Consider the following 72,089-nt stretch of genomic DNA (forward strand, 5'->3'; position numbering starts at 1 on the left):
CATCCTGGCTTTCCGTGTCTATCAACAATATTAAAAGTCTGCTTTCATTAAATGTTTATGATGTAGCACCTGTTTACTTCTCCAGATGTTTTCTCTATGCTGGTACTCTGTGTGTTTGTCCCAGGTGGGTGAGCAAACCCACTGAAACACAAGATGTTGAAGAATTAACTGTTCACTTGAATAACTGTGGACTCACTGCGTTCATGCTCTTCCATTTACCTCTAGGAGAACCGGTTTTAGTTTATTTTTCATAATGTCTTAACTATTGATACAATGAAAAAGAATTACTAGAAGAATAATGACATGTCTGAGTATCATGATAATGTCAAAAGTTTTTAAATACTCTCTCTTTCGGTACTTACATCTTTATAGACAGTAGTGAACAGTCTGAAGGCACAGGCCCATAGACCACACTTTGAGTATTGGACCTCTAAATTACACAGGAAAGGGTGATCATGGTCTCAGGACAAAACAGATGGCACAATGAAATTAGGGTTTTTCAGGGGAGGGAGGTTTTAGTGTAGAAGTTATTTGCAAACGTATGGGCAAGAAAAACAAAAAATAGTAACCAGAACCTCTATTACAGAGGAGAATTCTTAGTCTCATAGAAGTTAAATATATTAAATAAGGCTTCATAGCATATAAGTTATTGATGTATGATTTAAACCTAATCTGACTGAGCTGGAAGAAGATATAAGAGATGGTCTTTTGAGGAGCCTTAATCGGACACCTAGAACATGTAAAATTAAGGGATGATAGACTACTTAACAATCTATAAATAAATATTAAATAACAGAGTAAATACTGAACACACAGGTACTAAAGAGACTAAAAGAGGGTGATCAGAAGAAAATAATGAAAAATTAGTGAAGTTAATCAACGTATATTGACTTGAGAAATTCCTGAGTTCCAGAGTATGTCAGGAACAAACTACTGAACACATACCATTGAAGAAAATGAGTCCTGATGAAGTGAAATGTGGCATCAGTCATCAAGGTGTGATCCAGCAATCTGTACTTGGAAGTATCTAAAGATTCTCTCAATCAACACAAAGGGTGCATGCTGGAAAATAATATGAGATGACTCAGAAGTAGCTTTCTATCATTATCTAGGGACTTTCAGAGCAGCAGATCACAGAATATATAAGTATTTTTTAAAGGATCACTGGCAGAAGGACTCTTTTCCTGTGTACATAGTTTTGACATCTTTACTTTTTACTTTACTTTTCTATTGGTGAATAGTAAAAAGAGCTATGTAGGTTTCATGTTCAAAATAAATCAGGGAGAATAGAAAATTTGTTACTGCTCCCACTTCAATAATTAGCTGAGGAAATTCATTCTGAGGTTTAATGGAGTCTTTGAGTAAATTTGCTAAAAAGCAGAATCATCGCCTTTCAAAGTTTACCATTTTCTCCATCTGTCACTCTGCAATGAATACCTCTTCATTTATATTAATTTTGCAGAATTAGACATAAAACATTTGTTGTGGATAATAATGTCTGTCTCAATTTGTTAGCCAAACTGTAAAATAAACCCAAATATGCAGTTAATTGAGATTTAATAAGAATTGCATGTTGGTTAAATAATACATCACAAGGACTTTGAATCAAAGCCTTTTACCAGGCAAGTACATAATAAACCCTTAAAATGAATTAATAGTCCAGTCCTGAGAATTTGCAAGAACCTGTTAGGCAAACACACCATTGCCCAATATATTCTAGTTAAAAAATTATAAAATTTTTGCCAGTTTCCACAAATAAAAAGATACATGAATAGGTAGTCCTTCTTTTCTGCAGTTTGCTGGTAAAAAAAACAAGCATAAAATGTTAGTGATTGTTACAGTAAATCCCAAAGATTAAAGGTTCAATTATCGGCCTAGATGCACAAAGTTACTGTGTTTATTGTGGCACTGAGATCCTAAAATAAAAGTTACATATTTATATATATATTCAATTTATTTTATGAAGGCTTTTGATTTTAGCCCCTTTAAGGTTGTCAAGATATGTTCATTTGTTCCTAACAAAATAGTGAATTATAGAACAGCATTTTAAAAGTGTTAGTTGATGAGTTTTAATCTTTTTCTCACCTTCAAAGTTTTGGTTTTATGCCCTAAATGTGCACTATCACTCAAAATTTGCTTTTATAATATATGGTAGTAAATGAATAAATGGATGTAACTGTTAGCATGACACACTATATTTCCCATTTATAGTGTTTTATTAACTTTAAAAAGTACAAATCATAAAAATTAAACGTACTGGAACAATTTAAAGTGTAACTAAACATAAAGCCAACCAGGTGATATTACAAATCATGTGTTTTCAATTAGATGCCCATAGTCTGCAATTTAGTTAGACCAATGTATCCGCATCATCAACAAAAATATTCATCATCATTATCACTTTTCAGCTGGCAGAAATTAGCAGCAGATGTTATGGAAGTTTTCTATGTTTATATTCAGAGATGTTCAACATTCCCCTGTGAATTCAAAATAGCAAAACACAATGAATCATGTCCCCGCAGTCATAGCAAACCATATTTTGCATCATAATAACCATTTGTCTAATGGAAATTCATCTCAGATTTGTTTCCCCTCAAAGGTAAGGAAGCTAAAGAACAGTTGGGTCTCAATAAAAAGCTCTCCATATTTATCTCAGACTAAAAATAAAAAAAGTTTTGTTTATATAATATTCTTCAGAATCCAATAAACCAACTAGATGATTTCTATTGTACCGTTTTATTGTTCAGCTTATATATATATATATATATATATATATATATATATTTTTTTTTTTTTTTTTAAAGGAACATTTATTTATTTTTTGGCTGCGTTGGGTCTTCGTTGCTGCACGCGGGCTTTAGTTGCGGCGAGCAGGGGCTACTCCTCCTTGAGGTGCGCGGGCTTCTCATTGCAGTGGTTTCTAATTGCAGAGCACAGCCTCTAGGCACGTGGGCTTCAGCAGTTGTGGCACGCAGGCTCAGCAGTTGTGGCTTGTGGGCTCTAGAGCGCAGGCTCAGTAATTGTGGCGCACGGGCTTAGTTGCTCTGTGCATATGGGATCTTCCCGGACCCATGTCCGGGATCGAACCCATGTCCCCTGCGTTGTCAGGCGGATTCTTAACCACTGTACCGCAAGGGAAGTCCCCAGCTTATATATTAAAGAAATATTTATTTAAGGTTTACACTCTTTTATTACCACCTTCTCAAAAATTAACGAAGGCTAATTTTTTTGTGTGTTGTAAAGTTAAGTAGCTTTCTCAAATACAGTATGAAACAGGACAAGTAAAAATTTAAAAAGGGCAAAAACAATGAAATACTCCAATATTATTATGAGACACCTAAAAAGAGCTTCTAACTACAATTTAACATTGCGCTTAGTACTGAATTTTCTCATAGCAAAGCCAAAAAGGAGCTCATCTTATAAACATAAACATTTTTCTAATAGCAGTTTTGAGAAGTAATTGCTGTGTGGATCTTGATATAAGAAGATATGACTAATGTGATGGATGACATTTTCAGCAGTTTGTGATAGAAATAAAAGTGCTTTCTAAATGGTATAACTTTTATCAACACTGATAAACACTGGAAAAATGACATTTAATTATAAACCCCGAGGGCATTGGGTACAGTGAGGGGTTAGACTGGCTATATAAATTTCTAGTCATGTTAGTAAAGAGAATATCAGAGACTTCTGGTTAAGAAGTTCTAGAGTGGTTTCCCAAAGTTATTTCTGGGGCACTAAATCACTAAGGTGCTGGGTGATAAAGGTGTTTGTTACTTAATGTTGGGAGTCTTGGCGTGCTGTCTGATCCTCTAACTTTTCATAGTTTATATTAGTATATTAATACCTGTGAGAGGTCCTGCCACAAACAAATCTGGTTATATTTATAAACTCTGTAATTTTTACAGTAATCATAAAACTTATTTTTCACATAACCTTTTTAAACAAGTGATGTATTCTTAAATACTATTCCAGAGAACAGATTTTGTAGCTTTCTGATATGTCTACAAATAACGAATGCTGGAGAGGTTGTGGAGAAAAGGGAACCCTCCTACACTGTTGGTGAGGATGTAAGTTGGTGCAGCCACTATGGAAAACAGTATGGAGTTTCCTCAGAAAACTAAAAATGGAGCTACCATATGATCCAGCAATCCCACTCCTGGCATATACCCAGACAAAACTATATTTCAAAAAGATACATGCACCCCTATTTTCAGAGCAGCACTATTCACAATAGCCAAGAAATGGAAGCAATTTAAATGCCCATCAACAGATGAATGGATAAAGAGGATGTGGAATACTATGCATCTATGAAAAGAATGAAATAATGTCATTTGCAGCAACATGGATGGACTTATAGATTATCATATTAAATGAAGTAAGTCAAAAAGAGAAAGAAATACCATATGATATCACTTATATGTGGAATCCAAAATATGGCACAAACAAACTTATCTGTGAAACAGAAAAAGACTCACAGACATAGAGAACAGACTTGTGGCTGGCAAGGGGGAGGAGGGGTGGAGGAGAGATGGATTAGGAGTTTGGGGTTAGTGGATGCAAACCATTATATATAGAATGGATAAACAACAAGGTCCTACTGTATAGCACAGGGAACTCTATTCAATATCCTGTGATAAACCATAATGGAAAAGAATATAAAAAATAATGTATATGTATGTATAACTGAATCACTTTGCTGTACAGCAGAAATTAATACAATATTGCAAATGAACTATACTTCAATAAAAAAATTAATGATGCTTTATCCAAATGAGAATGGTTATTATACTATCTGTAGTAAAGTTTCACTCAATAAAATTTTATTGTGGAAAAGAACTCTAATACAAAAATTTAAATCAACATTATATCAGATTACTACATTTCATTTATGGCAGTGCTAAAATGTCCAGTAGGATTATGACATTAAATTCCTATGGCTGGATCTCAAAGCTATCCATTATGTGGTTCCACCTCACCTCCCACTGCCTCCCATCGAAATAAAACAAACTTTATTTCACATCAGTCTACAGTGTAATACTAGGATCAGTTCTACCTGTGAAAAAAACATGCCCATTCCCACATGCCTGCCTTTATTGATTGAGTTCCCAAATCATAGAAAGTCAGTTCTTCTCTCCATAACCTACCCAAAGGGTACCCTCTATACAAAGTCTAGCCAGAGATTCATCTTTCCTCTGAAGCACTTTTTGATTATTCTAACGCTTAATGATAATATTCTGATATGAACAGATATACTCCATATTACACAACTAATCAATTAATTCATCTTACATGTTCAAATTTTCTTTAAACTTACCCATTAGTGTTTGTCTAATTTCCTAAACTACAGTATAAGCTACTTGCAGCAGGCCAAAACCATGTTGCTTATAACACTGAGAAATGAATTTGGCTGAAAGCAATGTGAACTTGATAATGGTTAATGGTCCATCTCCAAGGATCTTTGCCCACATAATATTGACACAAACTATGAAAACCCAGCACTCTCAGTGCATTTGTAACAAGTTCACAGATGTAGTTCATGGACAGCATTCTAAGTAGCAAATTATATACTATACTTCTTAAAGAAGTATGCTATCATCTAAGAACTGCTCAGGTTCATATAAGGGTTCTGCCTCTTAGCTAACTGTCTGATCCTGGACAATAGTTTTAACTGTATTTCCTCATATGTAAGTTGAGGTAACAATAGAACCAATTTTGTACATCTTTAAGAAAACTAAATTCCATAATCCATATGAAACACTTAAAATAATGGCTATCCCAAAAGAAGTATTCAATTCCTTTTTACCAGTTTCTGATATTTGTATCATTATAACCTGAAGCTAGCATTTTTCAAAGTGCCTTTCATGATATATTCAAAGCTGAACCTTAAACTAAGGGTAAGAAATTCCTTCCAAATACAACATTTTCACAGATGTTGTGATGAACATCGTTCAATAGGTGGCTAACAATTGTTTCACAGATGCCCTTTTACTAGGGAACATGAGTAAATGATCAATGAATTCAGTTATATTGTGTCAGAGAATAGATTTATAAATTACCCACATTGGCCACACAAATACTGAGTTAATGTGTTGAATAACAGTGCTAAATATGATGTCAAAATCAGAATTTTTGATAAAATAAGTTGATTACAATTTACTTTCCAGGAAATCTTTCTGTCTTTCTTGGTCATCCCTATAAAATAAGGTCCAGTACATCTACGATTACTATTTAAAGTGCAGGGTTTTTTTCCCCTTTAAAGTGTAGTACCACCCAATGTAGCAGAAAGGGCAAGGCAAATGTTTTGGAATTAAAATGTATACTATATCCAAACAAATTTCATTCTTGATACCAGAAATTCAGAAACCCACTAATAACCTTAGATAGTATATAAATTGATATTAACACTTTGACACGGCTTCTCAAAATACCTTTATAATGTTATCTGATGAAACTTAAATGTTATTAAATGAGGGCTCTGAAAGTGCATCAAAAGGAAAGACTAACACCAAGATAAAAGACACTGGCATTGATAAGATGTTCAAGGCTCTTAGAACCAAAGAACTGACAGATCATCACTGTGAAGTCCCTAACATTGTTTCAAAGACATGTAATATTGAAATGATTTCCTATAGCCAAGAATAAGCTGTAGGACTTAAAGGATAGTATTCAATTATTAGTTATCCAACAACAATCAGTTACCTTCCAATTGACATAAACAATGTCAAATAAAAGGCAATACCTTCAATGTGGTTGTCCACTAAGCATTGGAGACACAATGATCACAAGATTCTTGGGAAAAAAAAACAAAACTATACTTCCTATATATAGTAACAGACATTGGATTTAATATTTTTTTCAAAGACACTCAAACTTGATTTATTATGAGGACTCTGTGCAAGAAAGAAAACAATAGACATTTTAAGCAAAGCTTTGCACCAAAGTACTGGGCAGAAAAAAATTCTTAATGTTTTCTTAGCCAAAACAAATGTAATGTCACAAACACACATAGAGAAATTATTACCTGCTGTATCTTCCATGAGCAGTACCTTCTTTCACATCAGTTCTGTTAGTTTCTGTACAAACAGAATTTTTTTTTACAACTGAGTTTCTATCCTAAACTAAATAATACAATTGACAAATACATAGTCATATAGGTGCCAGAATGTTACTACAAAATTATATAATTTATTTGGAGTCATCAAAATGATTCGATGGACTAATGGATTTCAAAATGAAATAATGAGCCTCTTTACAGAATTTGTACGAAATTAGGAGCACTACAACTTTGAAGAAGAATGACTAAAATATTTCTATGTAAATAGAAAGAAGTATGGGCATGGGTGCTCCTAAGACTTTGGAGACAATGTATGTCGCTGTCTCTGTATTGGTGCAAGTCTCTAGTACTTCATCATTTAATCTCTTAAATTAATCTAGTACTTAATCTTTTAATTTCTTGACCACCCCAAAGGCAGAATCTTTCTCCACAGCTTCTAGGAAGCAGAGTTACTTCATCCTTCAACCAGTTCTGTGAGGAAATATCTGTTTTATAATATTGCGGAAAATATTTGCATCCCTACGTACTTTTCTCCTTATCCTGTTGTGGTAAAAATGAAGAGTGTTTTGGGGTGGGTGGGAGCTAGAATACGCTACTATGGAGGCTTTATATGATCTAGAAAAGACATGTGATCCAGAAAGGTAGCCTGGCCTCAGTAACAGGACCGGACTATTGCAAGGGAGTGGTTTTTCCTGATACAGTAAGTTGCTTTTGAACTCACCTCAACTTAGCTTCAACATCCCCTATTTCTGAGCACTTGAGAACTAAGAAAAAAAGGACTATAAATCTAAAGGGCTGGTATTTCCAGGAGGCTCAATTATTATTCTGTGATCCAGCTGCCAGAAAGAAACACCAGGATAAGAAAGTATATTGGGAGTGATACTGGGAGAACAGCAGGCAAAAGGTAAGAAATTCTAGACAGCAAAGCTTTGATAGGAACTGACTTAAGACATCTGAAAACTAGTGCCACTTGGTGCGCAGCAAAACATGACAGCAAAGCAGTAGGTAGGAGAGCTGAACACTAAATATAAACAGGAGAACAAGTATATTAATTCTGTGCAAGTCACACAGTGAACTATTATTCAGAAATTATAGTGAACAATATACAACTATACACAACAATATGGATGAAAATCACATTCATGGAGCAGAAGTCAGACAAAAAATGTACATATGTATGATTATATTTATATAAAGTTACTCTTGGGAAGTATAATGTCAGGAAGGCAGGGCAAGGGGAACTTCTAGAACACAGGTAACATTCTGTTTCTTGATCTGAGTGCTGATTATTCAAAGGGTTACATTTGTGATAATTTATTTAGCCATCTATGATGTGTACAATTTTATAGGTATGTTACACTTCAATGAGGACTTTTTATCAGCTTGAAAATACAAGAAAAGGCTCTTAGAGTTCCATAGAGAGAAACAGCAAGAAAAGGCTATTAGAGTCTCGTAGAGAAAGGAACAGAGCTAAGATCCTATTACATGGCAGGTAGGGATGCTGAATCTAATCTACTTAGGTACTTTTACCTCAAGCAGATGTTGTCTTATAATCACTCAGCCTCTTATCTCAGTTATTATTCTTTTTAGGAAAAAACCCATCAATGTATAATGTTCTTACTTTGCAAAAAAATGAATTTAAAAGAAAACATTTTTTCAGGACAAGCAGAATATCTCACATGTAAAGTAAAACTATAGCAAAACTGTCATTCAAAAACAAAAGGGTAAAAACTGTCATTCCATATGTAAATATAAAAAGTGAAAAAATGGTAGTTATATCTAGTTCTAGAGATAGAAAACTCTTTAGTAAATAACTATAGTACATAAATAAAAACATATTATCGGTTTTAGGAAAGGCAAAATTATTAAACAATCAACAGACATTAATTTTCTTCTAAGGAAAAAAGCAAGAAAGTTTTTAATGTAAAATAAATTATATATTCTCTCAGTGGTTTTAAAATGAAGTTTCTCGTATTATACATAAAACAAATAAGCAAACAGAAAATAATAAACAAGAAATAAGCAAAACCCCGACCACCATGACACCATAAAATTATCCCCAAATTGAAATAGTTTCTCGGTCTATTTCTGGGTTCCAATGATATGGCTGTGACCACACTAAAGAAATGTAAGTAATTCAAACCAGAAGCATAAGGAGAGGATACTAAACAGACAAAGCTATTCTGTCCAGATTTCCAGACCCTAATTTCACTTGTAAGCATTGCATTTCCTTTAGAATCTCAGGAAGTATTCTAAGTGTGAGATTAAATAATGAGTCTGGATATTTTGGCAATTGCTAGGCAAATCAGAAAATTAAACTGACTGCTTTTTCAATATCCATTAAACTGTTAATATTTCCAAAATGGCACCTTGCAGTTTTTCAGCAAGCCTAAATAAACAAGTTTTCAGATACAAATTCTTGAAAAAGATTTGTTAGGTTCTTTTGTGTCTGATGGCATCATATAACCCATTTATCCCCCAAGAAATAGAATTATAAAACCAATCACTTTAACTGAGTAAATCAGTTTTTCTAGACATCATCCTTAGAACGCTGATTCCTGTTTGCTATGTCTAAGTGTGTTCAAATAAAATAATTATTAAAATTTTAGTTTAAGTATATAAAAGCATATAAATCACTTGAAGGAATGTATTATGTTGAGAATTAATTATATATTTGTGCATCGTGTTACAAGCATTTTCAGGATTTTTGTTTGTTTTTTTGTTTAGGGCATTTAGTGTATTTCCAAGTAAAAAAATTTTTAAAGATGTAGGCAAATTAACAATCTATTATTTTCTGATGTCTTAGTTTTGTGTCATACTTGGAAAGCCTTTTCCATCTTAGGTCATTATATACAGAAGAAAAGCTCCTGTGTATTCTCCTAGAACCCAAGAATAAGGTATCTTTTCTGTTTTGTTGTTTACATCTCTGTCTCTGACCCATCTGGATGTCATTTTATGTAAGGACTGGAGTAGGTGTAAACTTTGCCTTTTTTCCTGATGAGTACCTTGTTGTCCCCGTAACATTTTTTGAATAATCTGCTCCCCACTCCACATTCAATGTCATGTCTTTATATCTGGGTATGTTTATTAATTCTTTAATAAAGTTATATATCATTGATCTGTCTACACAATTTAATTACACTGACTTATTCTATGACTTTATTATATGATTATTACCTTCGTTGGGATTATATTTCCTAATCATTAACTATTTCACGTGTAAAATCCACTTTTCAAATTTAACATCAGTTGGCATTAAGGAACATCTTTCTGTGTCAATGAATATTGAAATACATCATTACTTGCATGCATAAAGTACAAAGAGCATGTATGTATATGAGTCCACATTGCAACATCAGAAGAGTGATATTGGAACTGAATGTTAGAAACATATTCTGCAATAACTTATACCCTAAATGTTAGCACAGAGTATCTGTGGGTTATAGATTGGTAGTAGAATGGGTATACTTATGTTTTTTGTTTTCTGTTTTTTCTTTATTTTCCAAGTTATTTGTTGATTATTTGAACATATGATTCATTTTTTAATTTTTAAAACTGTTTTTTCTCCTCTGCTTAAAAATCTCTATTGATCCTATTTCCCTCAGCAAAAATATAAGATTTCTTAATGTGGCATCTAAAAAAATGTCCTTAACCATCTAACCACAAAATACCTCTTTACAAATACAGATTTTTTTCACATTGACTTGAATATCCCGTATTCTTTTATATCTTTTGTTCTGACAGTTTCTTTTCTCCTCTATGAAGCTTTTCTGTAGTTTTACAAACAGTTTGCTTCCTTTTTTTCTATACTCAAAGAATTTTGTTTATAACTTTATCAGATCACACATTATGTTGTATAATATAGTTTTTCCTACCCATGACTGTGCTCTTCAGTACACTGAGCTCCTCAGGGCAGAGCCTTCTATAGTTCTTTTTTGTATCCCCATCAGTGCACTCAACTACTAATAAGTGGTCAACGTTTGTTGAATGCATAAATGAATTAATGAATGAATGAGATTAGACCAGGATGCAGGTAGTTTTAATTTGAGGTCTACAGATTGTACTAGAGTGATAAAAAAAAATGTCATGAAATAATGAATACAAATTTTAAAATTTTATTTAGCACAATTGGACAATTTTGTAAATATCATTGATTTTATTCCCCTGTAATTTTAAAACACAAAGAGAATGCCAAACCATGAGGGGAAAATGGCAGCTTTCATTAATTCATTCATTTATATGTTCAACAAACATGAATTGAATATGTAACAGAGATAAAGATGAAAAACTTAAAACACTGTCCTCAGGGGCTCACAATTTTCTAGATGCTCAGAAAAACATAATCAGCCTGTACGAGAATTTTGACCCAAATGTGCTATTAAGTAATTAGATGACTAGGGGCCAAATTTCAAGACCAGCCTGAACCAGCTTATTGTTTCTATTTCTTATCAAATTGCCTTATGTCATGAATTCATCATCAGAAAAGAAAAATCTCTAGAATGAATTATATCCTTATCCTGCTCAAATCTAAATCCTTAAAGAATATAGAAGTGTCTCCTTTCTCTACACCATTGTACCCACAAACCTGTCAGACTTTCTGGTTCCTAAAAGTATTTGATAACCATTTATTGGATGAATAAGGAATGAACAAGTGAATGAACCGTACTCTCAGCATCATAAATTTTAGGACATACGTGCATATTCTGTAACTATGTGTCAAATTATACCACTCAATTAATAGGGAAGGAACAAAGATACAGAAAAAAGCAGTGAGTTAGAAAATAAATAGGGATGTGCATTATGTGTATTAAAGCACCAGTGCAACTCTGGAACTTGCTCATTCTTTGCATGGGCTCTATGGTGCTACTTTGTATGTGTGTTTAACTCATGGGTAAATTTGCCCTACTACAAGATAATTTGGTACCATGAAATACCATAATGACAAAGTTTAAATAATCTTTCGTATAATGACTTCTGCTCTTTAACAGCTTGAAAGAATGTTGCAAAAGATTTGTGAGACCAATTCTCTCACCTTGAGCTGAAGTGTATGGGCTGAGGTGGAGGGATGACACATCTTATGAGAATTTGAAAATTATAAAATTGGCTTCTCAGGGCCAACTTTTATTGATTTCTTGTATAAAAACAAACAGATACACATCTTAAGTTTTCTTTTCATGTAAGTAAATTTGAAACAAATTTCATTTACAAAATTGTAAGGATTAAAAGTTAAGCTTTGAGTCACCAAAAATATTCTTCAAAGGGAAGAGTCAAACTGAGAAGAATTTATGGGTCAGGAAAAGAAGCTTATTTCCTTAAATGCATTGCTCTAATGGTGTTCAAAGTTTATTTCTATGTGTATAATGTTACCATAGTTGATATCACATAATTATATTTTAGCTTTAGCTCTTGAAATATAAAAACTATTAAAATATTATTTATAAGTATAATATTCTACTGGCCAATACATGTTCCCTATTTACTGTTTTATTAGAATGTATTAGGTATATGTTCATATCAATATTTAATTTATGCTTAAGCCTATGAGCGATATGGCCTAATATTCACTACTTCCTTAGAAAGTGAATGTATCTTGGTGATTGCAGACATAAGCACACTTGTACCAGACCTTCAGCTGTTTTGATAAATGGTACAGTGTTTTTTTTTTAAATCAGCCAGGACAAGGCAGGTGACAAATGATTTCCATTAACTTCAGAAGAATGGAAACAAAACAGATCAATACAAATGATTTGCAGCAAGTTTAGATCATAAATTTCCTTTTGCCCTCGTACATCATTTTAATATAGGAGCTTTTTCTTTTCAGAGCAGAGAAAAAAGTCATTAGAGAATTGAAAATTCTAGTTACAGCAAACTGTCCCTGATTTAAGGTGAGACTGTTTTAATGCACTATTAATTTTATCCAATGGTACATAACAATATTATTTTAAAATATGACAAACAATAAAAATGTTAATGAGCCATGTTCCAGAAAATTAATTTCACCTGTAAGTTGTGTAAAAACCATAAAATGCTTAAGTCTACAAAGTTAGCTTTTTTGTTTCTATTTTAAGTTAAGACTTTTATTGGCTAAAATTTTGTCTGTAGTTCTATTTCTTAAGCATTTTCATTATAATTATTTTTTGTAGATAAACGTATGTTCACTCCCTTGCTTCATATTGAAAAGATGTGTTTTAGATTCATGCATTATGTTTCAATAGTTGTAGAGAAAGGAAGGACGAGATGGGGGGAAAGGAGGAAGAGAAAGGGAAATAAAACAAAGAAGTCAAATTTTTAAAAAAGCAAATTAAGCTTACTTTTCCTTCTGCCTGAATGATTCCAAAATAAATAGCTTTCTTATACAGTTGTGCAAGAATTAGCAAAGATCCACAGGACCACATCCAAGGGTTACCAAGGGATGCCTAACACTTAATAAAATTATTTATTTATATGACTTTGTGGACCCATAAAGAGATGAGCATAAAACTGTCAGTCATGCTAAATGCACCAAGAATAATGTTCTGCTACACTCAAGGAAAATGAATGAAGACATTTACTGCACCTACGGGACTCCCCTTACTGATGTAATGAGCAAGTATTTTTCGCCTCGGCACAAAAGATGAAGCTCAGACTCACCTCCACTCCCTGAGAGACAGCAAGAGGCGAGTGGTCAGGATGCATGGTCCTGATCCAGCTGACATCTAGTGATTCCTGGACAAGGACAAAGGGGCAGTGTGCCTGCTTCCGTAGTCTTTACCGTAAGTCAGGTAACCTCCTCAAGATTATAAGAAACTCCTTTATAATTTAAATCACAAGGCTACAGCACAAGAAGAAAGTCAGTTTGGGATGGTGATAGACAGGAAGAGAAACAAGCAGATACTACACTTGCTTTTGTGAGCCAAATAGCTTTAAGGAATCCAACCTTTTGGAGGGAGTTGGTGTGGGGGGAGGCGCTGAGAAGAACATGGGAGCAAGGTCAGGTCCAAGATGCTTCTATGTTCCCAAGATCAGATCTTAGAGGAAATTTTCAAGTTTCACCTGATATTTCTTAGTTTGAAATAATTTCTCTAGATTTGTAATATGGTTCATAGCTGGAGCTCTAGAGCCAATCTGAATACCTGAGTTCTAATCCTGATTCCATTCTTTACTCTCTGTATGATGTCTAAAAATCATTTAAATAGTCTAGTTTTCAGTTTCCTTATCTGTAAATTGAGCAAAATATTATCCACTCTATCCAAACCTTAATGCCTATAAGCATCTGGTTTCCAACCTGTCCTAATGAGGCCAAAGTGTACATACATCAGTGTAACGTGAAGCTAGAATGTATGGAGTCTAGATGCGGACCGTCTGGATTCAAATCCAGCTTTGCAACTTTCTAGCTTTGTTAACTTGGGCAAATTATTTAAACTCTCTGTGACTCAGTTTCTTCTATTGTAAAATAGAGAAATAATCATGTATACCAATTAAGATTGGGGTGGGGAGTAAAGGAGTTAATATGGAAAAGTGTTTATAACAGCACTTGGATCATGTTAAGTTTTAGCTGTTATTGTTATTATTCTTATTACTACTATTGTGGTCATTATTATTATTATTATCATTATTATGATATGTGTACAAAAGTAGTGAAGACAATTTGAAACAGGGGCTGTAGACTTTGGGAGATGGCAATAGAGACTTAGAAGTCATGTAAAAAAGCTTTTTGCCAGGAATTTGTTTCATTTGGATGAAACAAATCCATGGAAGCAGCATCTAGATAAAGAAATGATACATTATCAGCACATCAAAAAAATGACAATTTTTATTCATTATCCTTGCTGTAGAATTATTCCACTGTACCACCAAATACTACCACTTATTTATTCATTCTACTGTTGATGCATGTTTAAGGTTCTATTTGTTGCTATTTACTATCATAAATGTTGCTGCAATGGACATTTCTGTACATTGCTTTTTGATGAACGTATGTGTGCAATTTGTTCATTATATACCCAGGAGTGGAATTTCTGGGTCATTGTCTCTGTACATAATTGGCTACAGTAGATAATGTCAAAGATCATTACAAACCTGTTGTACAAATTTAAATTCCCACCAAACTGTAGGACAATTTAAGTTATTCTACTTATTTGTCAAAATTTTACATTGTTAGAATTGTAATTTTGGCCATTCTGGAGAGCATGTAAATGTTATTACAATATGGATTTATTTCTCATTTTCCTTGTTTAGTAATTAACTTGACACCTTTTCGTATGCCTACTGACTCTTTAAATATTCTCTATTGTGAAATGCCTACTTTAGTCTTTTGTCCATTTTTAAAATTAGATTGTTTGCTTCTTTTCTATCAGGTTTCTTCACCTTATTAACAGGGACTTTTGGTGATACCATCAATAATTTCTTAATATTAATGTAATACAATTTATACTTTGATGTAACTAAAGTGATGATTTTTTTCTTATATTTAGTACTAATTGTGTACCTCAAGATCATGAAGATATCTTACCCTTTTTTCTAGTAGCTTTATTTATTTCACCTTTCCCATTTATATCTAAGGTCCATTAGGAATTTATTTTTTATATGCACATGGTGCATGATAGGTTCAAGATTTATTTTTTCCCATATTAATATCCAAATGACCAAGCAACAATTATTGAAAATATCTGTTTTTAAAATGTACTACAGTGGCACCTTTCTCAAAGTGACTGAATATATGGGTCTATTTCTGGACAATTTAATCTGTCCCATTGATCTATTTCTCTCTTCTTGTAAAAATACCGTATTTTCTTAATTATTACAAATTTATAATAACCTTTGATATCTGATAGTAATGTCCCCCAGTTGTACTTTTTGCCTAGATTATCTCCACTATTCTTTGACTAGCGATTGCTTTGGAATCTCTAGGTCAACTGGGAAAAATTGACATCTTAATAAACTAAGTCTTCCAGTCAATGAAACATGGAATGTTCCTTCATATCTAAGCCTTTTAAAAAATTTTCCGTTGACCTGACCACTTTTTATTATATTTATTCTAGGCAGTTGATGTTATTTTATGCTTTAAAATTGATTTTCTTCTCATTTATTACTGATATACAAAATAAAATTGATTTTATATTAATTTTTTATCCTGTGTCTAACAAAATTTACTTATTAATTCAAATACTATACCTACACCATTAAAAAATATTTTCTATCTATCCAATCATTCATTGGCACATAACAACAAATTTAATCCCCTCTAATGACTATTTTCCTATCATATTGAAAGGCTAAGACCTTCAGTACAATGTTGAACAGAAGTAATGATAGCAGGCATCCTTCTCTCCTCCTCACACTCAGGAGGAAACATTTAAAAAGTTCACCATAGAAATTGTTTACTGTGGGCTTTTTAATTGATAGTTACTCCTTGTCAGATTAAGCACATTCCCTTATATTCACTGTTTGGTAAGATTTGGATTTTTAAATTATTAATAGAAGTTAAATTTTATTAATTGCTTTATCTGCATCTATTGAAATCATATATTTCTTTTTTCCTGTTAATGAGGTAAATTATACCTACTGATTACTATGTGTTGTTTTATTTGACTTATACTCATTTTTCTCTCCCTTTTTTTCTGTGTTTTTGATTAACCAAATATACTCCATTATCCTACATTTTTTGCTTTATTAAATTTTAGGTTGCATATTTTTTACTATTCTTTTAGTATTTTTCCTAAAGATTATAGAATACACCCTTACCTTTTCACAATTTAATAAAATATATTACTTCTATTATTTAATTGACAATATGAGGACTTGAGAACATTTTACATCTTACTTTTTGTGTTATAATTATTATATAACATTATATAATAATTATAATATTATAATTATAATATATTCTATATTCTATATATTTTATATATTCTATATATAATTATATAATTTATATAATTAGTTATATAAAATTAATGTATAATTATATGTCTATATCATACATTATATGTATTATTATATATTGTATAATTATATATATTATATATTATTACTATATAATTATATTGCAATTATATAATTATTATAATTATATAATTATATATAAATTATAAATTATAAATATTATAATTAAATTATATAATTATATGATATATATTATTATATACATAATATACAATGTATTGTAATCATATTATAATTATAATCATTTTATGATTATATATTAATATTGATATATATAATTATAGTAATTGCATATAATATTGATATGCATTCCCTTTTATTTATACTTTAAATCATAAGTTATTATTATTAGAATAGTCAATAAATATTAACATATTACCCACATATTTACCCTTTCCATTATTCTTCATTCCTCTCAGAATTTGCAGTTTTTCCATATGAGATTATATCCCTTGGCCTGAATTATACTCTGTATTATTTCTTTTCATGTGAGGTTGCTGGTGATAAATCTGTTTTTGTTTATCTAAAAATGTTTCTTTCACCTTCATTTTAAAAGGATACTTCACTTCATTGCTGTTAATTTGTATTGAATTCTGGTCATTGTGTATGCAAACTTGTAAAGGCTTTTGATAATGTTATCTTCCTTCAAAGAGGGGCCATGCTGTCCTCTGTAAAGCACATAGAGTAAGGGGATATAGTACAGTCATGTGATTTTTCTACATATGTTTAGGTTGCTGGGTACATTTTTCCAGCTTTATTGAGGTATAATTGAAAAATAAAAATTATGTATATTTAAGGTGTACAGTATAATGTTTTGATATATGTATATATTGTGAAATGATTGCCACAAGCAATCTAACTAACAAATTAGAAAATTTCAAGTATACAATACAGTATTATGAATGACAGTCACCATTATATGTCCAGAACTTATCTTGTGTATATGAATCTTTGTACCCTTTGACAACCTCTCCCCATTTCCCTCACCCTCTAGGCCTTGGCAACCATGATTCAATTCTCTGATTTTAAGAGTTTGACTTTTTTACATTCCTCATATAAATGAGATAATGCAGTATTGTCTCTCTTTGTCTGGTTTACTCCACTAGACACAAGGTTTTCCAGGATTATCCATGTTGTTGCAAATGGCAGGATTTCCTTCTTTTTAAAGACTGAATATATTCCATTGTATATAGATATATATGGTTGACCTGAAACAAACAGAATGCCAGAGGTTTCTCCAGCAAAGATGGGTTTATTCAGGATTAGCAGAGAATTGCAACTGGGGACTGCAATCATGGTTAGCCATGTTCAAGTCCCCACATGTCAATGGGAGAAGAATGCTCTTAGAGAGAGGAAGAGGAATTTGGGAAGGCTTTAGCAAACAAAGAGTCCATGGCTTTTCATTGTCTGAGTCCTTGCCAAGAAAGAAGTCTTTCTTCTTTCTGTAGGGCTCTGCTATCATTGCAGGACGTGAGAACACCCTCTTCTGGTCTCCCAACTTTATTTAACTGAGTTTTCTGTTTGTTTATTTATTTATTTATTTATTTATTTATTTATTTATTTTACAATATATACCATATATTCTTTATCCATTCATCTGTAGCTAGACACTTAGGTTGTTTCCATAACATGCCTATTGTAAATAATGCTGCAATGAACATGGGAGTATAGCTATCTCTTTGAGAGACTGATTTTATTTCCTTTGGATATACACCTGGAAGTTGGATTGCTGGATCATATGGTAGTTCTGTCTTTAATTTTTTGAAGAACCTCCGTACTGTTTTGTCTATACCATAATATCTATACCAATTTACATTTCCATCAACAGTGTACAAAGCCTCTCTTTTCTTCACACCCTCACCAACATTTGTTATTGCTTGTATTTTTGATGATAACCATTTTAACGGGTGTAAGGTGGTATATCATCATGGTTTTGATTTGTATTTCCCTGATGATTAGTGATGCTGAGCACCTTTTCATGTACCTGTTGGCCATTTGTGTATCTTTAGAGAAAGGTCTATTCAGCTCCTCTGCCCACTTTTAAAATTGGATTGTCTGTTTTTTTTACTGGTAAGTTATTTGAGTTCCTTATATATTTTGGATATTAACCACAAATGTATGGGTTGAAAATATTTTCTACTATTTGTAGGTTGTCTCTGCACTCTGTTGATTGTTTCCCTTGCTGTACAAAAGCTTTTATTCATCCCACTTGTCTATTTTTGCTTTTGTTGTCTGTCCTTTGGGGTCACCGTCAAAAAACTATTGCCCAGACCAATGTCAAAAGTGTTTTGTCTATGATTTCTTCTAGTAGTTTTACAGTTTCAGGTCTTATGTTTAAGTGCTTGGTCCATTGAGGGGTGATTTTTGTATATAGTATGAGATAAGGAGGCAATTTCATTCTTTTTCGTGTGTATATCCAGTTTTCCTAACACCATTTTGTGGCAAGAGTAGACACACCTGTCTTGCTCCTAATCTTAGAAGAAAAAAATAGCTTTTCACCTTTGAGTATGATGTTAGCTGTGAGCTTGTTATATACAGCCTTTTCTATGTTGAGGTACATTCCTTCTATATGTAAATTGTTGAGAGCTTTTATCATGAAATAATACTGAATTTTGTCAAACGTTTTTCTGCACTTATTAAAATTTTATGATTATTATTCTTCATTCTGTTAATGCAGTGTATAGCACTTACTGATTTGTGTATATTGAGCCATTTTTGCATCCCAGGGATAAATTCCACTTGATCTTGGTGTGTGATTCTTTTAATGTGCTGTGGAATTGCTGTTTTGATGAAACTCTGTTTATCTTTTTTTCCCTCCCATACCTAGGGTTTAGTCTTCCAGGAATTCCAAGTACGATCTTGGATTGTTCATTGGGGATCCTCTTCTCAGCTCTATGAGATGGCCAATCTCATGCTTTTCAGAGACTTATCTTGTTACCCTTCCACCTGGCACAACTTCATAATTCAGCAAATGTCTTGAAAAGAAATGAGGTATGTATTTGTGGCAGTTTATGACATGTCTTTAAATATTTTTATACTCCTTTCATTGAGAGATAAGATGTTTGTCCATCCTCTTGAATCTGGGTGGACTGTGACAGCTTCAGCTAACGGTGTGTGGCAGAAGTGATACTACCCGACTTTGAGGCTAAGTCCTACAACACCTTGCAACTTTGTTTGGTTCTGTTGGGAAAAATCTGACTTCCTTGAGACTGTGATGCTGGAGCAGACTTGTATAGGTTCTTTGGTCACCAGATTCAACTGTGTTCCCAGGTGACAGACAGCATTAACAGCCATGAGAATGAGCCATATTAGACACCTACTTTACTCCAAATAGCAGATGACTGTAGCTCAGCTGACAACTGACTGCAAACATATTAGTTAGTCCAGGCAGGAGCTGCCCGGATGAAACTTTCTTGAACTCCAAGTATGTAACTCCATAGCAAAATCAAATGGTCCATTGTTTGAAGGTGTTCAGTTTGGGGGATATTCATTATATAGAACAGTGTCAGCTCTGTCTTCTATTCCTACTATTTTTAGTCTTTTTATTCTTTTAATTGTTCTGCCTCTTACCTACATCTGTGACCTCATATCCAAGCTATTTATCTGGAATCTAGGTTCATTACCTGGTAACCAGCATTGACATATACCCTTAAAAAATGTAGCTGAACACTGGTTTACCTTTCCAAGATATACTGCTCTGGAATCTTGGTCTCTAAAGCCTGGTTCCCATATTATTTCTCTATTGCCTATAAGTAATTTTGTTTTGTTCCTTTTTGTTTTAAATGCTGTCTGCCTTTCTAGTTGTTCTTAGTAGGAACATTACAGAAAACTAACCTTTCTTAATCAGAAGCAAAATTATTCTTTAAGTAATAGAGATTGGATTATAAAATCATTATTGACTCAATTATTATATCATACACTAGGGAACTAGAATTTGATACATACTTAAATTCAAAGGATTTTATCTTAATCATAAATTATTCAGAAGTGCTCTACTTCTTAAACTTTACTCTTCAGTAACATTGCTTTCTGAAAACCCCATCTTCTTTAAAAATCCTCATTCTAGAAATAACATTAAGCCATTCATCACCATCAAGACCCCCTCTGAATCTTCCCTTTCTCTTAGTCAGCTGATATTCTTCAAAATGAGAACACTTCCTTTCCTGTGGAACCAGAATTCCATGGGTGACCATCCAAAGTACTCCCTTGACAGTATCTTTAATTTATCAGCCCTTTTCTGCAAATTCTCAACCTGGGATCCATCACATATTTCTCTTTGCTCTTTAACTTGGAATTTCAAGTGAACTAGAGAAATGCAACAGCATATAAATTGGTACTAATGCAAATTTACAGTTCTGGGGCTGTATTTATAGAGCTGAACCTTCACTACTCTGCCAAAATTTTACCTTTATATTTTCCATATAATGTTGGAGGTCCTAGACAATGAAGTAAGTCAAGGGAAAAAGATACAGATATTGAAAAGGAAGACACAAAATTTCACTTTTGTAAAATAATATGACTAAGTTAGTATAAAATTCAAGAGAACATTCATAATAATTTTCAAATTAATATGACTTTTTACAAGATAGTGGATAAAAGTAAACAAACATACTTTTCATTAGTTTATTGCAATAGCATACAGTTGAAGATTAAATTTTAAAAATACCATTTAAAATATTATCAAAATATAAAATATCTAGAAATAAAACAAAAGTAACTACTATCTGAACAAACAAGGAAATATTATCTAGAGAAATTTAGAAGTATCTAAATCAATGAAGAGCTATGTTATGGTCAGGTTGGAAGCCTCATTTGTAAAAGATGTCAATTTTACCCAAATTATATATAGTTCAAAATTATAACACATTTTTGAAATTCTTGTCAAGATTACTTTATTTTTGAAAATCAAAGCCAGAATTAACCAAGGTTCATTTGAGGAAGAACAATTTGGCAAGACTTGTTCTATAGATACAATTCGTTAATATAAAGTGACAGTATTCAGCATAGTATGGTATTGTTGGAAGGACAAAAATATAGGCCAATGGAATCAAATTCAGGTATCCAAAAGAGAGCATGTATATATAGACATGCAATTTATGACAGTGGGAGTACTGCTAAGAAGTGGGGAAGTACACACTTTTTAGTAAATGGTAACAAGATAATCGGGTATCCTTATCTGAAAAAAATAAAAGAAAAGTTGAACCTCAATTCACATGGCTCAAAAATAATTTCCATGTGAATGTAGAACAAAATATGAAAAGCAAAACACCAAAGGGATCTAGAAGTTAATAGGGATTAATATATTTATGACTTCAAGGTACATAAACATTTTAAACAGAACACAAAATTTCCTGAACATAAAATTCATCAAAAGTAATATTTGGTCATAAAAACTTGGTAATAAAAAAGTGAGTTAAAGTCAGAATAAATATTTGAATTGTATAACAAATAAAAAACTTACAACCAGAAAATGTAAAGAACTAAGAATCAATAAAAGAAATATAAACAGACCCTCCAAAAAGGTAATAGATTTGAATAAAGAGAAAATTTAAATGTGTAATCAACAATTGAAAAGTTGTACACTTTTATTAGTCATCAAGGAAAAGTAACTTAAAAGTCCAACGAATTGCAACCCAAAGAAGAGATAAAATTAAATTCCAGGTGTTTGTGTTAGTGTAGAGAAACTCATACTATTGCTTTAAAGGAATGTAAATTCATAAAACTGCTTTGGAAAGCAGCTTGATATTACCCGGTAATTTAAAGACATACACAACTCAGCAGTTCCACTCCTAGGTATATACACAACAAGAATGCATTCATATGTGAAATCAGAGATGTTCAAGAATATCTGTAGCAGCACTGATCATAAAGCCCTAACCTGGAAACTACTCAAATGCCCATTAGAAAGAAAACTGGTATATAAGTTGTGGTGTATTCATATATGGAAATACTTTACAATAATCACAAGAAAATGGAACTACAGCTACACAAAAAAATGTGGATTAATCTCTTAAGAATAATATAGAACAAGAGAAGCCCGACCTCAAATAATATATAATATGTAATTCCACTCACATAATGCTCAAAAGTAAACAAAACCACACTATTCCATTTAGGTATATATTCTTAAGTAGTAAGACTACAAAGAAAGTGAGGGAGTGATTACTTTGAATTCAGGATAGCAATTTCCTTTAGAAAAAAAGGAGTAATTTGTGATTGAGATGAGATTTTCATTGTACTCATAACATTTTATTTCTTGACCTTGACAGTGGGTATAGGGATTCTCACTATATAATAATTTTTTAACTGTACTTTTCGATTTTATGCAATTTTCAGCATATATTTTTAATTCAGTATTAAAAGGGTTTAAAATACTGTCAGCATCTCATTTCCTTTATATTTGCATCTTTTCCTTCATCAACCTCTGCCAATTTATTTTATTAAAATATGAGTAAATTTAATTAGAGGAGTAGGCACAACAATGGAAGCTATTAAAGAGATGCTGTGGAAACTCCATATGGAAAAGGAAATGTCATGATGAATACTCGCTGCTGTTTCAGTTGAGGGAAGTCATGTTTAACTAGCCTTCTGGAATTATTTGAAAATATTACATCCATAATAGATGATAGAAATTCAATGATGTAGTACTCTTGTATTTTTCTCTAGGCAAGTAGCCATGTTACACATGAGAGATTAATGACTACGGTAACGAGTTATTGAATTAGAGGTTAGAAATAGTGCTAGATAGAAAATTGACAGCAGCATTCCTTTTACTCACAGTCTAATGCCATAAAAACCTTCCTCCAATGCCTTTTCTGGAATATCCTAATTATAAAAGGTCATTCATCTTTCTGGAACTGCTGAGACTTTGAGGACTGAAGGAATCAAGGAAGCCAAGGTTCATCTAAACTTCTACCTCCAGGGCCACCCCATTCAAAATATGTGATTTTCTCTCTGTCTCTGTCTCTGCACACCGCACCCCCCCCCCCCCCCAACTTCCTGCAGTACTCTTCTCTCCTCTCCTTTCCTTATCTTCTTTATTAATTTCTTTCTTTTTTCCATTCATACTTTCTTCCATTTCCTTGTTGGGAGCAGGGTTGGGGAGAGAACTCTCCAGCTGAAGGGAAGTACTACTTGACAGTTAATAAGCAATTCTGCTCTTTTATCTCAAGATATGTGAGTAAGGACTGTGAAAGTAGAATTATCTATCCTGTTTCTGAAATTTAGAGATAGACATAATATGGATGAGAAGGTCAAAAATTTAGTCTTGTCGGCAATGATCATTCTCTTAGAGGAGAATAAGCCTCTATTTAAGGATGTTGCTTTAACAAAGAACAGGAAAAAATGAGATTTAGTAATCATCTAAGTCATTTAGACAAACACACTTTTAATAGACACTGTAGAAACCAGTTTTGACAGTATTGTTTAGTTTGGTAGTTTGTAAGAATCATACTAATCAGATCATTTCCAAGTGCTCATTTTATCTATACTTATGTAAGACTGGTTTCTGGAATCTGCTTGTTAGAGTTTAAACACAAACACACACACATACATGTGTACATACATTCATATCTTGAAGGAAACCATCTTTGAAGCACTGACATAAGTTTTGTTCATAAATAACTTGCTTTTCTGGTGCCTTAGTGCTTGATTTGGCAAAATCAGTTTGTATTACAAAATTTAGATTCGTAAATATAAATTTTCATTGTGAATAATCATTTGAAAGAAAAATTTCTACACCAATGAAAATAAATATCAAAATCCCAAATGAATCAGTGGTTTCCTGTGTATATTATCGTATATGGAGAATGAGGGAATGTCACTTCTAGGTATATCCCCTAACACTCAAAGCTGGATTTTTTTTGTCTCTACTTTGTGCATCATTTATCCTATCTTATTACTAATGTCTATCTTGTTTCCATTTCCTTCTCCATACCAGTCCTGTCCAAGAGAACATTCTGTGATGATGAAAATGATCTGTGTTTGTGTTGTCGACTAGGCTAGCTACTAGTCACACATGACCATAAAGTGCTTGAAATATAGCTGATCCCAACTGGAACATACTGTAATGTAAACTACACAGCATATTTCAAAAGTTAGCACAAAAATTAGAATGTAAAAATTTTTTAAAACCTCATTAATTTTTACATAGAGTGCATGTTGAGATGATATTTTGGATACACTGGGTTAAATAAAACATATTATTAAAATTAATTTCACCCATTTCATTCTACTTTTTAAAAAGTATCTACTAGGAAATTTAAAATTACATATTAAAAAATCTCATTTTTTAAATGTGTAGCATTTGTGGCTGTTTTGGATTTTTATTTCTTAAAATATCTGTGAGAAAACAATTTTCTACATATCTGTAATACCAGATTCATATTTTACCTTTTCTATTAAATAGTGATGTTATCTCACAATTTATGAGCAATTATTTGAGGCTTTTAATCTTTCTTACTGTTTTATTTTCTCTTAGTGCATGCTTATACTTGATTATAAATTAGCTTCAATAAACAATGCTTCATTAGTAAGCTTGTCATATAGAATTGCACTGCAAATCTGTTGATCTTTTTAGTCCTTTGGAAATACCTTCTAATACCTTTTTGAAAAGTAACATCTTATTTTGAAACTGCTTGAGTGAAAGTGTGCTTGCAAAAATGATAATCATTCAGAAGAGAGTATTAACAAGTACTTAAATAAAATGCTACCCTCTATTAAAATAATTGAGGTGAATCATTCTCTTCTTTCCTAAAAATATTATTATAAGCATTTCAAATAAATCTAAGTATTTGCTTTAGTTAGAATACTTGAGAATTTGAATGATGGCTCAAAGTTTTGTTGATAATATTATTTTGAACTAACAATCATATGACATAATATTGCATGTTTATGTTGCTGGTAAAAAAAGGTTAAGAAAATCTGAGGAGAGAAAGGATTTAAAAAGGTAAAATTATGCAAATACACTTCTATGCTAATGTTTATTGTTTTGTTTTTTGCTTTAAATATAATATCTGATACAAAAAGTCATAAATATAGTTAGTGTCAAATATCATGGTTCATCTCCACTCCCACTCCCCAGGGGCAACTCCTTCAATCTCTGTAAATTTAATATTTCTAGTGGTCCTCACTAAACTCTCCATCATATGTGAACATCTCCATTTCTTAATTTATCAACTTTAACAAAAATCTCCTGACTCTCAACAATTAAAAATAAAGAAAAATTTTAGTCAAATTGACCCCTATTTTCCCCTGACATATTTTCTTAGTTAATAGTTATACTGTGTATAGTTTAGTTTTATGCAAGTTACCTTTGTATTGATACCCTGTGAAAAATATACAATTTAATATAATACCTAATATATAGCATGATATAGTAATATAAACCATTTCATTACATCTTATTAGTTCCATTGACTTCCATTAACTTTCCATTAATGTAAGTTAATGGAAATTCACCATATCCTCACACTGCAAAATAAGGGCTTTAGTATTTCTATGTCAAATTTTCCTGCTCTTTATATCTTCCTTCCCCCTTTTCATTTCTGTCATTAACATTTTAAATCATTAGGGTATTTCACATTTACTTTCTTTATTGCAACCAGTAGTAGTAGAATTATGGACCCTGGACCAAGAGACAAACTTTTTTGAGTCCCTCTGTGATAGAGGCGGGACTACCATAAAGGCTGGGGGGTGGAGAGGAGGCATAAAGAGTGATTTTGTCATATTATGTTTATCGTTAATGGGAAAATTAATAAATGTACATAAAATGATGGGGAAAGTATTTTCTGTGTGACATGTAGTACTCCTATAATGTGCGATTTCACTTCCTTACTATGTATGGTAAAGAATTTCAATCATCCGGGTATCTTCTGGATTGCTTTTATTTTCATAGCACAGTCTATCTTATCCCATATTAACTGATTTAACACATTGCTACAAGAGGACATAGAAGAATGGGCTGGATATATCTGTAACTGAACTACCATTATTACAAGAAAGGTTTTGTTTCACTTCAGGGTATTTAGAAACAGAAAAGGAAAGCCTCGGAGGATAAGATAGAACATGAAACCTATGGAGTGATCAGGAGAAATGAAAGAAATGTAAAATCACCATGGGAAACAGTTATAATCTAACACCCTCTATCATGAAATTGTATGATAGATACTCTCATTCACCAAACCCACTGTGGTGCTCCATGCACACCAGGCACCCAATGAAGGTTGCTGGCAGACTGGAAACAAACTTCAAAACTTTAGAATTCATTTAGCATGTCAAATTGAGAATTTATCTCTAAATACTACATTTGTTTCTAGTTAAGATTGAATGCTATATTCAACTATTCAAGAAATCACAGTTGCAACAATTCCCTAAGGAAATATTTCTTCCTGGCAGTAATTTTTACCTGGCCTTATTTTATTTTATTGTGTTAGAGAGTTACAGACTATGACAGAATTCTGTGGAAGACTACTTTATGTAGTTTTGAATACCTAAGAGTTGCCTCTATAAATTATTTAATTGATAGAATTAATTACAAAAAACTATTAATAGTATCTTTAAAATTTTAATTAAAATTATTTTTAAAATGGTAAAAAATCCTGGAAAAAATAATACCTTTTAGATTAAAATACTGATCATTGCTGCATTCTGACGTACAGAACCAACATAAACACAAAATAGCAAATTCATACTTCAGATCCATTAAATACTGTGATTTATCACAATCACAGAAACTCCTGCACAGAATAACATCCTGCTGATATTATATATAATGTGTAGTGTGCTCACTTATTCTAATATATTTTTTATTCTTTTATGTTAGCTAGCATATTGGCTCACTAGAGGCAACAGAACCCATGAGACCTTAGCAAATGCATTTCTCATTCAAAAGTACCTTATTGCTTGCAGTGATTCTGGGACTTTTTTCTAGGACTTCTTTAAAAGCAGGACTATAAAAATCAAACATAAGAGGCTGAAATCTAGTACCATTAGCCATTATTTAATAAATATTTTATAACAGCTGGTAATTCTAACACTCTACTCTTACTGTAGTATTATGGTAAAAAACAACTTACAGCTGGATGTTACTGTTAGCTTTTGCTGTGTAACAAAACATCCCAAGCTTCAATGACTGAAAACATTTATTAGCTCACACTTGTGTGGGCTGTAAGTATAGGCTTGAATCATTTGGGTGGTTTTTCTGTTGATATTGCTTGGGCTTACACATTCACCATCAGTCAGGCAGGGGCTGTTTTGTCTAGTGTCTTGAGTTAGTTTTAGCTATCAGCTGGCGTTATGACTGGCATGCTAGCCTGGGCTTATTCCCATGATGGCGGTTACAGTTTTCACAAGAACAACAAAGTAAAACAAACACCAAAGCATAATCACTTTTCTAGTCCCTCCTTGTGTCACATATACTGTTGTCTCATTGTCCAAAGCAAGTTACATGATTTCAAGCCAAGTGTAGATGGACTTTAGTTGTTCCAAGAATATGGGTATAGACAGTTGTGAATAGTCCAGTGGCTACAAGCAAATCAGATCTTTACATTGCATTAGTTGAACCAAATTAAGGTATTAGTTAAAACATGCATTTTCTTTATCTATTCATTCATTGTTGTATTCAAATATTGGTCCACTAAATGAAAAGGTAGAATTGAAACATATGACTTAGAATCATGTCCTAAGACAAATTTTCTATTCTTTCTTTCCCCACTGTAACTTAAAATATTTGGAATGAAATGCTTAGGTTTGCAGGAGAAATAAAAGAAAGATGGCTTGTCTCCAAGTGGCACTCTGAGTGCACACACACTCACAACCATGTGAAATTAGAACAGAGGGAGCAATGAGAAAACACAGGGAAAATAATTTTAAGAGGTAGAAGAGAAGATGGTATCTTAACTTTAATACATAATAACCCCATACACTATAAGCTATGGCCCTATCCACTTAGAAAGTTATCGCAGAAAAGGTTAGATAAGGTGGGACTAGATTTGAGAGAGAAGTGGAAAATAAAACCCAGTGCTGCATATACATCCTGCTGAGGTAAAATGGTAAAACATATGTAAAATGTAGTGATGATACATATAAAGGATGAGGAAAATGTTAATATATGCCAGTAGCTCCACAACTAAGAAATTATTTTAAGGAAATTATTCAACATAATGCTCTCAGTTAATAATAAACTATTTTGAGAAACTGAAAGCAATTTTAGAGAAATAGTTTAAATTATAGTTTAACATCAAGATAATTAGGTAGCCATTAAAATAGTAATTATGAGGATGTTCAAACATAGAAACATACAAGTAACACTGAGTGAAAATGTTAGTATATATTACTGTCACTACGTGTTTTATATACACATAATTACACACGTATTTATATAAAAAAGACATAAACTCTGATGGAGCTAGAGTGATTGACTTCATGGATAACTATTTTAAAGGAGAAAGTATTGATATCTCTATGTATTAAGTTGAAAAATAATATCACTCCTTAAAATATTTATATCATGATTTTTTAAGTCAAGTTCATAAAAACAATCTAAAGTAAAAGCAGAATATATGAAACCAGTTTTATACCTTAGCTACCAATTGCTTCAATTCAATGCCATTGGTTTTGGTCTGTGCATTAATAATTTACATGTCACAGTAGGTCAATTTATTCAAGTTTATGTGTTCTTTCGGTAAAAAAGTTACTCAAAAAATAAAGTAGGAAACAGAGGGAATTGAATAATGAATATAAATAATCAGTATAATTGATTTAATAGCATACTTTTCCATAAACACACAGTCTGAGAAGAAAATAAACTCAATGCTTTAGTTAGATCAACCGTGATATTTCTAGGTGAAATATGTTTTTCAAATATCATTAAGTAAATTTCAACTTGACTTTCAAACCAAATTATTAGTATTTCTAGAATATCCATCCCCTTTGCCCTGCTATAGAATTACTCAAAATATAACTCTAAGTTATCAAGCTTAGGAAATTGAAATGGAAATTTAGATGTGGGCTGTTTTCAACTCAGTCAGGAAGCATGCAATTGCAATTGAATGCTCAGCAGCAAATACGGCTTGAGCCTGAAGCAGTATTTGAAAGCTTGAGCCTTTCAAATTTTTGTTAAGCAACTCACGTAAATGATTAAAACATATGGCAGTGCTGTCTTTTCTTTTCTCCATAAATAAAAGAAATGTTAGTAGTATTTAACTCTGACCCAGAAACACAATGCTATTCTCACTGCAAAATGTCAGTGCTATTTATGAAGTCTATTACAGATAGTTCAAGACAGACTTGTATTTTTTTTTTTAATTAAAGGGAAACATTGAGCAATATATACCATTATGAAAACAAAGACATTGCAACGTTTAGGAAAGAATAATGTTAATTTACTAATTGATTTTAAAACTTGTAAACTCTATTTAGCATGTATCTATGTATTAAAGAAGAAATGCAATTGAAAATGAGCAAAATGGATGGGAAAATTACTAAGCTCTGGTATAAGTTTCAGAAGATTTCTTATCTTTTATGTAGGCTGTGATATGCCTCTAAACACCAAAAAATTGGACTTGCCAATACAATTACCAGAATTTTGATGTTTCAAGATTCCTGATATTGTACTAACTTCTGAGGAAATTCAAGAATTTAAATAACTGTCGTTGTGGTTTCCATTCCACAGGCTGCAGAATTGTGGTTCTTCTTGCTTCTTTGGTCTGCCCTATGGTGGATGAGGCTATCTAAGAGACTTGTGCAAGCTTCCGGATGGGAGGGACTGATGGTGGGTAGAGCTGGGTCTTGTCCCTCTGCTGGGCAGGTCCGTGCTCAGTAAAACTTTAATCCACTTCTCTGCTGATGGGTGGGGCTGCGTTCTTTCCCTGTTGGTTGCCTGGCCTGAGGCAACCCAACAGTGGAGCCTACAGGCTGTTTGTTGGGGTTGATAGAGACCTCCAGGAGGGCTCAAACCAATGAGTACTTCCCAGAACTGCTGCTGCCAGTGTCTTTGTCCCCAGAGTGAACCACAGCCTCCCCGCTGCTCTGCAGGAGATCCTCTAAGGTAGCAGGTAGGTCTGGCCCAGTCTCTTAGGGGGTCACTGCTTTTTTCCTATGGGTCTTGGTGCACACAAGACTTTACGTGTGTCCTTCAAGAGTGGAGTTTCTGTTTCCCCCAGTTCTGTGAAAGTCCTGCAATCAAATCCCACTGGCCTTCAAAGCCAGATTCTCTGAGGACTCCTCCTCCCATTGCCAGACCCCTGGGCCGGGAAACCTGATGTAGGGCTGAGAACTTTCACTCCATGGGAGAACTTCCAGTTTATGGGTCACCCATCCAGCAGGTATTGGATTTGATTTTACTGCAATTGCGCCCCTCTTACCGTCTTGGATGTTGGGTATCTTTTTTGGTTTCCTCTTTGTCTTTGGATGGTGGGTATCTTTTTTGGTAGGTTCCAGCATTTTTTTTGTCGATGGTTGTTCAGCAGTTAGTTGTGATTCCAGTGTTCTTGTAAGAAGGGGTGAGTGCACATCCTCCTACTCCACCATCTTGAGCAGAGCAGAGATGCAGGAGCCCAGAAACCAGCCCAGAAACCAGGAGCTGGTGCTGCTGAGAGTAGGGCAAACTAAACTGGAATTGACTAATTTCCAGAGTATGGACAACTCTAAGAGTTCAAAACTCCAGGGGACTCAGTCATTGGGGGACTTCCACAATTTTTTGAGTTTTGCCTAGAAATTGCTTTTGAACTGTCAGACCTTGGTCTTGTTAGCTGATGACCTCATTTCTTGGTATTCTCTGTCTTGCCAGTTGTTCAAGTTGCCCTGGGCCTGCAGAGCCAAGTGAAGAGCCTCAATTCAATCTTTGAAAAGTCAGCACTGTCAGGGCATTGGGTGTCTGGTCCAGGTTAGATGCAACTCCCACCACATCCCAGACAACTCACTGTGGTAAGCAGTTTTATGTATCAGCTTGGCTAGGCTGTAGCACCCAGTTACTCATCCAAACATGACTGGAGGCACTGCTGTGACAGTATTTGGTAGAGCTTTATCACAGAAAGTTAGACAAAATGAAATGGCAGAGGAATATGTCCCGGACGAAGGAACAAGATAAAACCCCAGAAAAACAACTAAGTGAAGTGGACATAAGCAAACTTCCAGAAAAAGAATTCAGAATAATGATAGTAAAGATGATACAGGATCTCAGAAAAAGAATGGAGGCAAGGATCAAGAAGATGCAAGAAATGTTTAACAAAGCCCTAGAAGAACTAAAGAACAAACAAACAGAGATGAACAACACAATAACTGAGATGAAAAATACACTAGAGGGAATCAATAGCAGAATAAGTGAGGCAGAAGAATGGATACGTGACCTGGAAGACAGAATGGTGGAAATCAGTGCCACAGAACAGAATAAAGAAAAAAGAATGAAAAAAAAAAAAAAAAATGAAGACTGTCTAAGAGACCTCTGGCACAATATTAAACACACCAACGTTCGCATTAAGGGGTCCCAGAAGGAGAAGAGAGAGAGAAAGGACCTGAGAAAATAGCTGAAGAGATAATAGCTGAAAACTTCCCAACATGGGAAAGGAAACAGTCACCCAAGTCCAGGAAGTACAGAGAGTCCCCGGCAGGATAAACCCAAGGAGGAACACACCAAGACACATAGTAAACACTATGTTCACTCCAACCAAAAGACATAGACTGCCTGAATGGATATAAAAGTAAGACCTGCATATATGCTGTTTACAGGAGACCCATTTCAGACCTAGGGGACACATAAAGACTGAAAGTGAGGGGATGGAAAAAGATATTCCATGTAAATGGAAACCAAAAGAAAGCTGGAGTAACAATACTCAAACAAAATGGACTTTAAAATAAAGATTGTTATAAGAGACAAAGAAGGACACAAAATAATGATCAATGGATCAATCTGAGAAGAAGATGTAACAATTGTAAACATATATGCACCTAACATAGGAGCACCTCAATATATACGGCAAATACTAACAGCCATAAAGGAAGAAATTGGCAGTAACACAATAATAGTGGGGAACTTTAACACCCCACTTTTATCAATGGACAGATTATTCAGACAGAAAATCAATAAGAAAACACAGGCTATAAATGACATATTAGACCAGATGGACTTAACTGATATTTATAGAGCATTCCATCCAAAAGCAGCAGAATATATATTCTTCTCATGTGCACATGGAACATCCTCTAGGATTGACCACATGCTGGGCCACAAAGCGAGCCTTAGTAAATTTAAGAAAACTGAAATCATATCAAGCATCTTTTCTGACCACAATGCTCTGAGATTAGAAATCAACTACGAGAAAAAAACCATAAAAAACACAAACACGTGGAGGCTAAACAACATGCTACTAAACAACCAATGAATCACTGAAGAAATCAAAGATGAAATCAAAAAATAACTAGAGACAAATCAAAATGAAACACAATGATCCAAAACCTATGGAATGCAGCAAAAGCAGTTCTAAGAGGGAAGTTGGTGGCAATGCAGTCTTCCCTCACAGAAAAAGAAAAATCTTAAATAAACAACCTAACCTTACAACTAAAGCAACTAGAGAAAGAAGAACAAACAAAACCTGAAGTTAGTAGAAGGAAAGAAATCATAAAGATCAGAGCAGAAATAAAAGTAATAGAGACAAAGAAAACAATAGCAAAGATCAATGAAACTAAAAGTGGGTTCTTCGAAAAGATAAACAAAATTGATAAACCTTTAGCTACACTCATCAAGGAAAAAAGGGAGAGGGCTCAATTCAATAAAATTAGAAATGAAAAAGAAGTTACAACTGACACCACAGAAATACAAAGGATCAAAACAGACTACTACAAGCAGCTGTATGCCAATAAAATGGACTACCTGGAAGAAATGGACAAATTCTAAGAAGGGTACAGTCTCCCAAGCCTGAACCATGAAGAAATAGAAAATATGAACAGACCAGTTACAAGCACTGAAATTGAAATGGTGATTTAAAAACTCCCAACATACAAAAGTCCAGGACCTGATGGCTTCACAGGTGAATTCTATCAAATATTTAGAGAACAGGTAACATCTATCCTTCTGAAACTGTTCCGAAAAATTACAGAGGAAGGAAAACTCCCAAACTCATTCTGTGAGGCCACCATCACCCTGCTACCAAAATCAGACAAAGATACCACAAAAAAAGAAAATTTCAGGCCAGTATCACAGATGAACATAGATGCAAAAATCCTCAACAAAATACTAGCAATCCAAATACAACAATAAAAGATCATACACCATGATCAAGTGGGATTTATCCCAGGGATTCAAGGATTCTTCAATATATTCAAATCAACCAATGTGATACACTGTATTAACAAATTGAAGAATAAAAACCATATGATCGTCTCTATAGATGCAGAAAAAGCTTTTAACAAAATTCAACACCCATTTATGAAAAAAACTCTAGAAAGTGGACATAGCGGAAAATACCTCAACATAATAAAGGCCATATACAACAAACCTACAGCTAACATCATACTCCATGGTGAAAAGCTGAAAGCATTTGCTCTAACATCAGGAACAAGACAAGATGTCCACTCTCACCACTTTTCTTCAACATAGTTTTGGAATTCCTAGCTATGGCAATCAGAGAAGAAAAAGAAATAAAAGGAATCCAAACTGGAAAAGAAGAAGTTAAACTGTCACTCTTTGCAGATAACATGATACTATACACGAGAAATCCTAAAGATGCTACCAGAAAAGTACTAGAGCTCATCAATGAATTTGGTAAAGTTGCAAGTTAGAAAATTAATACACAGAAACCTGTTGCATTTCTATACACTAACAATGAAAGATCAGAAAGAGAAATTCAAGAAATAATCCCATTTACCACTGCACCAAAAAGAATACCTAGGAATAAACCTATGTAAGAAGACAAAAACCTGTATCTGAAAACTATAAGATGGTGATTCAAGAAATCAAAGATGACACAAACAGTTGGAGATATATACCATGTTCTTGGATTGGAAGAATCAATATTGTCAAAATGACTATACTACGCAAGGTAATCTACAGATTCAATGCAATCCCTATCAAATTAAAAATGCATTTTCACAGAACTAGAACTAAAAATCTTAAAATTTGTATGGAGACACAAAAGACCCCATATAGCCAAAGCAATCTTGAGAAAAAAAAACTGAGCTGGAGGAATCAGGCTCCCTGACTTCAGACTGTACTACAAAGCTATAGTCATCAAAACAGTATGGTACTGGCACAAAAACAGAAATATGGATCAATGGAACAGGATAGAAAGTCCAGAAATAAACCCACACACCTGTGGTCAGTTAATCTACGACAAAGGGGGTAAGAGTATGCAATGGTGGAAACAGAGTCTCTTCAATAAATTGTGTTGGGGAAACTGGACAGCTACATGTAAAAAAATGAAATTAGAACATTGTATAACATCATACACAAAAATAAGCTCAAATTGGATTAAAGACCTAAATGTGAGACCGGACACTGTAAAACTCTTAGAGAAAAACATAGGCAGAGCACTCTCTGATATAAATCACAGCAATAACCTTTCTGATCCATATAATCAAAAATAAACAAATGAGACCTAATTAAACTCAAAAGCTTGTGCACAGCAAAGGAAACCATAAACATAACAAAAAGACAACCCACAGAATGGGAGAAAATATTTGCCAATGATGTGACAAACAAAGGATTAGTCTCCAATATTTACAAACAGCTCATGCAGCTTAATATTATCAAAACAAACAACCGAATCAAAAAATGGGCAGAAGACCTAAATAGACATTTCTGCAAAGAAGACATACAGATGGCCAAGAGGCACATGAAGACATGTTCAACATAGCTAATTATCAGAGAAATGCAAATCAAACTACAATGAGATACCAACTCACACCAGTCAAAATGGCTATCATCAAAAAATCCACAAACAATAAATGCTGGAGAGGGTGTGGAGAGAAGGGAACCCTTCTACACTGTTGGTGGTAACGTAAATTGGTACAACCACTATGGAGAACAGTACGGAGGTTCCTTAAAAAACTAAAATATAGCTACCATATGATCCTGCAATACTACTCCTGGGCATATATCCAGAGAAAAACATGGTCCGAAAAGATACATGGACCCCAGTGTTCACTGAAGCACTGTTTACAATAGTCAGGACATGGAAGCAACCTAAATGTACATCAAAAGATGAATGAATTAAGAAGATGTGGTATGTATATACAATGGACTGTTACTCAGCCATTAAAAATAATGAAAAAACGCCATTTCCAGCAACACGGGTGGACCTAGAGATTGTCATGCTGCGTGAAGTAAGTCAGAAAGAGTAAGAGAAATATCATACGATATCGCTGATATGCAGAATCTAAAAAGAAATGATACAAATGAACTTATTTACAAAGCAGAAACAGACTCACAGACTTAGAGAACGAACTTATGGTTACTGGGGGAAAGTGAGGGAAGGGATAGATAGGGAGCTTGGGATTGACATGTATACACTGCCATATTTAAAATGGATAACCAACAAGGACATACTGTATTGCACAGGGAACTCTGCTCAATATTATGCAACAACCTAAATGGTAAAAGAATTTGAAAAAGAGTAGATACATGTATATGTATAACTGAATCACTTTGGTGTACACCTGAAACGTACATAACATTGTGAATCAACTATACTCCAATATAAAATTTATAAAAAAAAAAAAAGAGCAGCTCCTAGCTGTTAGAGCCTACTTTTCTCTTTCTCACAAGAAATAAGTTAGGACACATAATTGAGGAATAGCAAATCTTGGAAAACAAAGGAGAATGAAAAATATACACAAATTAGATCACAGATGATTTTCTAAATAAGCAAGTTTAATTATTGTATTTTTTAAAATATATTTTATTGAAGTATAGCTGATTTCCAATGTTAGAAAAAATTTAAATGAAAACTGTCAACAAAAAAATTAATAATCAATCTAAGAAAGAAATGGAAAAATTTATTGGAGCCAAATTGAGAACTGTTCTGAAGAGGTAAGGGGGGAGGTCATTATATATGTGATTTTGGCAAAGGGGGTATGTGCAAACAAGCACACATCTCAGTAGAAGGTCACTGCTAGTCAAGAGGAACAGACATCTTAGTTAATAGTTGTAGTGCTTTTCTAAGTATGGGAAGATGCAAGAATCTGGGTTCATAAACTTTTCTCCTTAAAATATCTAACTGTCTGAGGGCCAGTTCTGTGAGTCATCCCAGATCACAAAGTGCCTCATCCTGATCTTTATCCTGAGTTCCTTTCAGGGTGTACTATAGGCCAGTGACTGCAGTGGCTACTGACTGGATTCTTACAGAACTGGATGGTGGGCAACATTATTTATTATACAATCTCCTTCCCTTCAGTCTTAATTTCAACCAAGGTTTGCAAGGCATTTTGTGAGCAATTTGTCCCACAGCCCCAGGAATGCTCATTCCTAGGTCAGGTTGATAGGTCACTCAATGTGTTACTGGAGTAAGCCTTGTTAACAGTAACAAGCCTCTGGACTGCCTTTCTTACTAATCTGTTATGGTCAAGGAAATGGTTCCCTCTTGTTGCTTCTTCCCATATCTAGAGTTATACTATTACAATCATTAATCTTATAGGACTATACATTCGGTCAATGATTCCAAGTCATCTAATCATTATTAATTTTATCTGAGGCTCAGTCACACATGTGGAAATGCAAGAAATAATAATCTTGTAAAATAGGCAAAATGCAAGTAATATAGCTAGTGACATTAATAACATCATAGGTAAGTAAGCTGAGAGCTCCTATTAAGTGTGGTCCAGTATCTCCCCAGGTCATCTGACCAGTCTGTTCTGCACCAATCAATATCTTTAAGGGAAATGATATATTGACATTGCACATAAAGTTTACCAAAGACATCTGCACCTACAAGGCGAGTGGTGGGTCATCATGATTCTTTACAGGACTGAGAAAAGAATGTTATCTTCTAAGAAGTTACATGGCCGGGGTCAGAAGAATAAAAATTGATCTTTATGGTTGAGCAGGTATTTCTTCCATTGTGGAGGTCTGGTTAATGCATAAGGCAGATGCACAATGCACACTACAGGGGAGTGAAGAGGCCCAAATGGGCAGATAAAAACTTTATGTTTAAATTTTTCTTGTATTGCCTTAAAATGTGACTTTTTATTTCATTATAACAACTCATTCAGCTTTGCTTCATATAAACAAACAAACAAAAAGTCATACTAATCTCAGTTTTATAATATGGATATCTAGTTTATTAGGAAGAATAGGAGGAGAAGAAAAACAACTGAATAGTGAACACCTTACATTTTTTGCATGTTCTGAATCTGAAACTTTTCGTATGTGTAGGACATGAAAAAACCAATTCTTATGGAGTGACGGTGCTGAAGCTGATAGTTCTGGAGAGCTTAAAGAAATAAATGCAAATTGCCATAAAGGTTTGCACAACGTGGCTTGATCTCTCTCATCCCTGTTACACACCTTGACAAAAACATATCACTATTTACCATAAGAAAAATATGCTTTGGATAACAGGTGTGCCAGAGAACATGAGAAAAATGTGTGGCAAGCTTGAACCTAATCCAAACAAATGAGCAACCCAAAGCAGAGCCCCCCATCCATCCACGCCCATCCTAGATTCCTAGGCTACTCCTACTGTAGTCAACCTGCAGCACATGAGCCTCGGAATAATCTTTTTTTGGAAGGCACTGGGCGTCTGAGATTGTCTGTTATGCAACATTACTTTGGCAATAGGTGGATAATTCAATGTTGGATTTGGCAACTTGAAATCACGTGGTTATTTTGCCAACTCTGTTTCAGAGGAATGTCTGGAACAAAATGCTGATTAGAGTCAGTTAAAGAAAAATGGAAGGAAAATGTAGAAAGCATGTGTAGAAAATTCTTCTGAGAAATTTATATGTAAATGGAGAGAAAAGAAATAGTATGAATTAGGATATAAATGTGGAGTAAAAAGTTTTCGTTATTTCTTTCCTGTGTTTCAAAATGATATAATCATGGGCTATCTTTCACGATTTATCTTTAAACAACATTCTTTTTTTTTTTTTTTTTTAAAGAATTTTTTTTTTTAAGGCATTGTTTACTTTGTTTATTTATTTATTTTTGGCTGTGTTGGGTCTTCGTTTCTCTGCGAGGGCTTTCTCTAGTTGTGGCAAGCGGGGGCCACTCTTCATCGCGGTGCGCGGGCCTCTCACCATCGCGGCCCCTCCCGTTGCGGGGCACAGGCTCCAGACGCGCAGGCTCAGTAATTGTGGCTCACGGGCCTAGTTGCTCCGTGGCATGTGGGATCTTCCCAGACCAGGGCTCGAACCCGTGTGCCCTGCATTGGCAAGCAGACTCTCAACCACTGCGCCACCAGGGAAGCCCTAAACAACATTCTTGTTTCTCAAGAAAGCCTACATCCACAGGTAATACCAGAAAAATAAACATGTTTTATTGATTTGGTCTACATCAGCTAAAACTGATCGCTGGGGATGAAGACAATTCCTAAGACCCAGAACTATGTCATAATCTTTGTTATCTTTCTGATTACCTCCACTTAGCTAGTTAAGTAAAATGCCATTAGGGAGGAAAAAAAATTTCTGTCACCAGCTCTCTCTATATATCACTCCCGGGAATATCTTAAATTTAGAGCAAAAATTCTTGCCACAAAAATAATGTTAAGAGGTTCAATGAACAGAAAATTATATTTCACACATACATCAACTATTAAATACATGCACAGAATATAAACACAGAAATCTTGAGCAATCTTGCTCTGTAAAACTCATTTGCCAGTCATACTAAAGTGGTAGTGTTTACCTTTTCTTGAGCAGATAGACAGTTTCTGTAAGAATTTGCAGATGTTGAGTCTCAGAAGTGCTCAGAATTTTTGTTTTCTCAGCACTATATACAAACAGAATAAAAGAGAAAAAAAAATTCTCCATTTGCCCTTTAGCACTTCTGGCTACCCCTCCTTGATTGTACGGAGATCTGCTCTCCAAATATCCTGCCCTAGACTGGGCATATGGAGGAAGTTGTGTAAAGGGACTTTAGAAGCTTGTGGAAGATCTATGGGTTCCCCAGGATGGTGAGATAGTGTGTGAGCCGTGATCTCAGGAAAGAATGATAGAACTTTCACCAAAACCTTTGAAATCATCTAAGGTTGAAAGTTATGGATAAAGCTACAGATAGCCTTCCTGGAGAGATAACGTATTTATTATGCTCAAACTAGTTGGATTGTTTCTCTCTATCTTTTTTCGCCCTTGAGCAAAGAGGGTCTTCCCATCTTTCCTGTTATCCTGAGATTCAAATATAGGAGATATTCAAATGGGAATAATATTAGCTAACTCATCTGTCTCACCATGTCATTCTGAGGGTCAGATCATTTCTAAATGGACAGTAGGTCAGGTTCCCCTTCATGGTTTGCATGCATTTTTTCAATTATATTCTCACTGAAGATAAGATTGAAGTTTACAGATATGTCCTTATCCTATGGGACAATGACATCCCTTCATACATTTGACAAATATTTACTGCACCTTGGTGGACTAGATAACACATCTCTGTATTCATGGAACTAACATTTTAGTGGTAGACAAAACATACATGAAGGAATAAATAAAATAATTACAGATTGTGGCAAAATGTTTAAGAAAATTAAACAGTGATAGAATTCAGTGAGTGACTACAGGAAGTTATTATTTTGAGAAGTTAATCAGATAAAAGTCTTTTCTGTAGAGATAACAATTAGAGCTGAGACCTGGCTTATGAGAAGGTGCCAAACAAGCAAAATCTATAAGAAAAACATTCAGAACAAAAGGAACAGCAAGTGGAATGAATGGATAAAGAAGATGTGGCACATATATACAATGGAATATTACTCAGCCATAAAAAGAAATGAAATGGAGGTATTTGTAATGAGGTGGATGGAGTTAGAGTCTGTCATACAGAGTGAAGTAAGTCAGAAAGAGAAAAACAAATACAGTATGCTAACACATATATATGGAATCTAAGGGGAAAAAAAAGGTCATGAAGAACCTAGGGGCAACATGGGAATAAAGACACAGACCTACTAAAGAATGGACTTGAGGATATGGGGAGGGGGAGGGGTGAGATGTGACAGGGTGAGAGAGTGTCATGGACATATATACACTACCAAATGTAAAATAGATAGCTAGTGGGAAGCAGCCGCATAGCACAGGGAGATCAGCTCGGTGCTTTGTGACCACCTAGAGGGGTGGGATAGGGAGGGTGGGAGGGAGGGAGATGCAAGAGGGAAGAGATATGGGAACATATGTATATGTATAACTGATTCACTTTGTTTTAAAGCAAAAACTAACACACCATTGTAAAGCAATTATACTTCAATAAAGATGTTAAAAAAAAAAAAAGAAAGTTAAAAAAAAAAAAAGAATTCAGCACTACTAGAACGTAGTAAAAATGGAGAGATTATGAGAAAAATCAACAGGGAATAGATCGTGTACGGAGTTTATCTTCCTTTGAAAAACATACATTATCTCCTTTGGTAATGTTGATTATGTTTGAAATAACAAATTGACAAACTTAAAAAGCCTGGTAATGATTTGTGAGAAGATACATAGTATTAGGAGAGTAAATTCACGTTGCTATGTCACTGTGGCCATAACAAAGCCTGCCTTTATATGATAAAAACTGAAATTACTATCTGGGATGAAAGTAAACAACTTGGAAAACCCTAACTGTTTGTCTTGGCTTTATTATTCCAACTGTCTGCATTTGGGGGATCATCCTTATGTTCCATTTAATTTTTTACAATGAACTTTTTTATCTTAGAACAGTTTTATATTTACTGAAAAATTGAGAAGATAGAACAGAAAGTTCCCATATAGCCTATACTATATTTCCCGTATTATTAACATCTTATATTAGTAGATAAATATGTCACAATTAATGAACCAATAATGCTATGTTATTATTAACTAAATCTATACTCTATTCATACTCTATTCAGATTATCTTAGTTTTTCCCTAAAGTCCTTTTTCTGTTCCAGTGTCTCAGCCAGGTTATCACATTATATTTATTTGTCATGTCTCCTCTTGATCATGACAGTTTTTTTGGACTTTTCTTGATTTTGATGACCTTGACAGTTTTGAGGAGTACTGGTCAGCTCTTTTACACAATATCTATCAATATGAACTTTTCTGGTTTTTTTCTCATGGTTAGACTAGGAATATACAGTTTTGAGAGGAAGACCATGAAGTGCCATTTTCATCACTTCATACCAATATGACTTATCACTGTTGATGTTGACCTTGATCACCTGGCTGTGGTAGTGTTTATTCAGGTTTCTCCACTGTAACATTACTTCCCTCCCTGCTTTTCATTAAGTAATCTTTGGAAGAAAGTCACCATGTACAGCTTGCATTTAGAGAGTGAGGAAGGAGCTATGTTCCACCTCACAGAGGGAAGAGCATCTACATAAATTATTTGGAGTTGTTCAACATGGGATATTTGTCTTTTCAACCCAATTCTTTATTCATTCCTGTGTTTATATTAGTGTGGATTTATGATATTTATTTTATACTTTGGGTTACAATCCAATATTACTTTATTTTGATGCTTTATTTTGATGTTCCATCTTTGTCCATTAGGCACTGTTTGTTCTTGGTTCCCTTGATACACCCATCATTATGAGGTGTTTTTGTTTTATTTTTTGATAATTTTCTTACTTCCAAGCACCATAAGATGCTTCATGTTCATTTAGGATATTTCCTTCTCCAGTCCTAGAATCAGCCTTTTATACCACAATCGCTGGATCCTTTTACTTCTGAATGGTAGTAGAAACTAAGAGTTAACATTTGGTGGGATCCTTTTTACTAGGGTGTTCTTGATTTTAGGTCTTCTCAGAAGACAGAGCAAAGAAATATATATACATATATTAATATGCATATATTATAAACATATTTATAAATATTTATATATGTAACCATCTGTATCAATATATAGCTAAATAGGATTTCATATTGATGTCTCTAACTTCTAACCTATGACTCTGTGGACAATTCTAGCCCCCTCCCCTTCCTTATCTGTAACCTCCCACACTAAGAGTGGGAAATCTGGTTCCCACAATTTGCCATCCATTTGCTTAATTGTTCAGTTCCCATAAATATATATAATGGTATCAGAATTGTCATCCTGTACTCCCTTGGGAAATAACATCATCCACAAGAGTACAATACTTGGTACAGTGTCTCTTGCCTTTAGTCTTACAAACTGCTCATTTCTAGTTACTTAGATCTATATCTTTCCTCCACTCTCCTTCAGTGAGATTATTTCATACATTTGTAATACAGTTATATTCTCTTCTTACAGTCTACATTCCATCCTGGGACCCTCTGACTTCCTAAATGACTTGTTTTAATTTGTATACACTGAGGTTCACTCTTAGTGTTACAAAGATCTATGAGTTTTGACAAACGCATAGTGTCATGAATCCACAATTACAGTATCATACAGTATAGTTTCTCCACCCTAAAAATTCCCCTATACTTCACTTATTCAACCCTTCTATCACCCTTCAAAATCTGACAACCACTGATCTTATTATCATTGCTATCATTGTTTTGTCCTTCCAGAATGTTTTATAACTGGAATCATATAGTATAGAGTCTGGTAACATGTTTTCCTTGGGGAGCAGGCCATTTTTATGGAGATCTCTGTGGCATATTTCACAATGATTACTCTTCTCCCCAGCCTGAGCCATAAGGGGATCTTTCTGGATTTTCACCAGGAAACTTAGGTGGGGCTCCTGTAGGTAAAACCCAAGAAAATATGCACCGCCCCGTCCCAAGACAGTTACTCCCATGAGTTTCTCACTCTCATGCTAGTGTACATACAGCTTTTAGAAACTGGCCAAATTTATCATTTAAGTATCGCAACCAGTTTATGGCCCCTATGGCTTCTGCTCTGGATTTCAGAGTGGCAGTTTGCCCTGCAATGTCAGTTATCTGATGAGTACAAGAAAAGTTACTGATTTTAAGTTTGTTTAGATTTTTCGTATTATAGAAACAGGTGTGGCAACTCTAACTGCAGAAGCTGAAAATAAAAGTCCTCTTTCTACTTTTTTTTTCATTAAATAAATTAATATCTTCTCAATTTTTTCCTCTGACTCAGATTCTCTGACACTGAGATGCTCCCATGGAAATTTTCATTATTGCATTTTTTTTTTACATGTTTAGCATAATACTTGCATTCTCAAGAAACCCAAATAAATTCCTCTATTTCTATGTCCTGTACTTTCTTTTCATCTTTCTTTTTGTTTGTACTTTTTTTTTGTTCATACTCAAACTTTGATAAAATTATTACCTGGATGAATAATCAATTTGTTAATAAATAATAAATGTATAAAATGAGAATTAGGAATTCAGTCTTTATATATCCAATAAAGAAATGCCATGGTAATTTATGTTTTTAAAATCAGTTTTATATATGTGTTCTTTGTGACATAAAGCAGTGAAAATAATAATTTTAAACAATCATAACCTATGCTATAGACTAAAACAACCCACTGAAGATTATATGGTCACCAAGGTGACATCAATCACACCAAAACCTACTGTCATCACCAACATAAAGTTATGAAGGCCAAGCTGGGGACTAAATGAGTGATATAAAGAGTAGTTTGTGTTTATTTGTTTAGCAGACACCCTTACCATTTGTTGACATTCACTGTGACAGTTTTAATAAACTTAGTGATAAGACCTGAAATAAAAATTTGATACAAATATAAAAACATAGTTCATTTCTAAATGATGATAAAGAAAGATCTACCAAAGAATTAATCATTAAAAGGTATACAACACATTCCATTCATTTTAAATTTTTTCCTCCAATATAAGTATGAATATTTTTTTTCCTGAAGTGTGGCAAAAGCTGAAAAAATAATTCTAGGACATAACACTATTACCCAGATGCCACATTCACATTCTGTTATAGGTGGTAGGTTATGAAAAAGTTGTGCATATGAAATAAAAGTACATATTTTAATATCTGAGTACCTCAGACTGACTTCAACTTTCACTGAACTTCTACTTAAATCAGGCTTCTTCAAAAATACTCATGTTGTCTTCAAATGAATTGGTGACAGGAAGGCTCAAGATCTTTGCACATCTCTAACAAGGAATAAATTCCCTATAATACCACCTAAGTAAAATATTTTATTTATGAATAGTTTCTCATATTATCTAGGCAATTTGAAAGAGAAAACTTTGAAAAAAAAATTAACTCTTTCAGACTGCTCAATCTCTGAATGCACAGAAGCAATAACACAATTTTGACTTAGAAGCAGAATGTGATATAAGGTAGTATATTGAAAGGAACTCTGAGCAGTGGATCATTGGGTTCCAATCTGACTCTGACACTAATTTAGTGATACAGATTCTGGGTCTTACTTTATGTACATATAACAGACATATATCTGCAGTTGAACACACATATTTGATTCAGATGAATGCTAAAACTTTTATTTTTTGTTCATCCCATAGATTTACCAGGTTTTCATCATATCACAGTAATTAGGTTCATGTGATAACACATATTCTTTAAATGGAAATACTATGTTAGTGGATTCCTTAATGATATTTAGGTCATCTGTTGATCCTAATAATTATACCACAAAAGCCATGGTTTAACGTTGATTACAATTAACAACAGCTCCATCTAGTGTGTTACTGTTTGACATGGGTTTTCCTTGGATTTAAATATATTGTTGTTCAGTCCCACTCCTAGGCATATAACTGGAAGAAACTAATTCAAAAAGACATGCACCCCTATGTTCATAGCAGCACTATTTACAATAGACAAGATGTAGAAATAACCTAAATATCCCTCAATATATGAATGTATAAAGAAGATGTGGTACATTTATACAATGGAATACTACCCAGCCGTAGAAAGGAATGAAATAATGTCATTTGCAGCAATATGGATGGGTTGAGAGATTACCATAGTAAGTGAAGTAAGTCAGAAAGAGAAAGACAGATACCATATGATATCACTTATATGTGGAATCTAAGATATGACACAAATGAACTTATCTATGAAACAGAAACAGACTCACAGACATGGAGAACAGACTTATGGTTGCCAAGGGGGAAGCGGGTTGGGGAAGGGATGGATTGGGAGTCAGGATTAGCAGATGCAAATTATTATACGTAGAATGGATAAACAACAAGGTCCTACTGTATAGCACAGGGAACTATATTCAATATCCTGTGATAAACCATAATGGAAAAGAATATGAAATAGAATGTATATGTATGTATAACTGGACTACTTTGCTGTACTGAAGAAATTAACACAACATTGTAAATCAACTATACTTCAATGAAATATATTTATAAATAAATGGGGCAAATAAATAAATAATAAGCTGTTATTAAAGAAGAGGAAATCGTTTTGATTTTTGTTTGAGGATTCCCTCTGCAACTGTTTCTTTTTTTCCATGATGCTTCTTACATGAGAAACACCTCCAATCCTTCTTTTCATTCCTTACACACTTTTCCCCATGTATAAATTAATTCATTAGTGGAATAGTAATAATCTAAAATGCATTGGTTTGAGCTTTCTTGTTTAATGAAGTGTTACAGTATTGCTATTCTCAGGTGCCCCGCCATTTTCTTATTTTTTTTTTTTTTTCCTTTTCAGATAGCTGAAAATTGGATACCTTAACAAGCCCATTTCCGAGAAATAAGAACCCCTGGGCCAAACTGAAGATCTGCTTTCTTACAACCACATCTGTAAGATTCATCCCTTTCTGCCTTTTTATATGTGTTCTAATATGAGAGAGGCAACATGTCCCATTGGATAAAATTAGGTAAGTGCTGTATGTGCTACAAATACAATCTCCCTCATGGACAGATCCCAAGCTCTAGACGTGGGTGAGTATACACAGCAGCATGGAAAGGCTGCTTGCACCTAGGACTCTAAGTCAGTCTCTCCAGTTCAGATTTACCACACCAAAAGTGATAAATGTTTTGATTTTCAATATGACTCCCATATCTAATGTTTTCTTTTAAAACCCCAACATGAAAAAAGTAAAATATTGTAAATATGGAAGTACACATTTCCCTTCTAAATTACTTGAACAAAAGTTCATTGACAAAAACTTAGTGAAAATAATTCTAGACACATTTATTATTTACATAGTTATATTTTAATATGACTTACAGGAACATTACCTTTCTTATAAAACAAGTTGATCTAAATTACTTATTTGGTTCCATATATTATTTTGTGATGTAAAATCACACATACCTGTACACATGCACTACAGAAAATTACAAATAACTCAAGTAAAAGCTCTTTGATAAAAAGAAATATCTTCAATAATTCTGTACCAAATCATAATATTTCTTCTGTAGACATTATTATCCAAACAAGATAACTTAATTATTTTTCTATTTGTGCTTAAACAAAAGACTTTTTTTTATAGCCTACACATTTTTAAATGTGGTTGAATATAAAAATGTCAATCAAATTTGTTCTTTAAAAAAAAAAAAAGGCTCCTTTAACTAATACTGATGGGAAATTCAGTGAAACTAGATAATTTGAAATAGATATAATACTATAACAATTCCTCTCCAGGGAGCGTTGGCAAGATTAATTATAGAAGCAATTACTATGTACAGGTGAATTGTTACACTGTAGAAATGGTGCATGGTCACATAGCTATCATCACCAAGCTCCAGGCTATTGCTAAACTATCACAACTCTAAGGCTCACTAGGAAGACTGATTAATATGAGCTCCAGGGACACACTTGACAATCTAAACTTAGTTTTTGGTGACTACACAGACTTTACAGCTAAGTTGACTCCATCATTTTCCCTTGACAACTAGACTATTAGTCTCTGTATCTCTTTCGCCTCTGCCTTTTCATTTTTTCTTTATATACTCATTTTCTTGCTTCCTGTGATGCACATAATGGAAAAGTTGCCGCCCCCCACCCCGCAGTTCCAAATTTCATTGCTGAGCACTAGTTTTTAATTGTTGGCAGAAAAAATAGGCTTGTCACAGCTTGATTTAGGGGTTTATTTTGGTCTGGTTGCAGGGTGGGAGGAGGGTGGAAGGAGAGTGGGGAAGAGGTAAATCTCAAGTAGTTTAATTAATACAAAAAGCTGCTGATTTTATGGCAGAGTATCTGGAAATCCCTACGCCAAAATGCTAACGATAGAAAGTAGGATTTTCTTTAAAAAGTACATTATTTAGCTGCATTGTGTAATGTTTCTACTATGATCATATTGTGTCTGCTTTTAACCTCTTTTATAATCAAAAAATAGCAAAATTAAATTGAACAGACTATCAATTTTATCAAATTGGCTAGAGTTTTAAAACAAAACACAAATAACAAAATACAAAGTTAATATTATTTAAGGGAAATAAGCATGCTCAAATAGTGCCAACACAACTTTAAACAGTTATCATTTTCTTTCACTGGCACTTTGGCAGTGGTTTATGGTTTATTACAGGATATTGAATATAGTTCCCTATGCTATGCAGCTATAAATGATTATGATATGGTATTTGTCTTTCTCTGTCTGACTTACTTCAATTAGTATGATAATCTCTAGGCCCATCCATGTTGATGCAAATGGCAGAATTTCATTCTTTTTTGATGGCCCAGTAGTATTCCATTGTATGTATACACCACATCTTCTTTATCTGTTCATCTGTTGATAGACATTTAGGTTGCTTCCATGTTTTGTTCATAGGGCAGCCATGAGCTCTAGAGTGTATGTATCTTTGGTGCTCTCTCCTCTGAGCCTCTGAAGCTCCCTTTCTGTCCTGGCTGATCTCCCAGCCAGATAAGGAGGTCCCCAGGGTGAAGGAACTTTTGCTCTCTCACAGCTCCCTCCCAGGGGCTCAGGTCCTGCTCTGATTCCTTTGGTTAAGTGAGCTCTTCTGCCAGCACTTAGTACTTATCCTGTGAGAAGTGTTCCACCTGTGGATGGGTTTCTGATGTATTTGTGGGAGGAGCTGAGCTCCACATCCTTCTATTCCACCATCTTGATTGAAGCCCCTCTCCATTGCTTTTAATTCATAGATTATTTCTGGAAGAAATCTGTGATAATAATGCTGTCCTGCTCTTTGACTCAATATTTGTTAAACAGACTATATCTGATCTCAAACTTTCTAGTGTATATTATTTATGATTTTGCAATTAATTTGAGATTTTTTGCATCCTCGTTTAAGAATGTATCTTGCACATTAGTATGTCCAAATTTTCCAATCTCTCATCACCTATCTTTTACTATTTAGTATTCATTTTACTTTCCAAATAGCTTTCTAGCATCCATTTGCTTTTCTCTACACTTACCACCACTAATAACTCCTGCTATTTTTCACGAGTGCTCCTGAAATAGCCTCCTGATTAGTCTCTCCCTACCCCTCTTCTGTTTCCTCTACTCCTTTTTTTCTCACTTCAACTAAGTGATCTGGAACGTCTTTTAAAGTCAACCTATTCAGAACTCTGTCAATATATACTTTCTCGGGGAAAGCTTCCCTGCTATTCTTGGGATGTTTAAATTTCCCTCTTTCATAAAACAATACAATTATTCTTAGTAGTACTTTTCTCAGTTGTAACCACATATTTATTATGTATTTATTTATTGGCTAGCATATATTTCCCTCAACAAGACTGCACACCTCTTTCTTGTGTGCAGAAGCCTTACCTTTTTTTGCCAGCTGTGTCATTCCTTCTACTTAATTAGTTAACTATACATAAAATTGCTTAAAATTATTTGATGAATGAATTAATACAACTAATTTTGTTTTTTACCATGGCCTAGTGTGTTGGGCTTCAAATTGTGATCCAGGAGCACAGAACTTCTACAGAACTACCTGCCTTAGACATCATCAGAGTGGGCTCGGGTGCTAGGTATCCAATTTCTGTTTTACCTACAGCAAATTTGCAAGTGTCTATGGAACTGTTCTCCAATTAAAATGATCTTGAAAAAAGGACTCCGTGATAAAGTAAAATGTTTGAAATCCCTGAAGGACAGTCATTTGAAAATAAGTGTTTAGTAATTAATTAAAAAGAACATAGTACTAGTTTATAAAATCCAAAGTGAAAGGTGTCTATTTTTTGGTCGTTTCTTTTTTAACTTTTTTGTTTTGTGTTTTGTGTCAGCAAAAACAACTTAAATACTAAGCTAATAGAGCCTCAAGGAAACCTTGTCTTTGTTCCTTTTATTTTTGGCATTTTGACCTTTTATATTTATCCTTAAGTAAGTAAAGGTTTATCTATGTTTAATGTTTGCCAGCATATTAGCAAAAGTTCAATATGTTATTTACCTACTTCACTTTAAAGTCACAACTCTTTTTATTGTGCTTTACTTTATTGTGCTTTGCAGATATTGTGGTTTTTTTTTTACAAATTGGAGGTTTATGGCAAACCTGCCTTGAGCAAGTCTGTAGGCTCCATTCTTCCAACAGCATTTGCTCACTTTGTGTCCCTCTGTCACATTTTGATAATTCTCAAAATATTTCAAACTTTTTCATTATTATTATATTTGTTATGATGATCTGTGATCAGTAAACTTTGATGTTACTATTATAATTGTTTTGGGGCCACGAACCACACAGCTATAACCAAGAACTTCATCAATAAATATCGCATGTGTTCTGACTCCTCCACCTACTGGCTGTTTGTCTGTTTTTCTCCCTCTCCTTAGGCCTTTCTATCCCTTGAGACAAAATAATATTGAAACTGGGATAACTAATAACCCTATGATGGCCTCTAAGTGTTCAAGTGAAAGGAAGAGTCTCACTTCTCTTACTTTAAATCAAAAGCTAGAAATGATGAAGTTTAGGGAGGAGGACCTGCCAAAAGCCGAGGCAGGCTGAAAGCAGGGCCTTCTGCACCAAACAGTTAGGCAAGTGGTGAATGCAAAGGAAAAGTTCTTGAAGGAAATTAGAAGTGCTATTCCAGTGAACACAGGAATGGTAAGAAAGTAAATCAGCCCTATTGCTGATATGGAGAAAGTTTTAGTGGTCTGGATAGAAGATCCAACCAATTACAACATTTCCTTAAGCCAAAGTCTAATCCACAGCAAGGCCCTAACTCTCTTCAAGCCTATGAAGTCTGCAACAGGTAAGGAAGTTTCAGAAGAAAAGTTTGAAGGTAGCAGAGGTTGGTTTATGAGGTTTAAGGAAAGAAGCCACCTGCTTAACTTAAAAGTGCAAGGTAAAGTAGCAAGTGCTGACACAGAATCTGCAGCAAGTTATCCAGAAGCTAGTTAAGATTATTAATAAAGGTTTCTACACTAAACAACAGATTTTTCAATTAAGATAAAACAGCCTTCTATTGGAAGAAGATTTCATGTAGGTCTTTCATAGCTATAGAGAAAAAATCAATGCCTGGCTTCAAAGGACAGGCCAATTCTCTTGTGAGGGGGTAATGTAGCTGGTGTCTTGAAGTTGAAGCCAGTGCTCATTTACCACTCTGAAAATCCTAGGGCCCTTAAGAATTATACTAAATCTACTCTGCCTTTATAAATGGAACAACAAAACCTGGATGACAGCACATCTGTTTACAGCATGGTTTACTGAATGTTGTAAGCCCACTGTTCAGACCTACTGCTCAGAGAAAAAAAATTCCTTTCAAAATATTTCTGCTCACTGACAATGCAATGGTCACTCAAGAGCTCTAATGGAGATACACAATGAGATTGATGCTGTTTCTATGCCTGTTAACACAACATCCACTCTGTAGCCCGTAGATCAAAGAGTAATTTTGACTTTCAAGACTGACTTTCAAAATTGTTTAAGAAATATATTTCCTAGAGCTATAGGTGCTGTAGATGGTGATTCCTCTGATGGATCTGGGCAAAGTAAATTGAAAACCTTTTGGAATGGTTTTCATTTTAGATGCCATTAAGAGCATATGTGATTAATGGGAAGAAGTCAAAATAGCAATATTAACAGGAGTTTAGAAGAGGTTGATTGCAACTCTCATGGATGACTTCAAAGAGTCCAAGAGTTTAGTGGAAGATGGGGTGAAAATAGCAAGATAAGTAGAATCAGAAGTGGAGCCTGAAAATGTGATTGAATTGCTGCAATCTCATTATAAAACTTTAATGGATGAGGAGTTGTTTTTTTCGATGAGCAAATGAAGTAGTTTCTTCAGATGGAAGGTACTCCTAGTGAAGATGCTGTAAAAATTGTTGAAATGACAACAAAAAATTAATCATATTATATAAATTTAGTTGCTAAAGCAGCACCTGGGTTTGAGAAGATTGACTTCAGTTCTGAAAGAAGTCCTACTGTGGGTAAAATGCCATCAAACAGCATTGCATGCTACAGAGAAATCGTTCATGAAAGGAGGAATCCATCAGTGCAGCAAACTTCATTGCTGTCTTATTTTAAGAAATTGCCACAGCCCGCCCACCCTTCAGCAACCACCACCCCGATCAGTCAGCAGCCACTAACATCAAGGCAAGACATTCCACCAGCAAAAAGACTACAATTCGCTGAAGACTAAGATTATGGTTAATATTTTTAGCAATAAAGCGGGTTTTTGTTTTTTGTTTTTTGTTTTTTTTGGGGGGGGAGGGGGTTGGCCATGCCTTGCAGCTTGTGGGATCTTAGTTCCCCTACTAGGGATTAAGCCTGGGCTTTTGGCAGTGAAAGCACCAAGTCCTAACCACTGGACCGCCAGGGAATGCCCAATAAAGCATTTTTAAATTGAGACATAAAGCTACTGCACATTTAATACACTACAGTGTAGCATAAGCATAACTTTTAAATGCTCTGGGAATCCAAAAAGTTTGTATGACCACTTTATTGTGATATTTGCTTTATTGTGATCTGTAATGGAACCTGCAATATCTCCAATGTCTCTTTTTTCACTCTCTTTCAATTACTGTGGTTAGAAAACCCACTCAAAAATTAATCTGAAACCCCTTCTCCCATCCATTAGAATAGGTATTATCGAAAAAAAAAAATCAAAACCAGAAAATAACAAATGTTGTCTAGGATGTGGATAAACTGAAACAATTGTACACTGTGGGGATGTAAAATAATGTAGCTGCTATGGAAAACATTACGGTGGTTCCTAAAAAAATTAAAAATAGAGTTACCATATGATCCATCAATTCCATCTCTGGGTATATAACCAAAATTATTGAAAGCAAGGTTTCAAAGAGATATTTGTACACTTAGGTTCACAGCAGCATTATTCACAAGAGCCAAAAAGTGGAAGCAACTCCAGTGTCCATCAGCGAAAGAATGGATAAACAAAATATGGTGTATACATACAATGGAATATTATTCAGCCTTAAAAAGAAAGGGAATTTTAACACGTTAGTATGTGGATGAACCTTGAGGACACTATGCTAAGTGAAATAAGCCAGTCACAAAAAGACAAATACTGTGTGATTCTACTTATATGGGTTAAATAGGACAGTCAAATTTGGAGACAGAGAGTAGAATGGTGGTTGCCAAGGGCTAGAAAGAGGGAGAAATGGAGAGTTATTGTTTAATAGGTACAGAGTTTCAGTTTTGCAAGATGAAAAGAGTTCTGGAGATGGCTGGTGGTGAAGATTGAACAACAATATGAACTTATCTAATGTCAGTGAAATGTACCTTTAAAAATGGTTACAATGGTACATTTTATGTTAAGTGTACTATACCTAAATTAAAAAGAGAAAAATGAATCTGAAGTAGCCAAAAATTGGAGACAACTTAATTGTCTATCAGCTGGTGAACTGATATACAAAATGTGGTATATACAGGCAGGAGAATAGTATTCAGTACCAAAAGAGAACAAACTACTGAAACATGCTAGGCTATAGATGAACCTCAAAAACATTATGCTAAGTGAAAGAAGTTAAAAACAAGAGGCCTGACACATATTGTGTGATTTTATTTATATGAAATATCCAGAATGTATAAAGACAGAAGGTAGATTAGTAGCTGCCTGAAGGAGGGCAAGGAGACAGAGATTAAAAGTTAATGGACATGAAAGATCTTATAGTTTGATGAAAATGTTTTAGGACCGATTTATAGTGATGATTGCACAATTTGGTAAATATACCATTTTGCACTAATTGTACACTTGAAATAGATGAATTAAATGATATGAAAGATATGTCTTAATAAAGTTATATTAAGAGGTGTTTAGGTTGGAGGGTCTACAGACCTGTTTACTAATTAAATGTGAAGATAGAGAACGAAGATTAAAAACTCCATTTCTTGTGAGACTGAATGGATAATGGTATCATTCTCTGAGTTAATGAATACTGCAGAAAGAGCAGGCTTAATAGATTGCTAATGATTTAAGTTTTGATCATACTGTATCTGAATTTTCTATGGGGACATTCGGATGCCAATATTCAATATCAATTGGATATACAATTTTAGAACTCAGTGTGTTGCCAGGGGAACCTGGCATTGGTATAAAAATTTGAATTATCAGAACATAGCTGATGTTTGAGAGCATAAATGTTGATAAGATTTAAGCACATCATGAAACTAACAGTGACACCCCAGTGATGCCTTGGTAATGTTGTGGAATTTCATCTGATATGGCTTTTATACCTTTTGTATATCATAGGCAATACCCTTTTTTTTTTTTTTTAATAAATTTATTTATTTATCTTTGGCTTTGTTGGGTCTTCGTTTCTGTGCGAGGGCTTTCTCCAGTTGCGGCGAGGGGGGTCACTCTTCACCGCGGTGCGCGGGCCTCTCACTGTCGCGGCCTCTCCCACTGCGGAGCACAGGCTCCAGATGCACAGGCTCAGTAGTTGTGGCTCACGGGCTATAGTTGCTCCGCAGCATGTGGGATCTTCCCAGACCAGGGCTCGAACCGGTGTCCCCTGCATTGGCAGGCAGATACTTAACCACTGCGCCACCAGGGAAGCCCAGGCAGATACTTAACCACTGCGCCACCAGGGAAGCCCATCATAGGCAATACCTTTGACTCTTCTGAATCCTTAGGACCAATTTTTTTTGCACCTACATATTCTTTACCTTTTTCAGCTTTAACATTCTTTGTGTTATCTATCCTATCAGGAATTTTCTTTTCATAGATTTGTTCTTTAGGTGTCATGCTTTCAAATACAAGCATACAAATTAAGATAATTTTAAAGAGTGGTGTACTAGATCTTGAGTAAGGTTCTTCATAGCTTGGTCCCAATGGAAAACTATGTATATCAGGGTTCTGGAACTAAAGTAATGTAATACAGGGTAATGTAATATAAAGTAACGTGGAATTGAAATGCCCCTACAGCTTTATCCTAGTTGTTTTTACGTGAGGCTACTTCAATCTAAATATGTTGAAGGGTGAGATTTTAAACATTCTTAGATATTCATCTATTCTTTCCATTCTATCATAAGCAATAGAAGTTTCACAAGAATGTGATTTTAACATGAGAAAGGAAAACAATGAAAGTATGATTCTAAAGGAAGATTTTATCTTCTATATGAATTGGAATATAGCAAAAACAATTTTTGTTTTAAGAAAATCCTACATTTAAAATTGTATAAATTTTCCATATCAAATTACAGTGAATAAAAGTTTTAGCTAGCATTTATGTTATTAAAAAACTTAATATTTGATTATATGTCTTTGACAAGTAGGTGCTTTTCAAATTTGTTTTATCATGATATGACAAGTAAGAAAAAGGATTTCTGTCATCTGGCATAGGTGTCTTTTATTTTGAGTAAGATATATTCAATTATTTTTCAAGGAATCCAATATCTTGTTGACTAGTACATATAGGAAATATGTCATGGAAATAGTAGTATTAAATTGAGTTTAGGCATTTACCTTACTATGAATATATATACATTTTGAGTCACGTGGATAGATAGCAATATTTTACATCTGCATTTCAAATATATTTAACAACAGAAGTAAAGCATGCTTGCAAATGGGCTGCAAAGAGACAAGACACAAGGACATATATACTAAAATAATATTTTCTTCAACTGAAGTTGTGTCAGAATAAAAATATAAACTTGCACCAATACAGCCCTTAGTCCCTGTTCTTAAAAATTTGAAGTGTGTAGAAAGATGATACATATTAAGAGACTTTCTATCTTATTAAAATTTTTCTGATATTTATAAATCTTTAATGACTTTTGTTATTATGCATTATAAGAGTGGGAAATAAGCTGGTCCTTTGTATAATCATACTTAATTTGTTTTGCCTCTTCCTCATATAAACAATGGAAATCCTTTGTGTCCATATTAAGGTTAAAAAAAACCCAAAGCTCATCACCTGTTGGATCACCCCGCTAAGCCAGGCCCAACATACAATGGAACACTTGTAAAATATAAAGCCATATGAATTTTCCCTGTTAGCATTCAGAAAACAATGTAGGTATCAGACTTAAAAGAGACTTCGTTAAATGAAGTTAAAATGAAGTAAAATATGTGCCTTCCATACATCTGCACACCCTTTCTAAAACAGTACATTTTTAGTAGTTTAGGACTGACTGGAAAATTATATTATTAGTTTAGGACTGATTGGAAAATTATAAAAGTGTTATTGTTGTTCTCCCACAGAGAGCAGTTTAGAATTTGGTAGGTGACTTTCCTAGAATTACATAGCTACAAACACATTAATTTGGCTGAGTTCCACAGTTGTGTATTAAGTATAGGTTAAAAAAGTAGAAAACTCACTTTTGTAATATATAGGAACAAGATGAAAATTTTTGTTTGATGTGTTTTTTTTCAGTGTAGTTTGTTTACTTGGCTGGGAAATGTCCAGTTTCAACAATTTCATCCTCATAGTCAACTGATTTTGTATGTCATTAAAGTAAACACTCATACATCAAGGAACTTGATTAATTATACATTATATTGTACACAATTTTAATACCCTTTTGATAAACTGATTTAAACATACCAATAAGAATGCACTTATTGTCAAGTAACAAAAATTCCAAACTCCAAACTGGCTTAAACAATAAGAAATGTATTATTTTCTATAATAAAAATCCAGAAGTAGGCTAGCACTAGATGCAGTACTTCAGGACTCAGATCCACTGCCTAAAACTATTTTGACTCTATCTGCTTATGTGTGAGCTTCATCTTCAGGAGGGTAACAGAAAGGCTGCAGCACTTCTAGGTGTTAAATCCAGATGTTAAGTAAAATGTGGATCATCACATCCAGAGAATCTCTTTCCCAGGAAAGTCCCTATCATGTGTGATTGAATAGAAGAGATCCACACTATTCTTTTTTTTTAATTTTAATTTTATTTTTAAAAATTTTTTATTGGAGTATAGTTGATTTACAATGTTGTGTTTGTTTCTACTGTAGAGCAAAGTGAATCAGCTATACGTATACATATATCGCCTCTTTTTTGGATTTCCTTCCCATTTAGGTCACCACAGAGCATTGAGTAGAGTTCCCTGTGCTATACAGTAGGTTCTCATTAGATATCTACTTTATACATAGTACCAATAGTGTATACATGTCAATCCCAATCTCCCAATTCATCCCACCTCCCTTTCCCCCTTGGTATCCATATGTTTGCTCTACATCTGTGTCTCTATTTCTGCTTTGTAAATAAGATCATCTATACCAGTTTTTTCAGATTCCACATATATGTGTTAATATATGATATTTATTTTTCTCTTTCTGACTTACTTCACTCTGTATGACAGTCTCTAGGTCCATCCACATCTCTACGAATGATCCACACTATTCTTAAAGCAACAGTAGCTAAGGAATGAAAGTGTAATTGTTGGCTTAATGATGTATATGGTTTTGTGGGTAAAAATAACTACATATATATATAGGTAGGATTCTATTAGAAATGTGTATGTATATATACATACATATACATATATATATGTAGGAGTCTATTAGAAAAGGAGAAGGAAATTCCAAAAGAATGCTGGGTAGGTAAACAGTAGTATCTACTACAAGCAATTTCTAAATAATGCTTACTGACAGTACTATTATTTAAATTTTTAATGAGTTAATAAACTGTCAAGAGGGCTAGTTTGTACCAAGATGGTGAATTAGCGCCAGCTTCTGGCTCTCTTCCCTAACATCAAATGTAAAGAAACTACAGAGGGAAGCATCAAGACACCCGGAGTAGGAGAGGGAAGCAGAAACTGGGAACTATGAGAAACCCCCAGAATGTAGACAAATAAATAAGGGTATATGTAGCAGGGGACTGCTTATACGGAGCATAAATCAGAAAAAAATAGTTCGAGTTCTGTTCATACCCCTTCTCCCATTTGTAGCTGTGAGAATGCCCCCTTAATTTAGAGAGTAGATCTTAAAAGTTCTCATCACACAGACACAAAGACATACAGACACACATGCACACACAGTAATTATGTGAGGTGATGGACATATTAACTAACCTTATTGTGGCAATCTTATCACAACATACACATATATCAAATCATCACCTTGTACATCCTAAACTTACAAAATGTTATATATCAATTATATATCAATAAAGCTGGAAAAAAGGAAAAAGGGAAAAAAGTGTTAATGTTTGTAAAGGCTTGGGCTGGTGATGCTTGTGGTGAAATCAGGGCAATTTTTTCTTTTCTTTTTCTTTTTTTAACATCTTTATTGAAGTATAATTGCTTTACAATGTTGTGTTAGTTTCTGCTGTATAAAAAAGTGAATCAGCTATATGCATACATATATCCCTATATCCCCTCCCTCTTGCGTCTCCCTCCCACCCTCCCTATCCCACCCCTCTAGGTGGTCACAAAGCACCGAGCTGATCACCCTGTGCTATGCAGTTGCTTCCCACTAGCTATCTATTTTACATTTGGTAGTGTGTATATGTCAATGCTACTCTCTCACTTCATCCCAGCTTACCCTTCCCCCTCCCCGTGTCCTCAAGTCCATTCTCTACGTCTGCGTCTCTATTCCTGTCCTGCCCCTAGGTTCATCAGAACCTTTTTTTTTTTTTAATTCCATATATATGTGTTAGCATACGGTATTTTTCTTTCTCTTTCTGACTTACTTCACTCTGTATGACAGACTCTAGGTCCATCCACCTTACTACAAAAACTCAATTTCATTTCCTTTTATGGCTGAGTAATACTCCATTGTATATATGTGCCACATCTTCTTTATCCATTCATCTGTGGATGGACACTTAGGTGGCTTCCATGGCCTGGCTATTGTAAATAGTGCTGCAATGAACATTGTGGTCCATGACTCTTTTTGAATTATGGTTTTCTCTGGATATATGCCAGTAGTGGGATTGCTGGGTCATACGGTAGTTCTATTTTTAGTTTTTTAAGGAACCTCCGTACTGTTCTCCATAGTGGCTGTAACAATTTACATTCCCTGCAACACTGCAATTGCATTAGCTAGTGCAGAACCTTGGAATCCCATTCCCTGTTTAAGCAATCACTCTTTTTCACTTCTATCTCCAAATCTTCAAGACTAGTAGATCACAATTTAGCCTCCAGATTCTAAGGCATTCTGCCCCACACTACTACCCTCCTGCTGGTTGGGGAAAGTATTAAAGTGTAGCACTGATCTGAAGCATTACTTAGAGTGGTGATAAACCATGGAAATAAGTAATTATAAATATCTCCTGTTATGTTTATTAGAAACATAATTAAAGAGATACATGTACATATGAGAAAAAAACAAAGAACAAAAAATATTATGGCTAAGTAAAATATTAGGGATAAAAAAATCTAACAGCTACAATAAAAGATACAATGGAATAATTAATGGATACTTAGCGGATACTTCTATAGAACAAATTAGTGAGCTGGACTATCCAGAAGAAGAAGGGAAGGACAAATCAAGGTAAATATAAGGAAAAATTAAGAGACAGGAAGATTAAAGTAGAGGTGCCAACATCCAGGTAACAGGGATCACAGAGAAAAGATAAAAATAAAAGTGGGAAGGAGGAGCTATTTAGAGAAATAATGGAAATAAATATTCCAGAATAAAAGTAAATGGGCTCACAGAATGCAAAATAAGAAAGATAAGGAAAAGTCAACCAATAGGCTCATTATAGTGAAATTTAAGGTTATTAAAGACAAAGAAAAAAATCCTATAAGCTTCCATTAAAGAAAGAGCAGATCACCTGCAGAAAAAGAATAGTCAGATGGATTCATATTTTTCACGGCAGTGAATATAAGAAGACAATGAAGGAACGTTTTAAAAATATGGATAAAAAGAACTTTCAACCCAGTTTTATAACTTGTCAAACTCTTACTGAAGTGTAAGGGCATAGTAGGGATACTCTCAGGCTTATAAAACCCAAGAAGGTGGGTCACCAAAGGGCCTATGTTAAAAACAGTATTGGAGGGACTTCCCTGGTGGTCCAGTGGTTAAGAATCCACCTTCTAATGCAGGGGCCGTGGGTTTGATCTCTGGTCGGGGAACTGGGATCCCATATGCCACGGAGCCCGCGCACCGCAATGAAGATCCTGCATGCCACAACTAAGACCCGACACAGCCATAAAATTAATTAATTAATTAATTAAAAAAAAAAAAACAGTATTGGAGGAAATACTCAGATAAAAGAAGCAACAAACCCAGGATATTCTGCAAGAGATAGATTTGTATGTGATAGGAGGTTTATCAAATACTTTGGCAGGGTGTGTATAAATCTATTTATCTATCTATCTATCCATCCTCTATCTATCTATTATCTATCAATCTATCTATATTTGTGTGTGTATATGTATTTGTTTATATATAGAATAACAAAATATATAAACATATATTTTTATTCTAAGTTGTTCATAACTTTCTTCATAAGACTCCATAAAACAAGCTTTCTCAAACTTAGTAGATCTAAAACATTGCATGCTATGCTACAGTTGTTAGTTTGGTCACCTTGATTCAAAGTTAACATACCACTAGCTGTGTGGGTATAGCTCAGGGGCAGAGCGTTTGACTGCAAAGTGTAAGCTGGTAGTAATTTGCTTTCTATGAAAAGTTGAATACCCCCCAAAATAAAATCCAGATATAAATTTTTCTTTTATATCATTTCTTTTTTTATCATTCAAAACATGAGATTTTAACTTACTGTTACTTGTGCATTTGCATATTTGTGCTCATTTTCAAGTGTAGGGACAGAAATAATTATGCTAATTAATCAATTAATTAATTAAAACTTCTGACTGAAGAATTAAAGTTTCCAAAAGTATGGAAAATTAAATATTTATATATTTATTATATATATTATATATTTATTATATTTGATTTTTATAAAGAATTAGAGAAAAATTTATTCTGTGTCACTGTATAATTGCTTTAGAACGAAATGCTTATTAATGGTCATATTTTGTTTTGTTTTGTCCATGCATGTTTGTGTTTGTTTGTGTATGTTTAAGATGAAAGAGTTACTAAAATTAATAAAAATATGCTTGCTATATTTTATGAAACTGTGTTATAATGACCCATAATTGGAGATATTTTTTTCTGAAAAGATACAAGAGCTTCTTCATACAAAAGTATTTCCAAGAGTCAGGTGTCATTAAAAATAAAATTGAATTCCACCTACCAAGACAACCCATAGTGTAGATCTATAGAAGAATAATGTATTAAAGATCTTCACTCCAGGGAATTTTAGAAAAAGAAGAAATCCAAACCATGTGATTAAAAAAATAAAAAAGAAAATCAGTAGATAATTCTGGTATGATTTGAAGAATTCAGTAGAATTAAAGAGAGTGAGTGCTACTTAGCAATTATATACTTGAACAGAAGTTGAATAAGCTATAGTCTCTTAGAGAATATGACTATTAACTCTCACAGAACTACATTGATTTTCTGAGCAAGGACACAGAGCTTATTTGGGTTCAGGCTGGTGGTGTTCCTGGTTTCTTGGAGTGTAACGAATCATGTGCCTTGGGTCTCAGAGTACTCTCCGTTAAGAAAGGATAGGTACAGAGCTTTGCACCTAGCTGACATTTTAATATTTAATATAATGAGAACTAGTCTCTTATATTCAGGGTACTTCCTGGAATAGTCATTAAGATTTCAGGGAGGTATAGTAGTTTATTTTAAACTACTATAAGTAGTTCAGTGGAGCTCCGCCCTCCTCACAATAATCTGGTTATTATTTGGGGATAAAAGTGGGGCAGGAAGAGCTGAAGGAGGGCTGACTGTACATTTATTTAAAGTGAAAAGAGAAACTTAAGTATTTGTTTTGACTGTCACATGATTAAAAGGATCTAATTTATAATATTAGAATTTACTATGTTTTAATTTCAAGAATACAATGCAGTAGTAATATAAAGCTTATTTATTATAAATTCTTCTCAAAAACAGCAGTTTTTAATACCATGAGTTTACCATTAAAAAATTGGTTTTAAAATATTTTTCCATCCACATAAGCAGAATCACTATTTCCTGTCCATTTCCCTTTACCCAACATTATATTTTAGTGATAAGCTTATCTTTGCTTATCCTTATCAGTGTTTATAGGAAATGAAAATATATGACATCATTTGATAAATATGAATACAATTTAAACTTGATATCAATATGCCAAATTTTAACCTTTGCCTCATCTCTTAAACCCTATTATTAACCATGCCATACATATTCTTTATCACTTTTGCAGTTACACACTTAATCCTGTTCTTTATCTGATTTACTTATGCATGATTATCAACTGGTAATTCTGTAGAACATGTGCAAATCTACACTGTGCAAAAAGAACCTCAATAATTCTAACCCAGGCAGTGCCCAGACTTTTAAAACTACTGGAAAATTGCACAGGTTTATGGTGAGTTGAGTAAAGTTGCATTCTGCCACAAGTCCACCAGAGACTGGGTCATGTGAAGATCTCCTTCTTCCCTTCCACAGTCTCCATCATTTGTCAATTGCTCTATATTGCCAAACAGGATTATCTTGGACAGACGATGTACTGCATAAAAGTAAAGCATCTGCTACCTTTCATCTCTTTCTTCCTCCTCCTCCTCCCCTCCTTCTCCCTTTCCCCTCCTTCCTCTCTCCCTCCTTGCCTCTTCTTTCTCTTAAAGTATCTTAGGAAAATATATAGTTTATACAATCTGCAAAGGTTAAGCTTTCACAAGTCCTCTTCAATTACTCTTAAATTACACCAAAATTTATTAGCTGATTAAAGAGCTAAGATTTTGTTTTGTTTTGTAATTTGTCCATCAATTTTTGTTTCTTTTGTAGGGTGGGACTAAATCTCATAGCACTCCATTTCTAGAATTCAGAATGTCAAAAAATATATATAGTAGAACAATAAAAAAGCAGATATCTTTGCAGAAAAAAAGGCAAATGTAAATTAAACTAATAAAGAAAAAAGCTAAATAAAAAATAAATATAGAATAAAAATAAAACTAAACACGAATATAATGGATAAGTCTGAGTAAATCATAGTAAGTGAAATTTAAAAAGTAATGACAAAATTGGATAGAAGGTGATTGTTATGGAACATAGACAAAAGAAATTTCCTTTTAAAAATATGAAGTTTCAAAAGAAGAATACAGTTCAAATGGAAAGAAAGCATATTCAAATATAAAATAGAAGATAACTTCCCTGAAATAGAGACTTGATTCTGAAAATTTAAAGGGCACACCTTATCTCAGGAAGAAAAATAAGAAGATAGCAAGATTTATTCTAATGGTTAACTGTGAAAAATAAATTAACCTAAAATTTTAGTGCCATAATCTAACCCAGGTTTATGTGTAACATGTTACAATATTCATTGCATTAAATTGAAATATATGAGACTGATCACCATTTTCTGGGTCAAAAATGGTCAAATATAAGTATTTCTTGTGGTTCCAACTACAGGTTCACAGTGGGCTCTGATCCACCGTCCATTAGCTTCAACAACTAGAATATGGCGGCTCCTTATTGTCATGGTAGCAGAGAAAGCATATGAAAGTCTGCTCTTTTTATGATTTAGCCTAAAAGTGTCATTTATCACCTCCTCTTATCCCGCATTGGCTAGAACTACTCATGTGGTCTTCTATTACAACAAATAAGCTGGGAAGTATAGTCCGTGTTCCCAAAAGATGAGAACAAAATATTGCAAATACTAGTAATGTTAGCACAGAGACAATTAAGTATAATGCAAGGGGAAAAATTAATCATCATAGTTCTTTAAAGCAGCATGAGCCAGAGATGGCTGAGTGAAAATAGAAAGTTTTGACAGAAGTAAAATGCAAGCTAATAATTTTCTACACAGGTGACTTGACTTGGTATAAAGGCAGTATGCAAATATGTTCAAGCGTACTCTAACTTAGGGGATACAAAGCATCATCAGGACATTTATAAAAACAAAGCAAAAAAGACAAACAGAATTCATCAATCTGATAAAATATGAAAATAGATTGTTCTAGGTCAGGTGACTGCTAGTTCAGTGTGACTGGATCTGAGTGGGCTGGAGGGAAAGTGCTTGAAGATGTTCTCAGAAAGACAGTTCAGGGACAGAACAGGTAGGACCTGATAGGCCTTGCTGAGTAGTTGAATTTTATTGTATACTAGATGAGACAGGAAGCCATTCTAGGGTTTTGAATAAGGGTATACAAGGGTCTGATTTTTATGTTTAATAGGTAATTCTCTCCACTGTGGAGAATTTCTGGTAGCACTGGTGGTAGAAGTGGTCAAATACACTTTTCTTTTATATGGTTTCTTTTACTGAAACATATACATTTTGAGGTCCATAGAAAATGAATGCTGTTGAATTCACAGGACTGAATGGGATCTTCAGGGGGGCAAGGGTAGGGAGAGCTCTTAATCTCACCCGTCCATCCATCCATGTGTCCATCTATTGATCTGTTTTACACACAAAGATGCATCTAGAAAAATATTCTGCAGTATACTTAGATTTTTAATAACTATTTTTGTTTTGTTTTTCTACCTTTTCTGTCTTACTAAAAAAGAGGCATGTGTCATTTGTACAAAAATGGTGACCTCTGTTACTGAAGAAAAGAGTGTGAGACGTAAGAAATGTAATGATTAATTAAAAACTGATAAACTTTGTGTCCTGTAATAATGAGGTTATTCATCCAAACACTTTTGGTAACAAAAACCAAGAATTAAGTACTATCCCATAAAAGGAGAATGCTGAGTTCCAACACAGATCACTATCTGGACATCTGTGTTTAGAGTTTGCCATTCAGCTTCTACAGAAAGAAGGAGAAGAAATAAGTAATAGCAACAACCAACATATGGTGGGGAATTAGAAGAATAAATTATCACAGTTTGAGAAAATGTGATTGTTAACAGTTAAATTTTAATCTTTTAGGAGTAATGCCAAAGGATAGATTGAGAAAGGTTTTTCAAAATTTCTTGAATAAAACTTTTGTTTGTTTTTCAAACAACACACTGTTAATTAAAAATCCAAATACACTATGCTGCATATTTAAAAGAGAAATGTTGATATGTAATTTTGTCAGATTTTGACAGGTTTAGGTTGAGAAATTTTGAATTTCATGCTAAAGTGAAATAAATTCCTAACACCAGAAGTTAATTGGACCTGAATTTTAGTCACAGCTCTGTAAATACCTAAACTAGGAAACAGATCAAATGACATATAAAAATTATATAACAGCACCAGCTTGAAATGTGTCACAGGGAATCTGTGAAACTAAAAATGAAAAAGTATAACATGCTAACATTTTGAAAAGAATGAAATAATCTTATAACAGTGAATGTTACATTATTATATAAATAATGAGTTCTATTTCTCTTTCCTGTTTTCATTCATTAAAAAATAAAATCCTCTCACAACTTTTCACTACCCACCTATTATCTTTCTCTGACGCTGTCTTCTATGTCTAATCTGTTGATTTCATGGCTAGCAACCAAAGTCAGAAAGAGGCTGCAAATTCATGGATCTTTAACTCAAACATTGTTGTTGCAGCTTCTGCATTTTTGCCAACAGCCCTCTATTAGGCTTGGCAATCTTCCAAGACCCTAGCCATCAGTTTCCTGATTGCCAGCTTTTCCACTTACTCCAGTATTTTAATTTTTTTATGCAACAGGATGTTTTTTAAAATAATTTCTTGTTGATATATATAGCTACAATTCAATAACTTTTGTCCATCTATGAAATTCTATTTTGTATATATACAACAATAAAACTATTTTGATTTCTCCATGAAAGTCTGGAATGTGTATTTTTTTAACCAGTATTTTTTTAAATACAGAATTTATAGCATTTATTTTTACTGTGAACATAATATATTTTCTAATTGGTTGTTGTACCTTAAGAAACTAGAAAAAACATAGGTAAATTAAATTAAAAACAAACATAATAGTTGAAATGATGAAGAGCAGAAATCAGTATAATAGAAGAAACAGAAAAATTCTAAAACTACAGTAACAAAAATAGTATGGTATTGGTGAAAGTATAGACACAGCACAATAGAACACAGAGCTTAGAAAAAGACACAGACAAAGTCAACTGAGTTTTGATTAAGATCAAAGCCAAGTAAGTGGGGAACAGATAACCATTTTAACAAATTAGGTTGGAACAGTTGAATGTAAATACACAAATATAATGAAGCTCACTCATGTTTTACAAATTACATAAAAATTAACTCAGAATGGACAATAGACCTAAGTATAAAATGTAACTGTACAACTTCTAGAAGTAAATATAGGAGAAATATCTGTGCTAATGTGTTCACTAAAGTTTTCATATATCTATTAAAGAATGAAATTGAATTTTATAGAAATTAAAAGTTTTTGCTATGTGACAGATACCATTAAGAAAATGGAAAAAAAACCCCATAAACTGAGAGTAATTATTTGCAAATTTTACTTATGATAAGAAATCCAAAAACTCAATAAGAAATCAAAGAACCCAACAAAAAATCAGCAAAATATCTTAACAGACACCTGAGCGAATAATAGCAAATGAGCATGCAAAAATATGTTCAACATCAGTAGTCCTAAATTAAAACAACAATGAGATACTACCACATACCTATCTGGACAATACCAGGTGCTTATGCAGTTGTGGATACCTGGACTACCATACATTTCTGGTGGGAAAGAAAAATGGTAGTCACTTTGGAAAACATTTTGACATTTTCTTGTAGAGGTAAATATACACTTGCCCTATTACCCAGCAATCCCATGTGAACATATTTACTAAAAAAAAAAGTGAAGACATGTTCATACAAAAATCTGTATGACTATTTATAGAAGTTTTATATGTAAAACCTGGGAACAATGCAAAACTTTAGAGATGGAAAACAATGTTTTCCAAGACACTGGGTAGAAGGCTGTTTCAACTATAAAGGAGCAGCATGGAGAAAATTTTGGAGTGATTGAACTATTCTGTATCAAGATTTTTGTGGTAGATATAAGACTTTATGCATTATTATTAAACCCCATAGAATTATGTACCACATAGTGAAAATTTTACAATACGTAAATTGAAAAACTTATCAGCTTAGAATATAGAGGGAATCCAAAATGTTATTAATTTGCAAACACTTAAGTCAATATGTTACAAATTATAACAACCCCTAAAAATTGGCATAAATATATTACAAATGCTTTTAATCCTTTTTGGTCTTTCTCCCCATAAGATTCTCAGCCCCGGGACAAATGCTTGTGTTTGTAGGATCATATTTTACAAACAACACTTAACTGTACCAGAGGGAAGGAGAATGGGCAGATATAACGATATGACAAAACAACTGCCCTACTGTATGTAAAATAAGAAATGTTTATAATGCTGAAAATTATGCTTTAACATATTTTCTTAGTTTCATTAGTCTTATCAAAGAACATACAAATACATTAGATGTTCTTAACAAGTCTACTCATTAGTGGAATGAAATAAAATGTCTTTTTCATGACATAGATTTTAAAATAACTCTATTAATTCTTTGCAATTGTCTTTATTTTTTAATCCTAAAACTAATTAAATTAATTAATCTTAAATCTTTATTAAGATAGTTTGAAGGTGAGGAAAGCTGGAAATGAAGTTAATTCACTCACTTTCAGTGACAGCAAGTGCCAGGTAATGTTTTTTCTTTTCGTCTTCTTTTTTTCTTTTTTTTTTTTCTTTTTTACAGGGGGTATGTTGGTTCTTACAGAAATGTTTAGAATATGAGGTATTATTGTTGTGCCTTTCCCCATCCATGGCATCCTGCAGAGGGGACCTGATTATAACAAGTAAAGTTCTCAGATTATGTCACTCTTCTGAGAAAATCTTTCAATGGCTTAGAATAAAGTCTAAATTTCTTTTTCAAAAGTACTCCATTTGTCATCAAGGGAATTTACTCTAAATATTATATTTATAAGAAAATAGATAGGTTATCACTTTTTTCATTTCCTTCTTTTTTCTACTCCCCTTATCAATATTTTATATGAAACTATTAGTGAGAATGCAACTAATTAGTTCTCATCGTAAATAATTTGGGTCTCTGTATGAGGTATATTAGCTGTTTAAACTCAAGGGGGTATCAAAGGACAGTTAAATATTCCAGTTAAGTGTCCTAGTTAAAGTTGCTACTGCTGAACACTATAGAAGTAACTCCTCATAAACAGTGAGGGAGAAAATACCATTTAATTAGAAGAGCTAAATTGACCGAAGTATGCCAACAGAGACTTTAATGTCTAAAACTGGGCTAATTATGGTAAAATCCTTATATTCAAGTATATTTTTAGGTTCCATCTTGGTATACACTTTATGCCATTCCAACATAAATCACGATAGACTGCCTAAAGAGATTATATGATCCAACCCATGGAAAGTTGAATAAACTGTGCTGTACTGGGGCTTTAACTAAATGGAAGTTTAACAGGATGATGGTTTTTTAAAATTTACTTTGCAACATTCCCCTAACATTATAAATCCAATTAAAATCCATTTTTATCTTTGACCCTATGCAAAATATTATTAGATACTGGGACAAAGATTGTCATCTCTATTAAAAACAGTAACAGCTAATATTTATTGAGAGCAGTATACAAGGCACTGTGCTAGGTACTTTCAAGACACTATCTCATTTAATTCTCAAAGCCATCTTACAAGAAAATGACTATTGTTTTGCTATTTAAAAGATATAATCATCGAGATTTAAACGTAAATGGCAGAACAGGTACTAAGTCTCAGAACCACTGAAATGTTAATCACCACATGAGTCTGACTTCTGAATTAGGACATGGAACATTCAAGAGCTAGTAGTAGGTAGCTGAGCCAAGTGTAGAATCCAGATTTCTAACTGCTAATCAAATGTATTTTTACCCCATTTCACAAACCATATTTTTCTTGTTTTTATGAAATGGATTCTCCAGCACTTGCATAGTCTGCTCCCATCTGCCTTTTCATTTCAGAGGGTACATAATATATTTGTTCAGACATAAATACCACATTGCTGATTGTAGCATGCCAGCATAAACTGCTTATCATCCTCATTCAGTCATTAGTAACTCTAAAATAGTTACATTGCTGAATACTGGTTCATGAAACAAACTCTCAAGCATTTCATGATACCTAATAATCTCTAAGAAGTTACTCAGTGTTTTCACCTACGCACCTTTTCACTTACCTATATCAGCAAACAAGAGAACAAATATTTGCCATTCAGCAAATTTGAGAGCCAAGCATTTTGTTTTTGTTCATGGAAAGAATACTTGGCTCTGAAATAGTTTTAAACATAATTGTTGATGCTATACCACTAAAAGAAAAGAATATTGACAGCAGCTTTGTCTTACCTGGACTATGTCCACAGCATTAACATAAAAAGGTTAGCTTGTCTGGATCATACGCTAATTGCCCCAACATCCTGCATGCCTTCCTGAAATGATCTAAATGTTAGGGTGTTTTGAATTTAAGATTTATGATTTTCATGTACATCAAAAACATAAGGTCTACTCCTCTACTCCAATAAAGCAGCGAGATTCAAGTATCATTTTCAATTTATCCTCAATTTTTCTTAGATTATGTGAGTTATTTTGAATTGGTTAAGCAAAAAGTAGAATCTAATTCTTTTTAAAGTTATAAACATCAGCCTGTTCTTTGAGACAGATAAGGCATTCAGGATCAAGAAGCATGACTTAATAATTTAATTGACTAGAATTTAGATGTGTTTGTCATCGACTGGGCTGAAATATATGTTTAAGATGCTTATTGAGAAGCCAGTTGTTACAAAGGGGAGAAGGTGGGGTCTGGAGACAGGGTACTCTGTAGTCAAAAGCGCCAATGATGAGTGAGATAATTATTTGTACTCTCTTTGTATCCTTGGACAAACCTTAATTTCTCTCTCATCTGTAAATCTGAGCTAATATTTATTATAATGATTAAATGAGACAATGCTGATAAGTTATTGTAGAAGCTTTCACAGGAAGTACTAAAAATGATAACTGGGTTTAACAGTATTATTTCTGAATGTCAAATAGCCAAATAAATTTCCCCAGATATTATGTGACCAAATTAAACACAATATGAATTTATGTGTAGATTGTTTATAACTATAAAATTTTATCAGAACAGGGTAAGCCCATTTTATTAAAGTTTACAATGGAAATTATAATTTTTTATTAACGTTTGAACATCTATTTTTTGATTGAAGTATAATTGATTTACAATATTATACCAGTTTCAGGTATACAGCATTGTGATTCAGTATTTTTACAGATTATATTCCATTAAAACTAATTACAAGATAATGTCTATAATTCCCCGTGCTATATAATATATCCCTGTTGCTTATCTATTTTATGTATAGTAGTTTGTATCTCTTAATCCCATACCCCTAATTTGCCCCTTCCCCTTCCTCTCCCCTTAGGTAACCACTAGTTTGTTTCCTATGTCTGTAAATCTGTTTCTGTTTTGCATATATATTTGTTTGTATTATTTTTTAGATTCCACTTATAAGTGATATCACACAGTATTTGTCTTTTTCTGATTTATTTCACTAAGCATAATAGTCTTTAGGTCCATCCACATTGCTGCAAATGGCAGAATTTCATTCTTTTTTATGGCTGACAGGGAATTAGAATATTAAATATTTTGTAATATTGCAAACATATGTAATAGTTAATATTAAAATGATCATAAATGAATAATATAATCAACATCTCAAAGCTTTAACAAATTAAAACATTTTCCCATATTTTTTAGTAACATTTTAAATTAAATGTTGAAAATAAAGATGAAGTCCTTAGTGTACCCTTCTTCAGTCCCATGACTGAAGGTCCCAGAAGACCTTAATATTCTCCATAACTTGACTACATTTTAAAGAGGCTTTCTTCCTAACTCGAAGCTCCTTATCTCGCTTTTCTTAAAGCATTTATTTTAGAAAACTTATAAATTTTTTCTCTGCTTCTTTGAGATGTATGTACATATCGTTTTATAGCCTCTTACCAGTTTTCCAATCTTTCTCCAAGAACTAGGAGCCATCTCTTTGAAATGTAATTATCAAAGGAGACAGCACCCTTATCTCCTAGTTTCTGTGGAAGGCTAGGAGCCTAACTTTGATGGGTGCCTTATTCCAAGTTGCAAAACGACCTCCTGTCATAAAGATAAAGCTGATTATCAAATCCAGATGGCCTAACACCCTCCAGTACTTTTCCAATTGCTCACTCCAGCCCTTAAAACCCTACCACTACCTGTTTCACTGGAGTTAAGTTCAGACTTAGTTCTGGACTCTCTCCCCTATTGAAATAGTCTTGAATAAAGTCTTCCTTACCTGTTTAATATTGTCGGTGCAATTTTTGCTTTGATGTGCATTATCTTCCATCCCCGATTCCACTGAGAAAATCTTGCAGTATTTGCACAAAATCCAGAAATTAAAAAAAAATACTATAAATGGTTAAAAATAAAACAAGCAAAGACTCACAAAAATACACTAAATGAATTAACAGTTTTCTCAAAGACACAAGTATAATCCTCTTTTAAAGCAGGGTTGCAAATTTTCAGTTATAATTTATAACATATTTCTCAGATTATAAAATTTTTTTTCAACATACTATTTCTTCTTTGCCTAGTATCCACCACAATTAAGGGCATATTCAAAAGTTTAGCACATATATGCTTTAATCTCTGAGCTTTCTTGCTCTATTTTTATTAGTTTTAAGGTAGAACAAGGAAGAACGTAAAAACTCCAATTAGCAGGCCCCAAGATTTGACTTTGAAAATATTGGCTGCAAA

This window comes from Balaenoptera borealis (assembly GCF_965194805.1).
Source record: "Balaenoptera borealis genome assembly, chromosome: 10".
NCBI lineage: Eukaryota > Metazoa > Chordata > Mammalia > Artiodactyla > Balaenopteridae > Balaenoptera > Balaenoptera borealis.